The 69,527-nt window shown below is 51.1% G+C and overlaps 3 protein-coding genes across 3 annotated transcripts; 1 reads left to right on the plus strand and 2 right to left on the minus strand.

Moving 5' to 3' along the window:
- The first annotated feature begins 20,881 nt into the window (after window positions 1-20,881).
- EXTL1 (exostosin like glycosyltransferase 1) lies at window positions 20,882-32,353 on the plus strand. Its single transcript, XM_087820503.1, has 11 exons — window positions 20,882-21,922; window positions 26,638-26,728; window positions 27,037-27,144; window positions 27,974-28,093; window positions 28,575-28,707; window positions 28,906-29,012; window positions 29,847-29,936; window positions 30,628-30,714; window positions 31,022-31,182; window positions 31,853-32,024; window positions 32,189-32,353. Exons 1-11 carry the CDS (start codon window positions 21,153-21,155, stop codon window positions 32,351-32,353), a joined length of 2,004 nt encoding a protein of 667 aa, XP_087676629.1. The 5' UTR covers window positions 20,882-21,152.
- A 3,082-nt stretch (window positions 32,354-35,435) lies between these two features.
- SLC30A2 (solute carrier family 30 member 2) lies at window positions 35,436-42,320 on the minus strand. Its single transcript, XM_016219091.2, has 7 exons — window positions 41,980-42,320; window positions 40,541-40,687; window positions 39,742-39,895; window positions 38,830-38,986; window positions 38,036-38,141; window positions 36,835-36,969; window positions 35,436-36,370 (listed from the first exon to the last, which is right to left on the minus strand). Exons 1-7 carry the CDS (start codon window positions 42,191-42,193, stop codon window positions 36,225-36,227), a joined length of 1,059 nt encoding a protein of 352 aa, XP_016074577.2. The 5' UTR covers window positions 42,194-42,320; the 3' UTR covers window positions 35,436-36,224.
- A 4,012-nt stretch (window positions 42,321-46,332) lies between these two features.
- Window positions 46,333-58,234, minus strand: TRIM63 (tripartite motif containing 63). Its single transcript, XM_016216442.2, has 9 exons — window positions 57,979-58,234; window positions 56,905-57,077; window positions 54,043-54,211; window positions 52,727-52,822; window positions 51,308-51,541; window positions 50,616-50,638; window positions 50,181-50,305; window positions 47,868-47,939; window positions 46,333-46,366 (listed from the first exon to the last, which is right to left on the minus strand). The coding sequence occupies exons 1-9, from the start codon at window positions 58,135-58,137 to the stop codon at window positions 46,356-46,358; spliced, it is 1,062 nt and encodes a 353-aa protein (XP_016071928.1). The 5' UTR covers window positions 58,138-58,234; the 3' UTR covers window positions 46,333-46,355.
- Between the last annotated feature and the right edge of the window lie 11,293 nt (window positions 58,235-69,527).

Consider the following 69,527-nt stretch of genomic DNA (forward strand, 5'->3'; position numbering starts at 1 on the left):
TAAGCCTGAGTCCCCGTCTGTACAATGAGAATACTATCCATCTTTATAGGGTTGCTACGGAGATAAATGAAATAATGCATTTGAAGCACCTAGCGTAGTACCTGGCTCTCAGGAAATATCCAGGAAATATCTGTTGATTGAGTGAAAAGTAGAAATAAGATTTGGCAACTGAGTGGATATGAGGAGTGAAGGGAGAGGGAAGAGCCAACGATGAGCCGGGTTTCCAGAATTGGCTAGAATGATAGCAGCTTCTTATGGGAAGAGATGTTGGTCTTACCCCAGAGAACAGTGCTTGGCATTGGAATCAGGATGAGTAGACTTACAAACAGCTAAACAGAAGGAGAAGAACCCTCTAGAAGTCCTGGAAAGTTCCTAGGAAGGTTATCAACTAAATTAAGTTTGGAAATAAATAAAAACGAAAGAAGCTAATTGGCCACAGTGAAGCTAACATGAAAATGAATCTGCACTCGCTGGGCTCACATCGACTAATGCCCAAGTAGAAGGGGGAGATGGAAAAATCCAATCTGACATGCAAATTTTGCCTAAAAAACATCCACACAGAGCATCCAGAGTCATTTCTAGTAAATGCTATGGAATTTTCCAAGGAAATCAGCCCAGGTAGCTCTACCTTCTTTTGCTCACCTTACCTAAACAATTCATGGTGGTGCCTAGAAGACCCTCCACCTTATCAAACCAGCCCCATTCATCAAGATCCCATGAAATCCCTGGTCTTCTCTAAAGCTTCCCCAAGTCCTTCTAACCTTTCCTCCTCTCAACTCTAGGCATTGTCTGCATCCCAACCCCCCCCCCCCCGCCCCCGTAACCAATCACAGGCTGCCTTATGGCAGTTCTTAGATTAGTACCTATTCTAGCAGTTTTCAGTCAGTGACTTGCCTACACGTGGTCCAGGTAGAATCCAGATCAGAGGTTCCTGAACCTATCATTGCAATCATCTGGGAAACTTTCCAAAAATATAGATTTTTAGGGACCCCATTCCCAGGTAATTTTTAAAAGCTTCCCAAGTGTTTCTGATCAGCAAGGTTTTAGAACCTCTAGTTCAGGTGATATACAGGATTTTTCTTTAATTCAGACATTTACTGAGTGTTCCATTTTACCATTTCCACTTGGTGTCCCAGTTCATTTTCATATTAATGAAATGACTTATTTCACTTGACTTAATCCCATGGCCACCAGAAGCATATTCCTGCCACTCACTAGGCTTAATGCAGTACACAGCAATAATGTCTTAATAATCAATTTATCCAATAAATGCTATTTAATTTTTTACACACTTATGCCTTATCTGTTCAGATATACTACAGAAGTAAAGACTGTGTTTTGTACTTCTTTGTGGGCCAAACCACCTATCTTCATGCTTTCTCCACATAGTAGGGACCCAATAAATGTTCCTTTCTTTGGCCTGATTTAAATCCTCTCAATTCTCTAATCTCTGTCTTTTTATCTAAAAATATGGCTATATGTTATAGTGAGAAAAGAAAAGCTTTGGTGAAATCTGAATTCCACCTCTGCCACTGAATTGGCTGTGTAATCCTGAGCAAGTTCCTTAAATTCTAAGCCTCTGATAATTTATCCACATGACAGAAATAATAACAATCACTCATAAAGTTGTAGATGAGTATTAAATAATATATGTAAAGCACCTAACATATAGAAGGCACTATAACCATAGATGGTAGCTCTAACTATAATTATAACCAACATGACCTCTTTGAGCCTAAGTTCCTTATATGTAAAATGGGGGCATAGTAAAATTTAAATAAGAAAATTGATATTGCCTAGGGCCTGGTACATTTTAAGTGCTCATAAAATGTTAGGAATTAACAATGCTATGTCTCTCTTTTATCATTCCAGGCCATGATCTCTTTGATTTTTTTCTGGATTAATCTCTTTAGCAAAATGGATTCTTTCCTCCCAGCCTTTTCCAGCCTGAGACATACCTACCAAAATGGCAATCTACTGAGCAGGCCCAGAAGAGCCTGGAGGGGGCAGATAGGGCTCAGGCTGCAGCTGTCCCTCTCCTGCTGAGGTTCTGTTTCCAGGGAGCAGAAACCCCCCTCTACCAGCTGTGTGGCCTTCTCATCACTGGCTATTTCAGGACAGAGTCCAAGATAAGCACTTCTTTGGAGCTGCTTTTCAGGGAAAGCTCTCTGGAGACTCAAAGCTCATTAGCCTGACCTTTGGTCTCTGGAGGAAGTGAGGAAATATCATCCCGCTCTTAGAGAATGGAGACACCAAGCACTCAGGGGACAGGCTTGAGCAACAAGGGGGCAGAGCTAAAAAAGGAGCCAAGGTAAGATGGTTCCAGAGCATTAATAATTCTAATAAAAATAATCTCTCCCGCTTGTGGAGGCTTTACAGTTTACACAGCACTGTCACACATATGATTAGCTTATTGGCAGCACAACACAGCCTCGTCCTGAGAGTGACCGAGCAACTGCCACCTCCAATTTGTAGATGAAGAAAGTGAGTCTCAGAGAAGTAAGGGTCTGCCCCAGTTCACACAGCCAGCGAGCCGCAGAGTTGGACTAGAAGCCGGGTCTGCTGACTTCCAGCCCTGCCTGGGCTTGTCCCCGGCTGAGAAGTAATGGCGAGCCTTCTTCCACTGGCATGAAAAAAGCAAAGTGAAGGTAATAGTGAAGCACATAGAAGGTGTGGAGCATTTAGCCAGGTTCCAGGGAGCTGAAGCCGTGGGCTCAGGGTGGGGGTGCGGGGCTGGGTCCTAGGACGAGAGAGCTGGGCGCCGGGAGCGAAGGCTGGAGCGCTAAGAGTGTGGGTGGCTACTGGAGGCGTCTCAATAGAAACCAGAAAGGACGACAGAGGGACGTGAAGTTCCTGGGACGAGACGAGGCGCCCCAACCGGGCGGGGATATGAAAAAGTCTGCAGACCTCGCAGTTCAGAACCGGAGCTTCCCCCTACCAAACTTACCCAGTCAAGTTGACCTCTCAGAAGCAGCCCAAACAGTCACCTTGACGGAAATGAGAAACTGCCCAGGAGCCCAGGGCCCTTTGGTAGTTGTAGTTTCTAGAACTCAACATTGGTGCCTAAAAGCATTTCCTGCCTTTCTGTCCCGAACTACAACTCCCGTGGTGCACCGTGCAAGAGCGTGCATTCCCTAGGACTACAATTCCCATAGTTCTACGCGGCCCTTTGTCGTTGGGTGAAACCGCCCCAGGTCCTCGAGGTGGTGCAATTACTCCCCCTGGTGGTCAAGGAGCCGCCTCCACGAACCTGAGAAACGGAGGGTCAGCGACCGGACCTGGGTGCTGCCTCCTTCCCAGGGCTGGGTCCGACCAGCCCGTACTAGGGAGTAAGGGGCCAGGACGCTCCTACTTATCCCGAGCCACCCCGGAGACCGGGTCCCCTACACTGAACCTTCCTAGTGGGTTACGATCCCTAGAAGAGGTCTCGGCACACGGAGCAACTAGAGTATGAGGGATGGAATGGAGAGAGACCCCCGAGAACCGGCAGGACCGCATCCTCCATAGTCCTGTAAGCTTTCATAAGGAACTTGGGGTGGGGGACACCTGTAATAGCTTCAACAATAAAAATGAAATTAAAAAAAAGAAATTGGGGTCATTCAGGAAGCTCAAAAACTTTCAATGGCTTCCTACTACCTACTGAATGAGGTCCCAACTTCTTAACCTGGCGTTCAAGGCCTTCACCAACCTGCCGCATCCCCCCGCCCCCTTCTCCAAAAGTGCTGCTTATGCTCATCTCTGACAGGAACCCCTTCTCTTCTGCCCTGCTCTGCCCCCAGCTACATTCACCTCCTCGCCATTCTCAAGACGTATCCGGTTCTCATTGTTACTTCCACACCCATGCTCTTCCCTCCACTAGGAGCAATGCCCTGCCTGGTGTCCTGTCTAATCCTGCTCTTCCTCTAGGTCCCCCCTTTCTCTCCAGGACGCTTCCCTGACCCCTCCAGTCCCGAAGGACCTCTGCCCCCTCTCAGTTGCTGGGGATATTTGTACGCACCTCTCGTTTGGGGGCTCGCTTCACACTGCCTAGTGCCATTTCCTAGGTGGGAGTCATAACTCTGCAATAAATTGTGAGCAACTTGAGGTCAGGAGCTGAGTCCTGCAGGTGCTCCAACCATCCACCCCGCGCACCCTCAAATCGCGTGTTCAGAGTCTGTGCTTTGGGCTTCTTTAGGCTCATCTCTCCTCCTGATTCACTGGCACCATCGCCATCCTTCCAGGAGCCAAGATAAAGTCCTCAGGAGAGAGTGATGGCAGCACTGCACTGTGGTAATTAAGCCCCGGATTACATTAAGGCTGTGGTTGGTGGCAGTGATGGCAGACCATAAAAAGCTTAGTGCAAAGCAGAGTGGCTCCCTTTGACTAATTAATTGGTGTTCTGTGGCTGGCCCAGAACACCCACGACTAACCAGAACCCGAAGCCTGAGAGGGGCAGCTGGAGGTCTCGTCTCTCTGTCTCCTGCTCTAGGCCAGGCCACACTGGGAACGTCTGTGGGCTGAGTTTTAAACTTCAAGGGAACAGGGATGCCACGGCTTCCTTCACCTCCCTTGTCACTGTTAGGAAGATCTGCCTTGGGCCCAAACTATTTTCTGTTGCAAAATAAAATACTTGAGTCTAATTGCATTTCCTTCCAATCTAGTCTGTTCTGGGATTAATACCCAAATGCTTTGAGTTGTCAGCAAGCAGTTGATTTTCCAGCCTTTCCATCATAGATCTCATCCTCCAGTGGCCCAAGGTTCCCTTCTGGTTGGCTACAATCCCACTCGGGCCTTCACCTTGTTGCTAAATTACTTTAAGTTGGTATTTGAGTGACTAGCTTTGGATTTCCTGTTCTCCCCCGGATAATGGAGAAAATAAAATGGAATAAGCATTGCTATTCACTTAAAATGGAGGCGGAAGGTCATTAAGAAGGTGGGGCCTATTCATATATCAGTCTCAGTTCTTGGAATTTTTGTTAAATTGCTGACCTTTTGCTAAACTCAGCTCAAGGCTGAGACAAACATCTGGATCAACGATTGCTACAGGGACATAGATGGACCTTGCTCCCTCCTCTTCACGGTGACCAGACCATCTGCATTCGTCACCTTGAAAGGAACCAGTCCATTTCAACAGCCTGCATCCTGCATTCACATAATGGACTCGACCAATTCCAACTGACCTGGTCAGCATCCTTCATTTACATGGAGGCCCCCAATGAGAGCAGCGCCGACGGTTTTGCCCTTTATAAGCCCTGCTATCTCTGTTCCCTTTGGAGCACAATTCAGGTTGCCACCTGGATCTGGGCCCCGATTACCATTCCTCCTATGCTCAAATAAATACTTTTATTCTTTATTACAACTTAAACCTTATTTTTTGTTAACACCCTCTACCTGCTGAAGTTGGTGGACGCTTTTTTTGGTCAAAGCATAAAAGTGTGTAAAGTGCATTAATATTGAGTGTACAGCTTAACCCCATTTTTAAAAAATACATCTTTATTGATTTCAGAGAGAGGAAGGGAGAGGGAGAGAGAGAAACATCAGTGGTGAGTCATTGATCGGCTGCCTCCTGCTCGCCCCCCGCTGGGGATCGAGCCGCAACCCGGGCATGTGCCCTGACCGGGAATCGAACTGCGATCTCCTGGATCCTAGGTCAATGCTCAGCCGCTGAGCCACACCCGGCCAGGCCTTACCCCCGTTTTTAAAATTTGATGTCATCACCTAGCTCAAAATGTAGAACATTTCCAGAGCCCTGAGCAGTTGCCTCATGTCCCTCCTCAGTTTAAACCACTCATCCCTATTCCCCAGAGGGAACTATTTTTCTTTCTTCCTATTATCATCAACTAGTTTGGGGGAAACAACGTTTTGTAACCTTCGACAATAACATTTTGTGCTCAGTGATCCACCCATGTAGGATCCCTGGGTCAATGCCCTTCCTTCCAAGACCACCGGAAACACGCCTGTAATTGAATGAGTTGGATACTCACTGAGGGGGGCAGAATGCACATGCTGGGAAACCGGGGGGGCCTCTCAGAAAGAGGGTGCAGAAAGGACTTGGAGGACTGGGGCTTTTGTTAGGTGATTTGGGGCGGGTTTCAGGAAGCGGGGCTTTGCTCTGGATTGGATGCTGTCAGGAAGTGAGGGTGACTCTAGGACTGGAGATTTTAGTGACTCCATCGGGGAGGAGGGAGGATGACCGAGGCTACGGGGTCATTCGGAAGGAGCCCCAGTCTCTTAATGAGGACAAAGACACAGCTGGACCCTTCCGTTCATGTGTCGTCTGCTGTGTTCAGACATGAGTCTGGAGTGTCCTGTGTGTATATCTCCACCCGTCAGGGTCACCGAGTGGCCTTGTCTGCTGTGCTGAATGTGCTGTGAAATTGGGTTCAGCCAGGGACACCGAAGCCCGGCTGTGAGTGCCAGGCCAGCTCCCAGCTGTTTGGGGACCGCTTTTCTCTCTTTTACATCCTAACGTGTGGATGTCGCCTCTGGGCTGGGTGCTGGGTGTATACAAATGATTTGCTTCATACCCTTAGGAACTTGATGGTTGGTGGGGAAAGTGAACAAGAAAGAAAGAAACTACAGCCCTGGCCGGTTTCTCAGTGGTTAGGGCATCAGCCCTGGGACTGCAGGGTCTTGGATTCAATTCCAGCCAAGGGCACTTACCTCGGTTGCAGGCTCCACCCCTGGCAACCAATCGATATGTCTCTCTCACACTGATGTTTCTATCTCTCTCCCCCTTCCTCTCTCTCTGAAAAAGTAATGGGAGGAATATCCTCCAGATGATTAAATAAACAAACAAATAAAACAATAGAAATTTATTTATTTTTTAAAGAAAAAACAAATACATACCATTGGAAAGCACTATAGTTAAGGATCTGGGCTCTGGAGTCAGGCTATGAACTTTAAATCCCAGATCTACCACTTACTAACTGAAATCTTGGGCAAGGACTATTCTCTAAGCCTCAGTTTCCTCATCTGTAAATGGGGATAACAACAGTATCTACATTATAGAATTGGTGCAAGGACTAAATGAGCTAACCCATGGATCACTGATTACTTAAAGGGCTTGGATTTGACAAGAGGCAGGCGCGGATCCAGGTTTTGTGGGGCTTGAAGCTTATACAATTTGGGGGAACCCTCTTTAAGAAAAAGAATTTTTAAAAAAGAAAAAGAATTTTACAATATCTTACTGATAGGGGCACTTATAATTTCCAAAGATTTTGGCGACTCTGCCAGGACCCTCCTCTGAGCCCTAAGGTAAGTGCCATCGGGTAGTGCCAAAGGACTCTGGGCGGTTGCCTGGACTTGGGAGACTTTGTGCAAGCTCCTGTGCAAAGACTCCCTAGCAGCTGCCAAAGTTCTTTAACTCGGGGACTTTCCTTAAGCACTTATGAACTTCCCCAGTCGCCTTTGCTGTTGGTTGAATGGGCACTCTGTGCGCCTGTTCTGATCTGATCTCTAAGTCCTGGGCATTGTAAGCCAGGAGTGGCATATTTAAGGTAACTTCTGTTTCTATTGTTTGTGGGTGTTGTATAATTCCGAAAGATGGGAAATGCACTGGCAACCCCACCTGGCAACCCCCTGGGGCCCATTTTGGCTAACTGGTCAACTTATGCTTATGACTCTATGACTAAGAGTAAGATTTAGTATAGTATAAGGTTGATAGATATCGACTAATTTACTTAATCAGAGGAGGAAATGATAGGGGTACTTATAATTTCCAAAGATTGAGCACCTGAATTGATCTGAAATATAATCATATTACTTATAAATTGTAGAACACATATACTCATGTGAACAGGGGTTTAAAGTTCCTTTTTCCTTAAGTTTCTTTCTCCTAGGCCTTTGCTCCCATATACTCCCCTGGATCCTGGACAAAGCAATTAAGGAAGTGACACTGCTGTGGACAATGTATGATTGAACAGGCATGGTCAGGCTGACCCAACCAAGAGTCAAGATATCATATTATTGAGACATTGCCAGATGACCAAGAACAATAGCTGATGCCTGCGGACCTCGGGGGCTGCACAATAGCTGCATTTGGTTCCCAGCCTCAGTTTACCCCATTTCCCTATATAACCCTATCCCTCAGGCCACTCCTTAAGACAGGTTTTGGATGCTCATATGCTCCCTGTCTTCTTGGTTGGCCGGCCTTCTCAATAAACACCTTATATGATTCAACGCTGCCTCTGTTGAATGGACACAGCAACAGGCAGCCCGAACCCCACCGGGGTTTCCCAGTAACATTACTTTTTCAGAATTTGCAAAACATATGACTGTGTGAACGAACACATTGCAAGTTCCCCCCTCCCAGGGCCTCAGAAGGGACTCTAAAGCTTAATTTAATTAGCTTCTTGGTAACTCTAACCCTGAGAAGGAGCAAAATTACGAAAGAGCTTTATTTGTTTCAAACCACTGCTTTCAAACTCTCAAAAAATATCCTAGCTGTGGCTCAAACCAACTCGAGCTCTCTTTAACTCTTTCTTGCATTATAGCCTGAAAGTAAGCAGTGAGCTAGTGATGAAGGAATTGACTCGGGTTCTGCTCTGAATGGAGCTGCCCCGTCTGGCGGTGGGGTGGGGCAAAGGTGGAATGTCATGGTAATGAGAAGGTATCTTCAGACCAAAAGACAAAGCAGGCAACTCCAGAGACTATAACAGAACTTATTATAGGGTAATTTACTTACAGGAAGATTAGGCAGGAGCAGAGTGAGTTACTCTCCACTGTTTTTATAATGTAACTCAGGTACTAACGCCTGACAAGACAAAGGGACAAAGAACTCAGTAGTGCCGAGGGGGGGCCATACTATCACCAATTTGATATTCATCTCGGTTGTCATCCATCTGGCCATTACTAACAAAAGTTTTTATGATAACATTCTAGGGAACAGATATAATCATTAACTAGAAGGCTTTGATATGCTTACTAAGGACAGTGAGGTTGGCCAAAGGTCACAGCAGCAAAGGACACAAAGACTTTTGCTCACTTCCACAAGCATACCTGCTCCTACTGTCTTCAGTATTGGGACCCAGCTGGAGTCCGGATGAATCCTTTTTAGCATCCTGTTAATAGGTAGAGTATATGCTTAATAAAGGTCAAGAACAGTAACTGTGCTTCTCTAGTATTGTTACTATAATAATTCTTCCATTCAGCCCGGCCGGGCGTGGCTCAGCAGTTGAGCATCGACCTAGGATCCAGGAGATGGGGTTCGATTCCCAGTCAGGGCACATGCCCGGGTTGCGGGCTGCAGCCGATCAATGACTCTCTCATCATTGATGTTTCTCTCTCTCTCCCCCTCCTTTCCTCTCTCTGAAATCAATAAAGATATGTTTTTAAAAAAAATAAATAATAATTCTTCCATTCAAAAAATATTTATTGAGTGCCAGTATGTCCCCGGCACTGTGTTCACTACTGGAGATGAAGCAGGAATGAAGAGAGACATTCCCTAACACACTGCCCTTTAATTCTAGTGAGGAGAGACAGATAAATATATAACCAGGATAGGTGCATGCTACATTAAATGCTCTACAGAAGACAGGGTGCTTTGCTGAAGAATGAAAGAAGTGAGCTACTCTCAACCGTATGGGCGGGAAAGGATTCTCTGAAGAGCTGGCATTGGCGCTAAGCGCAACCACACCTACTGTTGGGGGCAGAAATATTAGTCACGCTCTGTTAATCATGATTTTAGCTATAGTTATAAGAAATATTAATCATGTTCTGTTAACTGTGATTGTTCTGTTCTAATTAGGAAAAGCACCTTCTAACCTGGCTGGTAGTTATACGACCCGGGACATGTGAGTTGACCATGGACTGTGAGCCATTCTCCTTAACTGCCTATCATCATGGAAAGATTACCAGCCTTGTTGCAGAACAAAGGAGACCGTAGGTACCCCGCTCATTTGCAACCCCCGGCCCCCCACCCCCTGCACCTAGAGGCGCCCCACCCTTTTGCAACCTCCAGCCAGCCCACCTTTGCATTTCCGTGACCTGTAAACCATTATTCCCATGCTTATTCCTTTTGCCCACTTCCCCATGTAATCCATCCTTATACCCAACACAAGGAACTAGCCTGTGGGGGGCAGGTTAGAGCAGATTTGAGGTGGACAAATCCCATTGCTCTCCCATTTTACTGGCAACAATGGAATAAAACGCGCATGTATGATTCAACCTTGTCTCTGCTTAATTGGCTGAAGTAGCGACAGGCAGCCCGGGCCCTGCGTCGGTTTCACTACCATTCCCTGGTTATCTGCTGTGTGTCAGATAGGTTGTTAGGAACTTTCAAATCCTTTACCTCCTTTAATCCTGGGAAGTATGTCATATTCTTTGTATTTTTCAGACAACAAAACAGAGGCTCAAAGAGTTCATAGCAGACAGTGCTGAGACCTGCCTCGTGTTCTCTCACCCCTCCTCTGAGCTCCTCTGCCAGTGTGGTGGTTGCCAGTACATTATAAGCCCCACCACTCAAGGTCCTGCTTCCTTGCCTGACGATAGACATCTATGAACCAGGAAGGGTGTGACCCACCCCGAGGGCAACCTCCAACCATCAGTAGCACACACCTCCCCATCCTCAGGTAGGATGATTTTGAGGTGCATTTTACGCTGTCAGGGTCCCCAGAGGAACTGAACCCAGCTGTTCACGGCAGCAAGCTGCACTTTTACTGCACCTGATATCAGCTTTTCTCTCCTCCCTGTCTCACCTCCTCCATGCCCTCACTTCTGCCTCTTGAAATCATCTCCCAAATAGACTACCAACACCCAAGCCTCAGGGTCTGCGTTTGGAGGAACTCAAAATAAGATAGGGCTTAAGTGATTTGCCCAAGGCCACCAAGCCAAGTGGCAGAACCGGAATTTGCACACAGATCCATATGGATTGCCTTTGGCTGTAACCCCTACACCTGGTGACAAGGGGCCTGAAGATGCGACCAAGCCCTCTATCCTGGCTCAAGCCCTTTCCTGTTCTGACCTTAGCTGATCTTTCCTGTCTCATCTCCCTTCCCCTTATTCCCAGCCACCCCCTGCACCAGGCATAGCAAACTGCTTGGGGACACAACGTTCTCAAACCTAGCATGCCCTGCCACCCTCTGTGCCTTTGCAAGTGTTGTCTCCTCTGGTGACACAGTGTTGAAGCCACTGTTGTCCATCCAGTGTCCACCTTCACTCCCTCCCTGCTACCTTCCACCTGATGAACTCCAGCCGCCAGTGTCCAGCCCTGGTAAGAATCGTGTTTGTGCCCAGCCGGGCGTGGCTCAGCGGTTGAGCATCCACCTAGGATCCAGGAGATCGAGGTTCGATTCCTGGTCAGGGCACATACACCGGTTGTGGGCTCGATCGATGACTCATCATTGATGTTTCCATCTCTCTCTCCCTCTCCCTTCCTCTCTCTGAAATCAATAAAGATTTAAAAAAAAAAAAAAAAAAAAGAATCATGTTTGTGCCAGGTGCTTGGCATACCTGATATCATTCAGGTGTCACAATGATTTTGAGACATCAGTAGTGTCATTCCTAGTTTGCAGGTCAGGAAACCAAGGTTCACAGAGGCCACGTGACTTATGCAAGTTAATGACTGGAAAAGCCAGGATCAAAACCCAGATACCGTGATGCCAGGCTGGGGGACAAGGATAGGAACTGGGGTCTCTGAGTCTGCTCCAACATCCCCCCCCCCTGTGAGGCCTAACTTTACAACTGAGGGGACACCTCGCAAGGCAGTTGCCAGAGCCCTACTGGGAGGAATAGGGATTGTGGAGCCCATAGGAAGGAGGCCAGGCTGAGGGAGCTTCCTGCCTGCGCCCACTTAGGAGGGGAAAACTGGTGAGGGCACTGCTCTTTCAACTTTCGGGCCCCTTCCATCTCTTTGGGGGTTTACTTCGCCTTGGCAATGGCCTGCTTCCCAGAATCTCTCATCAAAAATGATCCTTGGAGGCTAAGCCAGGTCAGGGAGGCCCAGAGGCCAAGGAAGGCCTGAATTCCATTCTTACCCTCCTTTCCCTGGCTCCCAGCCTTGTTATCATCGATCCCATCGAATGCCGGGAAAAGGCTGCCCGGCCTGCAGAACATGCGCTGGCCCGGCAGGTACCAAGTTCTTAATAGGTCTGGGAAAATGAGGATGGGGTGAGCGTAGAACTTCACTGACAATACCGCATCAGCCCCAGCTTCAAATCCCCCTAGGACTGCTTGCAGCCTCCGTGACAAAGGTCGCAGTCCTTACCAGAAGCTCAGGGCCCATCAAGATCTGGATCAGCTTCCATCAGCCAGTAAGACTGGCTCCTTCTCATCCAAAGTGACAGGCGGGTCCCTAGATGTGCAGCACTCAGCGGTGCACTGGTCTGTGCTGCTTCCGTTTGTTTGTGCTGCATCTTTCCCGTCTGCTTCCTGTCCAGTCTTTCAAACCCAGCAGAGGTGGCAACTTCTCTGAGAAATCCTTCCTGGCTGAATCCCTAACACTCGACATTTCCACAACAGCACACGCAGCAGCGCAGAATGACCTGTGTGCAGGTCCGCCTCCCCTCTCAGCCATGGGCTCCTTGACGACACGGATGCCATCTGATCCGTCTCTGTGGGTCTAGCACAGCACCTGGCACAGTGGGTGCTGGTTAAAAGAATGAGCGAATGTGGAAGAGCAGGGGTTGTGAACACAAATGACTTCAGGGTCCAAGGAAGTCAGATAAATCCACATAATACAATAAGGGGGCAGGAGGGACAGTGGGTGATTTGCATAAAGGAGTTCAGATTTGATGAAAGAAAATGGGTGGGTGGGACTCAGCCTCTGTTCAACACAATAATAATAACAGTTATTATAAACTTACTCTCTGCCAGGAGATATGACGCAGTGACTCGAAATGAGCTGCTGGGTTTGAGTCCCAGCTCTCCTGCCTCTTAGCTGTGGGACTTTGGTCATGTGACTTAACCTCACTGAGCCTCAGTTTCTTCACTTGCAAAATGGAAATAATAATAAAAATAATACCATAATAATAAAAATAATGATGCTCAATGGTTGAGCATCAACCTATGAACCAGGAGGTCAGGGTTCAATTCCCAGTCAGGGCACATGCCCCCGGGTTTCGGGCTCGATCCCCAGCAGGGGTCCTGCAGGAGGCAGCTGATCAATGACTCTCTCTCATCATTGATGTTTCTACCTCTCTCTCCCTTCCTCTCTTTGAAGTCAATAAACATATATTTTAAATATATATATAGAGAGAGATTTTATCATTATTTAGGTATGATGAGGCCAACAGAACAGGAGACAGCTGCCATTGAAAAGACAGTTTGGCCCTGGCTGGTGTGGCACAGCTCGCACATGGAAGGGTCATGGGTTTGATTCCTTTTTTAAAAAATATATCTTTATTGATTTCAGAGAGAGGAAGGGAGAGGGAAAGAGAGAGAAATATCAATGATGAGAGAGTCATTGATCGGCTGCCTCCTGCACGCCCCCGACTGGCAATCAAGCCCGCAACCCAAATCGAACAGAGATCTCTGGATCCTAGGTGGATGTTCAACCACTGAGCCACGCTCGGCCAGGCATGGGTTTGATTCCTGGTCAAGGGCATATACCAGGGTTGCAGGTTTGATCCTTGGCCCCAGGTGGGGCACATGCAGGAGGTAACCAATCAATGTGTCTCTCTCTCCCCTCCCTCCTTCCCTCCCTCCCTCCCACTCTCTCTGAAAATCAGTGGAAAAAATATCCTCAGGTGAGGATTAACAAAACAAAACAAAAAATAGAGCCCTTAGAGCCCTGGCTGGGTAGCTCAGTTGGTTAGAGCATCCTCCCAATACACCAAGGTTTTGGGTTCGATCCCTAGTGAGGGCACATACGAGAAGCAACGAGTGAATGCATAAATAAGCGGAGCAACAAATCAATATTTCTCTCTCTCATCAATTAAAAAAAAAAAAAGAGCACCTAGCACTTCTAGTGGTTGTGAGGATTAAATGAGGGCCCAGGCTCCCAAGGTGGGGCTGGACTTCAAGAGAAATGGGGCTGAGCCCCTGCACCTCCTCCTGGGAGCCGACCTCCAGGCGTGATCCCTCTCCCCAGCTCCCACCTCTCTGCTGGGTGGCTCCTCAAAGAGCCAATAGAAAGCTGTGTTTACTCTGCCAAGTGGCATCCCTAAGGGAGGGAGGAGAGGAGAAATAAATCTTCCTGCCTCTGCGTTGGAAAGCAGGCCCATAATTATCTGCCTGCTAGGTAAACATTTGCTGAGCTGGCCCCATTGATTAACCCCTTGGCCCCCAGGGCTGAGGTGAAGTTGTCTGGGTGTGGGTTGCTCTGGGAGGGTCCAGGAACTTAGAGGAGGCTGGCATGGCTTCTGGAGCCTTCAGAGGAGATCGAATTCAGGTTGAAACGCTCAGGAGGATGGGACAAAATGACTTCAAGACCAGGGTTTGAAATTTACTCTACTTGGCCTGTCCAGCCTGCTGTCCGCCAGACCCCTGTCCCAGCAATGCAGGCCCCAAAGGAGCGGCCAGGGCTGAGAGCCTGTTCTGCAGTTTCAGGCAGGGACGCCGTCCTATGTGTGAGGGGCTGGACCAGAATTGCCTGCTCTCCTCAGTCCCCTCTGGCTTTCTCCAGACAACAGAAACCCACCCCACAGGAAGCAGAGACCCGCTTCCCATGGGAGGGGAGCCCAGACCCTGGGCCGGGTCTAGGGTGCCTGGTAAGAAGGTTGCCTTGGGCTGACTGTAATTATTCACACGTGTGCCTACCTGTCCAGCGTGCCAAGCACTTTCCCACGTTTTATCTCCTTCAAGCAGCTCCTCAAAAAACCTGTGAAGCAGGAATCAGCCCCCCGTGGTGCGGTGGTTCAAATCCAGGCTCTGTTACTCACTGCTGTGTAGCTTTGGGGCCATCACTTCACCTCTCTGAGCCTCACTCACCTCACCTGTAAAATGGGGAGAATAGCCGCCCCTCCCCTGCCCCACCCTTGCAGTTCTGCTGCGAGGCTTGAATGAAATCATGGATCTAAAGAGCGCCAAGAGCGCCTGGTGCAGGGTCAGCAAATTTGTCAGCCCTGCCTTTGAATTCTCATTTTACAGAGGAGGAAAATGAGGCTCAGTGAGTTACCAAGTTATACTCATCTGAATGTTTTTAAAAATCCTCATACAAACGCATAGTGAGCGTGAGTTAAAGTTGTATTTCACTCACTCAGGAAGAAACGATCAGGGCCACAGCTGGCTCAGAGGGCTGGCGGACACTGTCAAAGAAGCAGGGGAAATGCTGGGAGATGGCCAGTCAGGTTCCAGCCGCCAGTGCCCTGCAGTGCGTGACCTATGCCCTTTGGGTTATAACCTAGAATCTCGACTGGTCAGAAATCATTTGTATCACTATTGGATATCTGTTTTCTACAAATTAGCATCTTAGTTCTCAGACCTATAAAATGTCTGGGCCTGAATACATAGGGAGCCACATGACCCCTGGGGACTTGTTTGATGATGTCCCCAGTGGACAGATGAAGGTCACAGTTTCCTCACTGCCTCACTTCTAAGTTTTGTAAACTTTTTCTTAACAAGGTCAAGTGTTAAAAAGATGAGAAAGGGAAGGACTGACCTTCCGAACTATGTCAGGATTACTTCTGAGCAAGAATTCCAGGTCTTTTTGCTCTAGAAAACCTAGTCCTGCTACCATGTTAGGCTGATGGTGAGAAATTAAAGGCCCAGAAAAAGGGTGTGGCTTGTCCAGGGTCACATACCATACCTAGGGGAGGAGCAGAAGCCGGAACTGACACCCCCATCCTGGGTCCCCTGGGCTACATCCCTGCCCTCACCCAGGTGGGGTCCAGGTGGGGATTATCTACTGTGGGCAGGAATTGCTCTGAATCCTGGTGGTGCCTAGGGGGCCAGGCTCACTTTCGCTGGAGCCAGAGTGATACAGTGGGGTCCTGTGGGGTTTCACCACAGTTTGGGCTTATCTGTGCTCAAGCAAGTGATAGCTGAGACCCCGGAGGCTCCTGCAGCCTCCAGCCCCCTGCGCTGGTTAATTTTGCAGTGAGACACCCAGGTAGCTCAGGCTGGAGGTACAAGCAGCAGCAAAGACACAGCAGATGGGTTTCCATGGTGATTGCCTCCCAGAGCCCTAAGTGTCTTCTTTCTTCTTGAACAGAGATGGAGGGGCAGCAGGAAGAACATGGGTGCAGAAAGGGAAATCCTGGTCCCGATCTACCCCTGATGGAAGCTTGGTGTCCCTTGGGCAAGTCATCTCACCTCCCTCTGGGTCTGAGCTACCTTTGGTTCGGTGCCTGCTCTGTGCCAGGCATTGTCTCCTTTAATCCTGTTCCCCAACAAGCCTCTGAGGAAGACGCCGTTATCAGCATCTTACAGATGGGGAAACAGGAGCACAGAGAGAGGGAGTAACTTGCACAGGAACACACAGCTCATTAAGAGCGCCTGAGCTGTGCTCTTAACCATAGCACTACATAGTGCTCCAGGGCCCTTTCTCCTAGAAGACTAGATACATTCCTTCTGGAGATTTCATGCCCATCCCAGAAAACGAAGGGTGGAAAAGGGAAGCAGAATCTGAGTGCAAAGAGGGAACACTTCAGATCAAACACAGTGAAGTCAGCCTCCGTTTTCTGCCTGGGCATCTTGGCCAACGTGATACCTGGCACCTCAGGCAGGATGCAACTCCAAGCTCAGGCAGCCCTCAGGCATCCCCTCCCACCCACCCCCGCCCCCAGGCAGGGTGACACCAGCACAGCCAGGAAACAAGCCGGCTGTCTCAGAGCTCCGGGACGCCATCCAGAGCACCTCCTTATCTGCAAACCCACACGAAGGCCTGCTTCAGCCCTGCCCTGCAGGAAACAAGTCTGCCTCTTCCCAGAAGCCTCACCTTGTTGAACCAGAGCCAGGCTGCCTCCTCCTCACCGCTCTCCTCTTCTCTCGGGCCCTGTCCCATTCTTGTCACCCCTTCTATCCCATTGACCAGAGCTCAGGTATAGGACAAGCACTCCTGGTGGCTTTGATGGAGGCCCACAGCCCTGCTAATACATCTTAGCAGAGCCCAGAGAATGTATTTTTAGGATGGGCCCAGCTCAGTCCTTCCCGCCAGGATGCCCTGCCTCTCTTGGTTCATCCAAGCCCCGAGGCAAGCATGCGAGGGCTGTTCAGACAAGCCCAGGCCCCAGCTGGCCCGAGAGCCTCCCTGCAGGGAGGAAGGTAGGAGAAGGCTCGTGTGGATTCTCCAGTGTGGGCGTGGGCCTGAGCTGGGGGGAGGCAGGGCCGAGGGTAGGGGAGCTAGAGCAGGTGTCCCCGCCTTCTCCCACCAGCTGGCCTTGGCCTCCTAGCCCTCCCAACTTTGTCCATCCATCCATCCATCCATCCATCCATCCACTCATCCAACAAGCTTTGGCTGGCTGTTTATTATGCTGGCGCGGGGGATGAGAAGGATGCGTTCCCAGACTCAGAACCGGATTCCTGACTGTTGATGTAAGAAACATCCAAACCTGTAGAGAATCTTTGAGTTTGTTTGAGCCAAACTGACAGCCACTGCCGGGAAGCAAAATCCAACAAATTGAGAAAATGCTCCAGAGAATGGCAGCTTTGCATCTTATTTTGTACATTAAAATCAAAGGGGGAGACATCAGGAGGTTACATGGAATCCATTGGTGGTAGATTAAAGGGACACGAGAAAGCAAAGCGGGGAAATCTCTGGGATTGGATAAAGAGGAAAAGAAAGACGTAACTTCTTGTACACTGACGGGTACAGGAACATTGGTGGGTACAGGATAGTTAATAATGAACATTGACGGCACATGGATTTGGTATGTGGGGAACAAGATGGCAATTAGGGCTCCGCGGTCTCTGCTCTAGTGCAGCGGTTGAGCCCTGAGGGGTCTGGAACAGGAGATTACTCTGACATTTCAAAGATCTGTTGTCCTAGATGCAAAAGGGCCATAGACAGGCTCACTTAAGGTAAAGATTGACCTTTGTCAAGGAAGCTACAGGCCCAGGATGTGACTACCTGCCATGACCTGCTTTTAGTTAGGAATTTTCATGTTCAGACCATCCTATGTGGCTGCTTTCATCTCTGAGTTTGGAAGGCCGCCACGCAGGCCTCCCCTTGTCAGGTTTAACAGGCGCTGCTTTTCAGTCCTCATGACCTTCTCCCCCAAATCACCCCTTACCCCCAAGTCTTCCCCATCTCCGTTAGTGGCATCTCCACCCTGCCTGTGGCTCAGGCCAAACCTCACATCCCACCCATCATCAAATCTGTCGTTTTGCCCTGGCTCAAAATATATCCAGAATCCAACCACAACTCACCCCTTTCACTCCTGCCACTCTTGTCCACGCCACCATCATGGCTTACCTGTGTGGCCTGACAGGGAGGGCTCCTGCCTGTCTCAGCCCTCCTCTCCTAACCCTAACCCCCCCCCCCCCACCTAAGCTCTTTCTGGAGTCAGACTGGTGCTTTAAAAACAAGGTCAGATCACACCTCCCACATAGCAGGCACCCCCTCCCCCTAGAACCTGTGACCTGGCCACTCCCCCTGGAATGACCTTCCCCTAAAAATACACCCACTCACTCCCTCACCTCTCCAGGATGGTACTCAAATGTCAGCCTCTCAGGGAGGCCAGCCTTGTTTGGCCCATTTCACATTGCAGTCCCTCCCGTTCTCCATCGCATTTATTGCCAAATAATACAAGATGTGTTCCTTATTTGTTTTGTTTATTGCCGATTTCCCCTCCCTGGAACATGAGCTCCTGGAGGGCAAGATTTTAGAAACTGCCTGGCCCCATCACGTGCTGTGGAATGAGTGAATGAATGATTTGTGGGGGTAACGCCCGTAAAAAAGTTGTCCCTGCCTCCATTCCTGCCATTTCCTGTCTGTTCCCACACGGGCAGCCACAGTGATTGTCCTGGAAAGCACGTTGCTAGAACAATTGCTACAACAATTTAGGTCTCAGGGAAGGTGTCACTGTCTCAGGGCCTTCCCTGGCCCCCTTCTTCTGTAATTGCCTGGTTACTGGTCTCTCTGTCCCCGGGACAGTGAACTGGGGCCATGTCTGTCTCATGCAGGAGGTAGAATGGTGCAGTGGCTAAGAGAATGGACTGCCTAGCTCCAGATTCCAGCTAAGGTGTGGGACTTTAGGCAAGTTACTTAAAGCTCCTTGGGCCTCCATCTCCTCATCTGTAAAATGGGGATAATAATAGTATCTCCTTCGGAGCCCCATAGAAGAGGGTAGAATGAGCAAACACAGTAAATGTAACGTGAATGTCAGTTATTACTGTTCTTCAGGGTTGTATCCCAGTGTCCGGCACAAAGTCTGGCCCACATTTAGTACTGAGTGGCATTGGCTGGCTGGCTGGCTGGCTGGCTGAATGAATGAATCTGAGTACAGAGGGATGGAGAAATGGCATGAGAACCTAGATAGAGGAGAACCCTCACCCAGCCAGAGGAGAGTCAGGGAGACTCCCTGCAGGGAGCCTTCAGCTGATTCCAGCAGGGCCAGGAGCCAGCCAGCAAGTGGAGGGAGGCCGTGCGGGCAGGGGCAGTAAACGGTGTGTGCAAAGGCCCCTCATGACAGAGAGGACAGCAGGTGCGCAGGGAATGTCCACCCATCACTCAGTGACTGACCCTGCTGTGCCAAGAGGCCAGATTCCCCTTTGTTGGCCATTTTGAAGACATTCTTGGGTGTAATGACAAGAAAAAATCTGAGATGTTCTAAATTAAAATTACAGTGGCTGGGGAGTTAAGGAAACAGAACAGTTAGCCTGGTCATAGTTGTGGACCAGCTCTGACGAAACTGCTCACATTCCTGTATATATGTTGGAATTCAGAATCAATTTCCATGTGGCTATTTCCATGATTATCAAACCCCAGGAGCCCTTGCTTCTTATTTACACACAAGCCTCCCAATCTGTTGCCCACAGCTAATCCACAGGAGTGGACACCTCTTCCGCGGGGACTCTGCTGCACCTATGCCAGAACTGGCCCCGCTTCACCTTCTCCGGCACCCTCTGTCTGTGGCTAATGTAACCCTTTCAGAAGGCTCACATCTACCTCCACCCCCTACTTGATGTATAAAAAAGGGCTTGCAAAACTCCGGGATGACGAACATGCTGTCTAATCTACCGAGCCACGCTGCTGGTGGTTTAAACTCCATGCCTTGAAGGGCTGATGTGAGAATTCTGAGACAGAGGCTGTGATAGCTTGTGGCAAACTGAGGTGTGGTCCCTGCAGGTTATTATTAGCAATCAAGGAAACTGGTTTGGAAGGGGTTAAGTGGAGACCCTGCCTCCCAGCCAAGAACAAATCAGGGCTGGCAGGGGAGGAGCCAGGCTGCCACTAGGAGAGAGATCTAGACTAGCCAGATGTTGCCTGGAGAGAGGGAAAGGAGAAGACGCATCTGAAGGGATTGGGGGCCATGGGGCGGGGTCTTGGGGCAGGGTCCCTGGCCTCTGCACCGTGATAGCTCCAAGCCAGAGGGTGTAGGGCCAACTTCTAGGGATTGGAGGAGGAGGGGCCAAGTTGCCTGTGTCAGAGACAGTGACAGGGTGGGAGAGAACCAGGACCAGGAACCCTCCTCACCCCCCAGGCAGGCGCACCAGCTGCACCCAGGCCTTGACCTCAGCTGACCCTGATAGCCCACATGTGGTGCAGGGTCTAATTTTAGCTCAGCCACAGGGCCCAAAGCCCAGGAGTGCTTGTCAGCGGGCACAGGGGTGGCCAAGGGGTGGCCAGGGCTGCTCTGGGGCTGTTCAGGCAGGGGGAGGATTGGGGAGACCACCCCTGCTCCTTCCAGCCCTGCACCTTGGCCAAGCCGCCTCTTGTGGGAGCCCCAACAGGTCCCCCATGGCCTGGCAGACCGTCCTTTCCATTGAGGGCCAGGTCAGGGGGTTTAGCCAGGAGGGTAGAAGGACACAGCCTAGCAGTCTGGACAGCGGTTGCATCAGGCTGAATAGTGCCTGGGGGCAGCGGGGTATCCTGCTGGGAGGGCAAAGGCTGGCTTGGTTGTCTAAAGGCCAATGAAGCAGAGTCCTGACCACAGGAACGCAAGGCCAGAAAGTTGGGTCCTACCTGGCCTCCCTGTGCCTGGTTGACCCTACACAGGCAGCCTGCTCTTGATGAGCCTCAGTCTTCCCATCTGTACAATGAGGGCGCTGAACTAGGTTGATCCCAGCTCCAGCGGCCCACCCTCAGGCCCCTGCTCCTCCTGCTTTCCCCAGCCCTGGCTGTGGGTGGCCACATGCAGTCGTGGAGAAGGAAGTCCCTCTGGCTGGTACTGCTGGCCTCTTGGCTCCTCAGCCTCCTGGGAATCTTTCCCCTTCTCCGCCTGGCAGTGCCCACCAGACCTCGGGCAGGGGCCCGCCAAAGCTGGCCCCGCTGGCTGGATGCAGAGCTCCTGCAGAGTTTCTCCCAACCTGGGGAGCTCTCAGAAGATGCCCTTCAACGTCCTCAAGCCCCCAGTGGTGGCAGCTGCGACTGGGGAGCTTGCTTTGATGCCTCGAAGTGCAGGGGTGGTGGCTTCAAGGTGTTTGTGTACCCAGTGGCTGGACCCATCTCTAAGACTCAGCACAAGATCTTGGCTTCCATTGAGGGATCCCGCTACCATACAGTCAGCCCCACCGAGGCCTGCCTCCACCTCCTCAGCCTGGATGCCCTGGCTGGAAAGTGCAGCCTGGTGCCCCCAAAATGGAATGGGGGCAAGAACCATCTGGTCCTCCGGCTCCACCCAGCCTCCTGCTCCTGGACCTTCCAGCTGGGACAGGCGATGGTGGCCGAGGCCAGCCCCGCAGTGGACACCTTCCGGCCTGGCTTTGACGTGGCCCTCCCGCTTCTCCCTGAAGCCCACCCGTTTCGAGGTGGGGTTCCTGGCCAGCTGCGGCAGCACAGCCCCCAGCCTGGGGTGGCCCTGCTAGCCCTGGCAGAGGAGAGGGGCGGGTGGCGCACGGCAGCTACCAACTCCTCAGCCTGCCTCTGGGATGGGCACTGTGAGCAAGACCATGGACCGGAGCAGTAAGTGGACCTTTCCCCTCGGGGGCTGGATGGGAGGGGTCTGTAATGGGAGCGAGCTGGAGGCCAGGGTAGAGGGCAGGATTGAGGTGGGACCACCAGCTACAGCAGGAGGGAGTCAAGTTAGACAGCAGAGAACACCACCATCAAGATGGTGATTTGCTGCAAGAGGTGTCCAAGGCAGGTTTTGGAGCTCTCCCTGGGGATCTTTAAAAACATAAGACATGACTCACTCTTACTCTTTTTCTCTTATTTCAATTTAATATTTTATTTAACATACACTTCTATAGTGCATGCTCTGTGCTAAGCACTTTCACAAATAATGATTATAATAAGATAATACTAATTGCTATCATTAAGTTTGTGTACCTGCCACTGAAGCTCAGAGAGGTTAAGTAATTTGTTTGAGGCCACCCAGCCAGAAAGAGCACAGCTAGTATTTTAATTCAGAATTACCTGTCTCCAAAGCCTTCAGTATTAGAATTCTGAGTTTTAAGGAAGGGTTTATGATCAACACTGTCAAATTCCTCAGAGCCATGGAGATTAGTCGCAGATAGAAGCTGCTCTTATGTCTAATTTTGGGGATTAACGTCTCAAGAAAACAGCCTTTGGTTACAGCAAATATGAATTAGGTTAGACTTACAAAGGAACTTCCTGCCAGTGAGAGTCCTGAATACATATAAGGGGCAGCAGGGCCCATGGGACATGGAGACCTTGCTTAGAAACTTCTTTCTACCTGGGCTAGTTGGGGTGACATACCTTAGGCGATAGAGCAATTAACCCCTAAGCATCCCCACCCCTCTGCACCCCCAGGAGGCCAGAGTACCCAAAGGCTGGCTGAGCAGGCAAGAATGAAAATCCTTTTGAGGTTTCCAGAGCCCCTGAAGCAGAGGGGTCCCTCTCTATCTCCCAGGACAGACCTGAGTTGGAGTCTGTCACCCTGGTTTCCTTCCCTTACTCCCTCTCCCAGGCACCTCCCTGTTCTCTGCTGGAATGACACGGGCTGTTCTGAGCTCTACTTCCCTCCCAAGAATTCTTCATGTGGCCACGCTCCATTTTTACCTCTGCTTGGGGCTTCTGGGGCTTCTCTCAGCCAAAGGGCACTTGTGGGAATGAATTCCTCTCCCTCCTCTCGGGAGCCCCTCAGCCAAGGGTAAGAACAGAATTTCCCCCATCAGTTCCCACAGCCTTTCTGCCAGGACTCACCCCTAGCTGGCATCCTCGGCAATTATCTGAAAAGTCAGGATCCCCCGGGTACCTCAAGCTCAGAGCTCACCTTTGGTGACAATATTCTCTACTCACCATGCCCCGCGTCACTTTCTGATTTGGCACTTAGCTATTCTTGCTTACAGAAAGTTCCTTCAGCTGAACTAAGTGCAGTTGGTTATTGGTGAATCTGAAAGCTATTGCAGCCTGAACTTCTTTGAGAAACTGAGTTAGGGAGCTGCACACAGTAGGTAGGTGCTCACTAAATGTTTACTGATTGATCCAAAATTGGCCAGAACTGGCCAAGGTTTCCTAATCAGTGTGGCCACCCTCTAAATAGCCTTTTTGATAAGTTTATTTCCAAGGTATGATACCTAGCAGGCTCTAATATTGTCCTCTGAACATCAAGAAGTTCTATCTTTGGCTTCAGCCCATTGTAAGCAGCAGGAGCTCTAATCTCTGAGGTAGTTCGAGCCTCAGTTTCCCTGAAGTGCCAGGAGCTGCCTGAGTGAGCCCGACAGTCTAGGGACAGTGTAACAGAAGGAGGCCTACAGCCACAGGGCCAGACCCTGGAAGGCGGCCTGGATAAACAACTGCTGGCCAGAGAAAGAGGCGATTCACTGTCCCTGCCACTGTCCCACATTCGCTCAGCTGGCAAGAGCGGGGGAGAAGCAAGTGTTTGGGGAAAGCTTGCTCTGGGCCAGGGGCCTTGCCAGCCACCTTACATAAGCCATGCCCAGTCCTCTGATGCACCCTTCAAGGGAGGTATTAGCATTCTCATTTCTGGGAACAGGAAACTGAGGCTCGGAGAGGTGGAGGGAGCCAGCCAAGGGCCCTTGGTGACAAGCCCTTGATTCGCCACAGCCTCCCTCCTGTTTCTGATCAGGCGCTTGGCGTTGGGACTAAACCCTGCACTTCTGGCTCCAAAGCCCATGTTTTTCCACCTTTGTTGAACAACCTCCACCCCTTGAAATTGTTATTTATTTTTATGAATAGGGAATTCATTCACATGGTACAAAATTCCAAAAGCACAAAAGGGTATACAGTAAAAACTCCCTCCCACCCAGCTTTCCTTCCGGGAACGAAACTCCGCTGCTATTTCCCTTGTGTCTTTTCTGAGGTACTCTGTGTACAAGCAACCGGTACACACACTTTCCCCGCTTTTTGTTTGTTTATTTACATAAGTTCAGTGCAGGTTTTAAAGTCCCTGGTCCATCTCCACTGGGCACAGGGGCTACAGTGCCTAAGGCCCATGATACTTTTAGGAGGCTGTGAAAATGTGTGTGTTTTTTTAAATCAGGAGAAAAAAATGAACTTTTAGGTAGAAGAAAATATTTTCATATATAATATTAATATGTTCATTTTTATATCAACACTGTTATCAAATACAATTTTTATAAATTTTTATGGCAGAGGGGCCACAAAGGCTAAAGTGCTTAGGGCAGATGAAAGTAGGCAGAGCCACACTGACTCCAGCCTTGGGCACTGAGGCCCGGAGTCCATGGCAAGCACCTTTCATGGTCACAGAACCCTAAGACTTCATTGGCAGTTACCATGATGATCCTTCTATAACACCCCCACACTGCCGCTCATCCAGTCTCTGCTTATTTACCTCTACTGATGGGGAACTCACCACCTCCCAAGGCCACCCACTGGCTACTCGCAACCAGCTCCATTACCAGAATTTGTGCTGAAACTGACTTTTTAGACATTGGGTCCATTGGTCCTGGGTCTAGCCTCTATGGCACACTGAAAATTCATGAATTTAGCACCCACTGAGTGCCACTCTGCCAAGTGCTCTGCTAGGCCCTGGAGATACTGAGATGAGGGAGGCACAGCCCTGTCCTCATGTAGCTCAGTCTCGTAGGAGAGACAGATAGATCACTGGTTAGGACACACCTTGTTAAGTGGAGAGATGCTATGCAAGCTGCCTGCCTGGCTCCTGTACTTCAGAACTACGTGACCTCTGCGGGCCTCAGTTTCATCTGTAAATTGGGATACTAGCATCACATACCTTCTATCTCGTAGAGTTGCTGTGAGAATGAACTGAGGTAATGAATATAAAACACAAAGTATGTGCTCAACAAAAGTTAGTTTAGCTTATTATTACTCCAGTGCATACAGGGGCTGTGGAAGCAGAGAGGAGGGAGCCATTTCTAGAGAGATCAGGAAGGCTTCCTAGAGGAGGTGATGTTAAGATCAAGTAGGATTCCTTGGGCTGCAAGGCAGGGGAGGGGTGCTCTAGGCTGAGGTAGGACTTGCAAAGAGAGGGACCAGCGGAGGCTGAAGAGGGCTGAGAGGTGTACTTCATTCAGCAGGCTCTTCGTTTCTGGGTTCTCTGAAGCCTAACCTCAGATTTCAGTCCCTTGGTGCTGCCCATTTTAGTGAGGTGCAGGCTGTTTTGTTGTTTAACTTGTAGCTTCTTCCAGGCAAAGCCTAGTGGACACCCGAGCACTGAAGAAAGAAGGCAGGGAGATGCCTAACAGCAGCTCTGGGTGGTTCAAACAACCAGGATCCGGGATAAGCACATCTTGATTCTAGTTCCAGCTCTGCCCAGCCCTTGCTGAGACCCTGAGCTCCTCTGAGTCTGAGACTCAGTATCCCCGTCTGTTCAGTGAGGGTTGGTCCAGAGACTGACTAAGGACTCCCAGGACTGCTTGAAGGGTCAGACTCAGGACCAGATAGGCTGTAGCTGAGGAGGATCCTGGGACCCTCTAGGCCCTCCCTATTCATCAGTCCTGCTCTGAGCAGGCCTGTGAGTCCAGGATCCTGCCTGCCCGCCGCCCCTCCCCACCCCACCCCCAGCAGCTAGGTGATGGGCACTACTCCTCTGGGTGGGCAGTCCCAGGGAAGTGACTCTGAGAGGGCAGTGACTGCCCCTCGGCCCCCACCCCACAGGCACACACAGCTTGAGTGTGGCCCTGGAGCTGTGGGGAGGAGGTGGGAGGAACAGAGGAGGCCTGTCATCTGGGTGAGGGGGCCTCTGGGCAGCAGCTTCCTGTGTGGTTCCAGGCTAGGGGCCCAGCCCACCTCATGACAGAAGAGCCTTTCATGGGCCTGGGCTCTCAGAATGGAGGGGGGTGGGCAGGGCATGGAGGCCACTCAGGTGAGGACTGCCTGAGAGCCTGCGTGTGGCAGAGCGGTGGGAGGGCAAACACATGCATGTCCAAGTCAGACCGGGCCTTGGGAAGCCAGGTCCTGCCCCCTCTCAAATTGCAAATGAGGAAACCTCCGCCCAAAGAAGAGCAGAAAAGTGTCTAAGAACAGCAAGGGCAGAGGTGGAGCTAGAACCCAGGGCTCCTGCTCCAGTCTAGGCGTGGGTGAGGGGCGAGTGTGAGGCGGGCGCTCGTGTATCTGTGTGTAGCTGTGCTTGCACAAATGAGAACACAATGGTGTATTTGTACATTGTGAAGTGTTGGTGTGGGGGCTGGGGTGTCATAGAGGGAGCCAGTGGGGGGAAGGACAGCTGTCTCAGGCCTCGGGTGTGCTGGACCCCTCCTGTGCCTCCTTAGGACCCACCCTGGGGCAACGCTGCCCAATGCCACCTTCTGCCTCATCCCCGGCCGCCGTCCTGATGCCTTGCGCTTCCTCCAAGCCCTGCAGGTACAGCCCCAACTTGCACAACTTGCGCATCCCTCATCCCCCTAGCCCACACTCCTAGCTGCCAGGGTTCTCTGGGCCCCTTCCAAGGGGAAGGAGAGGTAAGCTGCTCTTACTCCTTTACTCTGGGACTCAGGTGTGCCTGTGGCCACGTTTATCTCACCCTCTGCAGAACACCCACACTCCCAACCCCACTTTCCTCTCCTCTTGCTCCTTGCCCCCAATAGCAGCAGCTGCTGACTTGGAACTGGGAGGTGGGTGAGTGTGTGCAAGGTGGGACTGAGCTCCCCAGTGACACCCCTGCCCCCCAGGCTGGCTGCATCCCTGTGCTTCTCAGCCCTCGCTGGGAGCTGCCCTTCTCCGAGGTTATCGATTGGACCAAGGCGGCCATTGTAGCTGACAAGAGGCTCCCACTTCAGGTAGCTGAGGGCCCTGCCCATGGGGTGGGGACTGGACCCAGGACACGGGAGGGACCCCAGGATCCCAGCCTAGCCTCAGTCCTCATTCCTATCCCCCCATCTATGTAGTATATTGATGATTTTGTCCCCGAGCCCCATGCCTCTGGGACTCCATAGGATCAGAAGAAAGCCGACTCCTGAGCCTCTTTCAACCTCAGTTTCCCCATCTGTACAATGGGATGTTAGACCAGATGATCTCCATGGGGTTCCCCTTAAATACCCAGTTTAAGGGAAGACCACACATATGCATACACACACACACTTCAAAACTGGAGTGCCCCCATACAGCTTTGGGTGGCAAAGAAAAAGACACAGTGACTTCTATCTGATGAAACTAATTTTGCCTGGCTCTGAAAAACATATGTGTGAGCCTTGAATCCTCTGAGAAGTGAGAAAGGTATAGGGGATTAATAACAACAGGTACCATTCATTGAGCCTCTACAATGTGCTGAGCACTTAGTATGTACTAATTTAATCCTTACAGCCACCCTATGAGGCAGGTACAATTATCCCTGTTTTATAGATAAGGAAATAGACTTGGAGAAGTTAAGTAGCTTGTCCACAGTCACACAATTACTAAATGGCATTTAAACTCAGCTCTCTGTGACCCTTGAACTCTTGAGGCTATGCTGCCCGGGACTTGGCCAAGGGTGGCTGCTGCTAACTCTGGAGAACCATGGAGAGAGGGCTTCTGGTTCCCAGACCTCCAACCCCAGGTTGTCCCCACCCCAGGGTCAGTCAAGGCCTGACAAGGCCCCATGCCTTCTCCTTTTCTCCCTCTGTGGCCCAGGTCCTGGCTGCCCTCCAGGAGATGCCCCCCACACGGGTCCTTGCCCTGCGTCAGCAGACCCAGTTTCTGTGGGACGCCTACTTCTCCTCAGTGGAGAAGGTCATTCATACCACTCTAGAGGTAAGGAGGACTCGCCTGGTAGGGGCCCTGGTGCTTGACTCCTGCCTTGCCCTTTTCTAGACACCTCCTCTGCCTTGTCTAGGCTTCCCCCTTAAAGATGCTTCTGGGATGAATCTGAGACTGGAGCTCTTGGATAAGTTCCCCAATGTTGGCCTCAGTTTCCCCATCTGTAGAGAGACAGCTGTGGCAAAGAGATTCCAAAGTTTGTACCAACTCCAGTTGATGGTACTGGCTGCCCGGGTGCTGTGCTGGGAGGGGTTCTGGGTCTGGAAAGAATGTCATGAGCTGTTAGTGATGTCTGTCATGGGTAAGGAAGGAAAGGAAGGCAGCAAGCTCGCCAACATCTGCCAGCTCTGGACACCATCACTGAGTACGCCTTACTCCGGACTTCTGCATCTGAACCCCTCTCTCCCCAGGGTGATGCAGCTGCCACCCCTCAGACCCTGCCCGCTGCCACCCAGAGCCCCCTCTCATTTTGCAGATTATTCAGGACCGGATCGTTGGAGTGTCTGCTCACCCCTCGTTGTTGTGGAACAGCCCCCCAGGGGCGCTCCTGGCCCTGCCCACGTTTTCCACAAATCCCTTGGACTTCCCCTTCTATTATCTACAGCACGGTATGTCCTGGGGATGAGACAACCTGAAGTCCCCTCATCAACTCTCCCCAAGTTCCTTTCAGTCTCAACCATAGAGCCTCACCAAGGCCCTCCCCAAGTCCCCAACATCTCTCCTGGCTCCCAGGGTCCCCAACCCAGGTCACTCTCCCGGGGATTCTGTCCCCTCCCATCCTAATAGCCTGTGTCTCATTCCCCCAGGCTCTCGCTCTGCAGGCAGGTTCAGCGCCCTGATCTGGGTGGGGGCCCGAGGCCAGCCCCCCCTGAAGCTCATCCAGGCGGTAGCAGGTTCCCAGCACTGTGTCCAGGTCTGCTTCCTTGCCAGCTGGGGTTCTGGGATCCAGGGTGGGGGCAAAGGACAGGGCAGGGCTCTTGAAGATACCTACACCCCAAAGATGACCATCCATTTTGGGGGAGGGGAGGCAGGGGGAGGACTTTCAAGGGCTCTTGCTGCCTTCTTTAAGTCCTAAGTTTCTTGTACTTTCCCCTCACCCCTTTCTGCCTCCCCATGGAAATTGATGACTCCATCTAAAAAGGAGGGCCTCCTGGGGAGGCTGGAGAAATAAACATACCTGTGTTCACTCATTTACTTACCCAGCAGTCACTTTCTGAGCACCAGGTCCTGGGTTTGATGCTGAGAATGCCGAGAAAAGGCAGGAGAGGGTTCTGCCCTGGATTCAGATTTACTTAGCATTTCCTGGGACACATACTGTCAAATGTCACTTCCAGAGAAGCCAGGTAGACTCTTGAGAGTACTTGCAGAGGGGGATGCAGTGAGCTCAGCCAGGGCACAGATGGAATGGCAACACACAGGACATCGAGCTGGGCTGGGAATGATAATGGAGCAGGAGGAGGAGAGTGAAAATCTTTGAGAGAAGATGGGGATGAGATGTGGGGTCAGGGCCCAGGCTAGGGGTCCACCACTGGAACTCTCTTGAGTTCTAACTACCTTCAAGTCACCTTCCTGCCCTGCAGAAGCCCAGAGGCAAGAACAGGGCAGTAATGAAAGGATCTTGGCTCCAACTAAGCTCTTCTCCCAAACTCACATATACAGCTGCTCACTCATATTTCTTCCACCCTGAGAAAGATGGCTCCTGGGATCTTTCTGCCCCAGACTTCAGTAACACCCCCTCTCCTCCTAGATTTTGGTTCTCTGGAGCAATGACAAGCCACCCCCACCCAGGTGGCCTGAGACAGCAGTGCCCTTGATAGTCATCGAGGGGCACAGAAAGGTAAGGGATGGGGAGGGGTGTGGAAGGGGTGGGCTCAGCCCTGGAAAGCTGGGAACTGGGGAGGGCATTTACTTGGGCCTGAGCCAAAGCTAGACTTCATGTTGGGCCTGAAGATATCAGACAGGAGGTTTCGGCTATAGGCCTAATAGATTCTCTTCCATCCCTGGCCCTTGTTAATTGTGCTTCCAGAGAACTGGGGTTTCATGAGTTGGGAGTACCTTGAATGTTTCAGATAAGGGATAGAGGAGAAATCTAGGATCCTGAGGAAACATGGACAGATGGCAGCAAATGGGCCAGAGGTTCTGCGAACCCAGGATGGTATGAGCCACCTGCTTGCTATGTGGTTCTGGGCAAGTCCCCTCATCTCTGGATCTGATTCTTTCAAAGAAGGATGTTTGATAACCCCTTCCAGGGTTGAGGTGAGCATCCAATGAGGCAAGGAAGGAATCCTAAGATGTCAAAACTGAAAGGGCCCCTAGACGCCAACTGCCCCATTTTATCAAAGGGGAAGTTGAATTCCAGAGAGGTAAAAGGAGCTCCTCAGATCCAAGTTCTGGGCAGGCTTGCTGTTTTCACTGCCCTTCCCTACACCATGCCTGCAGGACTCCTGCTTAGAAGATACTCAGATATTCACTGTGGGAGCCTGGGGAGGTTCCCATGCTTAGTTGCCCTCACCTCCCTCCCTCTGCAGGTCAGCGACCGCTTCTTCCCATACAGTGCCATCAACACCGATGCCATCCTCAGCCTTGATGCCCACAGCAGCCTTTCCACAAGTGAGGTGAGGACTGGGCCCAAGAGGAGCCCAGAGTGGGTGGGGACTGAGCCAGAAGGCCCTGGAAGTCCCTTGGATTCCCTGAGCTGGGAGGGCCAGATGTCAAGAGGTCCAGTCTTTTGCCTTTGAAGCCATCCCAGCAAGTCCCTCAGCCTTCTCCTTAGAAATCTAATAGCAGCTTTCCAGACTCTTTCAAAAATATTCTTTTCAGCTCCCAGCTGGAAAAGTTCCCCTAAGCATTGCCCCCTCAGCCAGGCTGGCTTTGCCTCCATACCTCTGATGTTCCTTCCTCACACCTCACGTATCTCCGCAGGTGGACTTTGCTTTTGTGGTGTGGCAGAGCTTCCCGGAGCGGATGGTGGGCTTTCTGACCTGGAGCCACTTCTGGGATGAGGCCCAGGGTGGCTGGGGCTACACTACTGAGAGGGTCAACGAGTTCTCCATGGTTCTCACCTCAGCCGCCTTCTACCATAGGTACAGGTGGTAGCCCTGGCACCAGGATTAGATGGCCAGAGACCCCCTCTTTAAACCAGGAGCAGGGTGGCATGGGAGTGAACACAGCAGTCAGCCTAGAGCCCAGAGATCCAGGTTCAAGGCCCAGATCTGCCATGTCCCAGCTATGTGATGGGCAAGTCTCCTCACATCTCTTGAGGGCCAGCTTCCTCATCTGTAAAATGTATTCACCTCACAGGGCTGGTGTGATAATCAAATGATAAAAGAAATTTTAATAAATCAAAAAAATAAATGTGTGTGTGAACTGGGGACTGCACAAGCACCCCAGTCTTGGGGCAGGGACTGAATTCTGGAGGGCCTCTTTAGAGGGGTCCCTTAAACATGTTTAAACCAAATATGGAAGCTCTTGCAGGGAATCCTCAGTAGAATGAAGAATACCCCTAAAGTCTGCTGGGGCCCCGGTTGTGTGGCAGGAGGGCTCTGTGAAGCAAGGCTCTCCTGGAGCGGCATCAGCAATGGAGAGCGGTCAGGAGCGCTCTGAAGTGGCCAGGGCTCAGGGAGAGGAGCAGGGTTTTTGCAAAGGCTTGGAGAGCGGGGGTCAAAGGGAGGGTGAGGTCAGGACTGGGAAGATGGGGCCTGGGATGGGGGGGTGAGCTCGGCTGCAGCCTCCCCATCTTCCCCCCTCGCCCAGGTATTACCACACCCTCTTCACCCACTCCCTGCCCAAGGCTCTGAGGAGCCTGGCAGATGACGCACCCACCTGTGTGGACGTCCTAATGAACTTCCTGGTAGCAGAAGTCACCAAGCTGCCCCCCATCAAGGTGCCCTACGGGAAGCGGCACCAGGAAGCCAGATCACCACAGGTGAGCATGGCGGGGACTGGTGGGCACTGGGAGGGGGAGGGACGGAGGGTTCCCGCTCGGGCCAACCTGAATTCTTTCTGCTGCAGGGGGCGGGAGAGAGGCTGGGTTCGGGAGGACAGAACACTCGGACGGGTTTCTCCCCCCCCCCCCCCCCCCCGTCTTAGGTGCCCGGGGGGCTCGGGCCCGCCGACCCAGACTGCATCGACCGCGCGGCGGCAGGGTTCGGCCACATGCCCCTGGTGTCCTCGTGCCTCCGTCTGGACCCAGTGCTCTTCAAGGACCCGGTGTCCATGCTGCGCAAGAAGTACCGCAGCCTGGAGAAACCCTAAAACGACCCACGGAGACCCCCTTCCTTACTGCCCGGGGCGCTGCACCTACTGCGAGCGGGAGGCTCGGCTCACGTGTTCCCTCCCTAGAGACACCTAGGGAGCCAATCCTGGTGCCCGGCTGGCCAACGCGTCGGATCCCGATTGGCCAATCATAGCCGTGGCGCCCGGAGGGGGCGGGACCTCGCCCCGCCCTCCAGCCCCCCGCCGGGGTGCTCCCGGGTGCGCTGCGCTGCCGGGTCTCCGTACGTCTGCCTCAGCCGACGCCTCTGCCGACCTGGCTTCTACTTGTCTTTCAAATCCTCGCCTCCCGCGGGGACTTGCCTGACCCCCCTCCCTCTCCGGGTCGGTTTGGTCTTCTCTGCGCTTTCGCAGCCCGGCGTTTCCCGCAGTCCCGGCGCTGCTCATGCCGCCTCATCGCGTCACCGTCAGGCCCCAGCCTGGCCTGGGAACCCCGGGAGGGCAGGGTCGTGTCCTCCTCTCTGGCCTTGCAGGTGCGCTACGAATATTTGACGAACAGAGAAATGGAAGACACATCAACTGCGTGCCTGGCCCTTTGAGGACGGTAGCGGGAGTGTGGACAGGATGTGCCGAGTGGGAAAACGGGACTCCGTCCCCGTCTCCGGGGTTCCCTGTCCGGCGGGAAGGCAGCTACCCGCAGACGCCTGGGTTGCCAGGCGCAGTCCTCGCGTCCCAGCGATGGAGCAAAGAGGCACCGGGAAGCCAGTTTCCGGGCTTCTTTCCCGACTGGGCGGAGCAGAATGGGGAGGGGAGGGCAGGGATGAGAAGGCGGGCGGTGGGCCCCAGGGGTCCGGGACCCTCGGCTCCGTTCGGCTCGGCTCGGCCCGGCCCGGCCCGGCCCGGCCCGGTCGCAGCCCTGCGTTACCAGCCTCGACCACTAGAGGTCAGCGCCGCCCCGCGCTCTCTCCTCCGGGAAAGGGAGTGTAGTTCTCAGCACCTCCGGGCTGGAGAGCAAGGGCAGGGCTTGGTAATGCGCAGCCTGAAGTATGGAAACTTGGGGAGTAGGGGAATAGCTGAAACCATAGCCTCACCCTTTAGCCTACACACTGAGCACTAAGCAGGGCCATTTCCAGGTGGGCTGGGTGGGAGCAGAAGCTGGATTGCCTGTAGGTGAGAGTGCAGTGCGAGAGGGGACTCTGGGTTCTCCCGGGTTCATCCACCTGGAGCTGAAATTATCACTTCCGAAATAAAGGGCGGTCCTTGCCCCCTCAAGCTCAGGCTATAAATACCCCTACAGCAGCTGTGTGCCGGCAGGAACCTGGGAGGGGGGCGGCTCTAGAAGGGTGGGGGTAGTGGGTCCAGCCCAGGTCCAGGGTGTCAGGTGTTTTTCTGCTTTGATGGCCTCCCCGCTTTGGAAACTCCCGTGACTAGCTCGTTGGCCAGAACATGCTGTCCCCCAAGGCCTCTCCAAGGCTTCCCATCCCCATTCTCCAGCTTGACCTCTGGCCCCTGGATGACTCAGGTCCTCCCTGGGGCCAGTCACAGCTGGGGGTGCTGAGAAGCCCTTGGGAGGCATGGGGCTGCTAGATTCTTGAGGTGGAGGGGGAACTGGGAGTTAAAGTCTACGAGAGGCAGCCTGGCCCAGGATCAAGAACAGTTGAGAGTGGGTGAGAAAGCACACAGCTGCAGCCCAGGCAGCCTTCAGGGCAGAGGGCTCTGAGTGCCAGGCCTAGCCAGGGGAAAGAGGCACCTCTCCCTTCCCCAGTCACAGCTGTGGCACCCAGAACACTGAACGGCCTTGGCATAGCCTTGCCCATAGGGAGGGCACTCCAAGGCTCAAGGACTCACACTGTAACAACATGCAGCCCAGAGCGGGTCCCCAGCCCCTGCTGTAGGGGGAGGCCCAGGGGAAAGAGGCAGAAACCCCAGACCTGCCTCACACTTGCTGTGTGACTTAAGGCAAATGACTCAACCTGTTTGAGTTTTCTCATCTGTAAAAATGGAGCATTGCAGTGACTGTCTGGAGAGGGGTGTAAGAACTTGCCATGCAGCAAAGCTCAGGATCCAGGTTCCTGGGGCCTGCCATGGCTGAGGAGGAAGGGATTGTTGATTCCCCAGAGATTGGGAGATTGGGGTGGACCACGGCCATCTTTCCAGAATAAATATGAAAGTAACCAGTCTTCACTGACCAGGTGCTTCGCAGACTCTGGCTCCAGTCTTCACAATAACCCTGTGAGTTGGGTGTTACTCTCAGATGAAAATCAGAGGCACAGCCAGGCTGACTTGCGTAAGGGCACTTGCTTGTTATGGCAGAAGGACACCAGACCAGGGCTACCTGATGTTGGGCATGCTGCCTCCTCTGTGAGACTAGGGACCGGTCTCCCCCTTCATCTTATAAACACAAGCCACCCCCTAGCTCAGGAACCTTCACACACTCCAGGAAGCCAATGTTTCCTGTCCCAATTGTATATAGGCCCTCTCCTCCATCCCCAAGTTCAGAGCCGGTCAGGCCATGGGGCAACAGAGCTGACCCAGTCAGATCTGATTTCAGGTTGAGTTCCCCAGGACACTATCAGGCTGAGAATTGACTCAGGAACTGTGTGGCGGTTAGGGTAGGACCCAGGATGACATTCCTGCTCCCCTTCTGCTCCCAACTGTGGCCTGGGTATCTGTTGGCACAGCTTCCTGAGCTCAGGGAATAAGAGGAAACCAGCCAGGTCCTTACTTAGTAGTAAGTCTCCTCCCTCCAGGAAAGGGAAACATTTGGCTGAGAGCTGATGTGACTACCACAGAGATGGGCCTCAGGTGCCCCCAGCTCCCCATCTCAGGGGGACACGTAGGAGAGTGCAGGGTCCTTATGTTACCAGTGTGTTGGCAGTGAAATTGTACCTCAGTTCTTGAGTTTGGCAAAGATTTAAGAGCTAAGAACTCAAATTATAAGAGAAAGTTTATTTAGAAAGTTACAGAAGGGCCCTTGGGGTTTAGGAGAGAAAAGCAGAGGTAATGTGCCTGGGGGGAAGAAGAGGGGGAAGGGACAGGCGCAGGTATGCTCCCTAGAGGGAGAGCACCGGGCTGGGTCCTTAAGGATTTTAAAGGCTGGGAGTTTAGAGGAGGATCTCAATAAAATATTCATCAGCTTTACGCTGATACACCAAAATGAGATTCCCCTGACTTCATCCCTCCTTGGGTGTGGTTGGCACAAATGGCATTAATTGGATATCTGTTATCTCCTGAGTTGGGTGATTTTATTTACCCTCTGGTTGGGGAGAAGTGTAAACCATTTACTCTTAAGTGTCCTTGGTTAGGGAAGATCAGATTTTGTTATTTACTAGATGGCTCGTTGTAAACTGCTTGGCTGGTTAACCACCTGTCTCAGTTTCTCTAGTCCACTTGTCTGGCTTACTAGCCCCCATGGCCTCCTTAAATCAGATCATGTTAGAGGCAAAGGGAGGGGGCTCTGTTCCCAGGCTTCTTTACAGATTCATAAGGCAAAGAAAATGGGAAGTGAGGGAGGTAGGCAGGGGACACTAGGGCCAGGCTCCCCTCCGGCATCCCTCACTGTGCCTCACTGCCTTTCCCTGAGGTTGGTGCTAAGATAGCACTGGCTGAACATTAGGCCCAAACCCAGCCCTGCCGGGAACTGACCCAGGAGCGGGAGGAGTGGGATCAAACTAGCTTTACACCTGCCAAGTCCCCATCCTGGGACTGGCTATAGTCAGATGGGGGAGGCAGGGGAAGAGCCCCATTCCTGGAGTGGGCAAGGCTCCTCCACACTGCTCATGGAGCTAAGGTCAGGAAAGGGATCTGGCTTATAACACAGCCAGGGTAAAGCAGTTCTGGCTGGGTCTGGGGGACACTGGGCCCTGCTGTCTGCAGGTCCTGTCCATGCCCCAGTTGGCATCTGGCCAGGCAGTCAGTCCGAGGGGCCCTGGCATGCCTGACAGTCCTTCATGTCCTCAGAGTAGTCCTCAATCTGGATGGTCATGGTGTGGAAGTGGAACCTCCCCTGTAGGCGGGCACTGGCTGCCTTCAGCACAGCCTGGGCATCTGTGTTCTGAGCTGGGGGCCAAGAAGACACATCAGGGGAGGCACCAGAAAAATGTTTACTCTTGGGCCCTCAGAAACAATCAGAAGCCCAACTCTCATGCTCTACCCACAGCAGATCAGGAGAGGTGATCTTAAACATCAAGAAAGCCCAGATTCCACTCCTGCACCAGGCAACCCCCCAGCTCCCACACCTGGCACAATCCTGGAAGAACAGGAAAAGCACTGGCTTTAAGGCTTTCCTTTGCCACTTAGTTGTAAAAGTCTGGGTGACTCACCCCACCACTCCCCTAGCCTCAATTTCATCTATAAATGGGCTTGGGATGATCAAATGAAATAATGTATGCAAAGCACTCAGCACGGGGCCAGGTTCAAAGCCTGGGCACTGCAAGCATCTGGAGTCGCCTGGACCTGTTAGGGATGCCCCAGGCCTCTCTGGCTGCCTCCCTCACCTCACCCTGAGCGTCCCCACCACTCACCGATGGCGATGTGGACAGACAGCACCGGCTGGGCCACAGTCAGCGCCCAGATATGCAGGCTATGCAAGGCTTCCACCCCCTCCACTGACAGCAGCAGATCCTGAACAGCCGTGAAGTCCACACCTTTGGGGGTCGCTGGCGACAGCAGGGATGGGGCTGAGTGGAACTGCTCCCCTCCACCCACGCTGGTTCCTGCTCCTCCAATGGCATCTCAGAAGAGCTCCTTGGCCAGCTGTTGCCCCCTCTTCCTAAATGATCTCCGTCCTATCACCCTGTTGTATTTTCCTCTTAACACTGTCTGAAATTGTTTGTTTCTGGTCTGTCTCACCCTCTAAAACGGAAACTCCATGAGACGACAGTCTATTTCGTTTACTACCCTATCCTCACCGGTACCTAGAACAGTGCCTCACCCATAGTAGGTACTCAATAAAAAGGGGTTGGTTTTTCTTTTTTAGTGGAAAGAAGGGAACCTGGAGATTGTCACACCCACGTCGGGCATCATCATCATCACTTTGATCTGGGTCAGTCATATTCTTGGAGAAAAGGCTCTGACCTGCAGCTGGACACTCCTGCTGACCCCAAACCAGGATCCAGATTGACCCTCCCCACACAGACCCATGACCCAAGACCTGGAGCACAAGAAAGCCAGATGAATAGTGTGGTAGCTCAGGGCAGACCATCTGCCACTACCTAGCACCCGTTGAAGCCCAGCCACATCCTCCTGAGGCAGGGACCTCGGAAAAGAAGGCCTGAACTGGTTCACAGATTCAGCAACCTTGTCCAACACTGACTGCCTTTTCCGAGCCTCAGTCTGTCCCCCTGTGCAATGGGAAGCATGATCCTCACCCCTCTCTACCTGAGGAAAGGCAAATTGAGATTGAGGAAGTGTATGGGGAAGGGCTAGAGTGTCAGGTGCTACAGACCCAACCCAGAAAACACCTGACTAGGCAAGGAGCACGCATCTCAGCAGGGACGAGGCACCCTTGAGCCTACGGGGAAGGGAAGGCATAGTCCAGAGGACATTTCCAGGAATGGCCACACCTGAGGGCCCAGCTCTATGCCAAGACTGGCCTAGGGCCCCAGGCTATGCCAGGCTCCAGACCCTGGCTCCCCACCAATGTGCCAAGATCCAACCCCCACCCTGGAACTTCCACTAGAACCCGAAAACCAAGAGCAAAAAGGAAGCCCGAAGCCTGGTTACCTTCCATTAGCACCAGGATCACGTCTCTCAGGATGGTCAAGGTTGTTCCCAAGACCAGGATGGAGAAGAGGAAGGTGCAGGTGGGGTCTATGTACTTGTACTCTGGCTGCAGAAAAGAGAGAAGGCAGAGCTAAGGTTCAGCACCAACACCTCAGCTTCCCTTCTCCCTTCCCTGCCAGCACTGTGTAGGGAAGAGGGGCTCTCTCTGCGGGTGGGCATGAGCCTTACCAGGCCTTGCCTTCCAGAAGGACAGGCCCGACAGACCACAGTTCAGGATAAGGCATAGTCCCTTCCCACCCCTCCTTGCCAAGGGGCTGAGACATGGACGGATCTAAGCGGAATCTTAGACACCATCTAGTCCATCACCCCCATTTTACAGGTAGGGAAATTGAGGCTCTGTTAGAGCAAGGGACCCACTCTACATCATAGCTAGCAAGGGCTGGAGCCAAGGCCTGGCTCTTTCCAATATACCCACTGCCTCTATGTGACAAGCAATGCCCAGGCTTCAGCAGCACACAGTGCTGGGTTTGAATCTGGCTTCATAACTTACCAGTGGTGTGACGCCACGCAAGTCATGGAACCTTTCTGAGCTGCAGAAAACACCACTACCTACCCTTTAGGGTTGTGAGGATCAGAAGTTGAATAAATGTTCCTTCCCTTTCCCCACCCTTTTGCCAAGACCTGGGAGTGGAGCTAGAATCTGGGAAGGGTCCTGTGCAGAGAGCAGCACCAAGATGATCTATACCCTCCCCCTCCCCAGGCCCCACCCCCTTCCCATTGTCCCCAGCTCTGACCTTGAAGTATAAAATATAGGCCGCCACCAGGATGCCCAAGCTCTGCAGCAAGTCCCCTATCACATGGATAAAGGCAGCTCGGACACTGGGGTTCTCCTGCTGCTGGCTGGTGTCATGGCTGTGCCCGTGGCCAGACTGGTGAAGAGTCAACCCCATTCTACGGGAATGGAGACAAAGCCAAAGGGCTCACTGAGGTAGCAGATACAGGCTTCAAATCAGCCAGGTAGAGGCCACCCGTTAGGGCTGGCCTCCCTGGGGGGCAAAATCCCAAACCCCCAGACTGCGCTATCCCTTTGGCTATATGAGGAGCCTGACCCAGACCCACGAGGCCTTGGTTTAGAGTGCTATAGGAGAAAGGACTCAACCCCAATGCCAGGCTGAATCTGGGCACAAAGATGCCACAGTGCCAAATCTCAGAGCAGGAGGACACCATGGAGGTCATCAGTTGCCCCCACCGTGTCACACATGGGGAAGCTGAGTCTTAGGGAAGTGGCTTGCCCTAGGCCACTAAACGAGGGAGAGAACCCAAATAAGACAGATACTCTCTACAGCCTGCCTCTCACTGAGACCAATTTCAGTCATATCAGCTTGAAAAAGAACTTGGATTCTTCCCCTAGGGACACCTGCTCCTGCAAGAACTAGACTAACCCCTCCCCACTTCAGGTATGAAGCCTCCCAGGCTATTCAGCAACATGTATGGGTTGGGGGCATGGAGTTGACACTGCCCCAGATTTACAGTTCCTGACGAACTTGGCCCAGGCCTAAGGCAGAACCCAGGCGTTCCAGGTGCCTGAGCTCAGACGTTAGGGAAATTCTGTGCCTATAGCCTGTGCTGGAGTTCGGCTGCCCTGTTTCCACCAGAAGGCACATAGGTATGCACGTGAGAAATGAGAGGAGCGAGGACTCACTCACATGATGTTCACAGCCACAGCACAGCCCGCCGTTATCAGCATGGTCGTCCCCTCAATCTCATAGTCCCCAGAGATCAGCCGCTCCGCCGCCAGGTACACCAGTACCCCAGTCACGACCCAGATGGACAGCACAGAGAGCAGGGCTCCCAGGATCTCTGAGGAGGAACCGACCCCAACACCAATCTTAGCATGGAGCCCTAAGGCTGAGGAGACCTCCTCCCTCTGGGTGTCCCCACCCTCACCCCAAGTCAGGGCCTGGGTCTGAAAGTATGGCTGCACCTTACCCCACCACTCAAACACCTGACCATGTCAGAGCTAGAAGGAACTTAAGTCATTTGGGTCAAGCCTTTTTGTTTTACATGTAATGAAGATGACTTTTTAAAATATATACCTATTGCTCAGCTGGCAAACTGAGGCTCCTGAGGAGGAGAAGGCTGGGCCATCTCCCACCAAGAGAAAAATGACAATGCAGCCCAGAGATGAACTAAAGAGGGTTTAAAGTCTGTATCTTCCAGAAGGCTTTGCTGACCTTTCCCACCCCCCGGAGTTGATCCATGGAGTCATGTGCAGTTAATGTTAGTCATTTGTTCTTGAAGCTTGCCCACTGCATTTCATAGGAAGGTAAACTGTCCTTCCCCCCAGACTGGGAGCTCCCAGAGGACAGAAGCCAAGTTTGACATTACCTTCCCCCAGGAAAGTTGCCCTCCTGGCCTCACTTGGGGGATCCACCCATTACAGCCACCTAAGAACCCATGTCTTGAATCTTCCGGTCCTACCCCCATCCAGACCAGGGCCCTCACCAGCTCTCTGCCAGCCGAAGTTCATGGTCTTGGTGGCTGGCCGGGAGGACATCCAGAGAGAGAAGAGGCTGATGAGCATGCTGGCAAAGTCAGTGAGTAGATGGGCTGCATCGGTCATGATCGCCAAGCTGTGCGCTAGGTACCCACCTGTAGGGACAGGGATGACAATGGAGAGTCTTCATCAGCTCCCCAAGGAGCCAACTTCCCAGACTATGTGTGGAGCAGGGAAATCATGGGCCCTGGAGAAAGACACTGGGCCAGGACCTCTTCACCCATTCACTCTGTAACCACAGTCAAGTACTTTCTCTGAGCCTCAACTCCTACCATCTGTGAAACGGGACTAACAACATCTACTTAGACTCTAAGTCTTAGAGGGTGAATGTGAAAATCAAGTTCAAATAGGGCCTGGAAAGCGCAGTAAGCATTCAGTAAATGCTCTTTCCTTCCAGGGATTCAGACCTTCCCTTACCTACTAGTTGTGTATGATCTTGGGCAAATTACATGACCTAAGTGTACCTCAGTTTCAAAATCTGTAAAATCAGGAGAACTAACAGCACTCATATGACAGCACAAGGTGTTTTGAGGATTGCATGAGATAGGTGTATGTAATACTTAACAGACAAAAAAAGAGTTAACAAAGTATAGGGAATATAGTCAATAATAACATAATAGCCCAGCTAGTGTGGCTTAGTGGTTGAGGGTCAACCTATAAACCAGGTGCTCATGGTTCAATTCAGGTCCTGGCACATGCCTTGGTTGCTGGCTCTATCCCCAGTAAAGGGAATGCAGGAGGTAGCTGATCAATGACTCTCATCATTGATGTTTCTATCTCTCTCCCTCCCTCTCTCTGATATCAATAATAACAAATAAATAATAATAATATCATAATAACTATGTATAGTGTCAGATGGGTACTAGACTTACCAGGGTGATCACTTTGTAAGATATATAAATGTCTAACCTGAAACTAATATAATATTGTATGTCAATGGTAATTGAAAAATGAAATTTTCAAATAAAAAAACTTAAAAAGAATTACTATGACGCTTGAACAACAAGGGTTTGAACTGCATGGGTCCACTCATACGTGAATTTTTTTCAATAAATACAATTAGCCCTTCATATCTGTGGATTTCTCATCTGCTAACTCAGTCATCCCCATGGAAAACAGTACTTTCACATCTCCAAACACGGTTTTTCGTCCGTAGTTGGTTGAATCCATCAATGAGACAGGGGAGACTTATAGCTAAGTTTTTAGGGAATCAAAAGTTACTAGTGGAATTTCAACTGTATAGGTCAGCACCCCTAACTCCCCACTCCCACCCCACTGTTCAAATGCCAACTGTATTAATATTGCTGGAACATTCAGGAGAAAAGCCTTTTGGATCATCCAGGCTATCCATGTGCCAATATCATTTACTTAGCACAAAAGTCCTTACCAATGACTTCCCCAATCATGAACACCAGGCAGATGAAAGAAGCCATATAAAGCTGGCGACGGGCCCGCTCCTTCTTGGGGTCACAGTGACTGCCAGGACCCTTCTGGGAGTGACAGTAGTGATTGCTCTCCACAGCCAGCTCAATGGATGGCAAGGCCGAGTCAGGTGAGGACATAGAAATCCAGCCAGCCCCATCCTGCCGCAGAGATCCCATGTAAGACCTGGCCAGAGAGGAAGGGAAAGAGTAGACTCATCAACAATAAAGTTAAAAAAAAAAAAAAGTAGACTCAGCTCTGAGATGGGGACAAGGAGGGCTGACTCCAGTCCTGTCTGTTCCAGGGGCCTTGGCATTCCCATGTGTACAACTAGGGGACTAGCTAAGGAAGGACACTCCAAGCTCGACAGTCCCCAAGGAGTGACCAGAAGCCCATGTTCGCAGGTGGGTGCTGGGGAGTGACCAGTCTCCTGGAGTCTCGGGGCCCTGGTCTCGGATGTTCACTTCTCCTTTATCCCTCCCAGGGCCTGGAGGAGGGGAAGACCTTGGGAACCGGCCAAGGGGCGGAACCGGCCCAGCCGAGCGCGGAGGACAGACGGAGCTCAAGCCCTGGCAGATCGGTGAACCCCCATCTCGCGCACCAGGGGACACGGGGCCTCCCTGGGCAACGCTGCCCGGGGGCAAAGTACCCGGCCGTGGGCGGGGCTCTAGGCATCGCGCTCCGGGGCAGCCGGCAGCGGGCAGGATCTGGGCTCAGCAGCTAAGGTGGGCTGGCCCCCGAGCCGGGCCGGACCTCCCCTCTCTCGCACCTCCCCCCTCCCCCCGTGTGGTCCCAGCTCCAGCCGCCGCCCAAACCAACCTAGGACAGCAAACGAGGAGGTGCGCCCGGAGGCGCTCAAATTCCCACCCTCCCCACGCTCTCGCCTTACCGGGCTCCGGGCCTGGCGTTCAGCAGATGCTGCTTATCCGTGGCCTTCATGCGGCCGGCACGGCCCGCGCTGGGTCTGGAAGCCGCGCGCGGACTCCCCGCGGCGAGACCTGGAAGCCGCGCGCCCGCCGCCTCGCGGGCGCACTCACCTGCGCGGGCTGTGCGTCCGCCCGCGCCCCCCTGCGCCCCCCCTGCGCCCCCCTTGCGCACCCCTGCGCCCCCCCGCGCCTCTCGCGGCCGCGCCGCCGCTTCAGCCCGGGCAGTGCTGCGGCCGCGTGGGGACCGTCCTGCCGCCGCCGCGCCGCTCAGCTCCTGGTCCGCGCGCCGAGCGCTTTATTCGGCCCTCGCCACCCCGTGTGAAGCGGCCTGCGGCGCGTCGTGTGCAAAAGCCCCCGGGGAAGGGGGATGGGGTGGCCGGCTGCAAAGGATGCCCAGGAGCTGCCCCGAGCACCCATCCCCGCGTCCCTGGGGCCCGGGGAGCCCACCTGGCTTGCGACAGAAGCCTAACCGCCTCTACAGAGTTAGGACTGGGCGACGGCTGAGCGCGCTCTCCCCGCGGGGGGCCGGCAGCGTCCCGCGGAGAAATTCTCGGATCTCAGTTGCTGGAATTCGCTCTGGATCTCGGGAGAGCGGGAATGTGGCTCCCGAGGCCAGGGCTGTGTCTCACCTGGGGCTGGAGACTCGGGAACGCTCGTTTGAAATAGGTTTCCGCCTCCGGCTGCAGCCGCCTGCGGTCGGCCGGCCGCGTCCCGCTCAGGCTGGCGGAGGGGCCCTGGAGGGGGGTCTGCGCCCCCGCAGCTTGGGCAGTGGCCCTCTTTAGGACTGGTTGGGGCCCCCGACCCATCCCCGCCAGTGAGGCAGCTCGGGTGCCTTGCCTGCGCGCTCGGGTTAGAGTCTGGAGCGCCCGGCTTGTCTCCATCCCCTACCTAGGGCAGTGCCGCGCTTTGGCATCAACCTCCATGTGGGCAGAGCTGACACCACCACCACCACCGTCCCCTCTCCGCCGCCCTCCAGCAGCTCACAGGAGCCCCAGGAAGGGGCCGTGCATGGGGTTCCGCCTCCTGCTTTCTGGCCTCAAATTCCTTCAGTCTTCTATGGACTTTACTTTTTTATTTTTAAAATATATATTTTTTTATTTTTGGGGGGAGGGGGAGAGAAACATGGACGTGAAGAGTGTATCAGCTGCCTCCTGCACGCCCCCTAGGGGTTGAGGGGAACCCAGCGGGGTGGGGGGTGGGGGGAACTGGGCATGTACCCTGACCCAGACAGGGAATCAAACCAGCGACCTTGTGGTGCATGAGCCGACTCCCAACCAACTGAGTCCCACTGACCAGGGCTATGGGAGGATACTTTAGAAAGCAAAACTATAAAAAAACCTTAAATGTGTGATTATCAAAAAAGACAGGATAGTGGCTACCGCTAAGTGAAAGAAGTTACACTGGGGAGGGAGTACATGGAGCGCCTCCGGGGGCTGGCAGTGTTTTTTTCTTGACCTGCATGGTAGCAACACAGGATTTCATTTTACAATAGACTATTAAACTCCATAACTAGCTTTGTACAGTTGTGTGTCTGTAATATATTACACGATTTTTAAAGAAATTTTTAAAAAATGCTTCAGAATTGAGAAAGCACTAGAAATGAAAGCAAAAATCTGATTCCCTGAAATTCAAAGTTAGGGACGGAGTTAGCCTTGGAGAAACTCCCAGAAGTGAAAGTGGGCCAAGGTGTGAGGGTTTAAAGCACTTTCATAAGTGAGTTCCATAGAACATTAGTTCTGGAGGATGTCACATAAATGAATAAATTGGGAAATGCTGGGTTAAATATTCAATCCACCAAAAAACATTAAGAGCCTTAAACATCAGGCAGTATTCCAAACACCATAAACTTGATAGGCCAGTCATTGTCTAAAGCCAAATAGCTTTCATATATATGGGCTCAAGTAGCTTTCTTTATGGCAGCACTACTGAGAGCCCTTAGCTTGCTGTGTTCTGAATGTCAAAAAGGTGGGACGGACTCTGCAGTGTTCCTCAAATTTATAAGTCCAAGGCGTCTCAGACCCAATGAATGAACCATCTCCGATTCACTCAGCTTCATCTCTCTCCCACCCCTTGGCCCCTTGTTCGTGGAAAGCCTTGGTGCTATTTTGGCCTTGGTCATCGCCCCATCCCCTAGAACTGGTGGCTGTCTTCACCTTCCCTGGAGTAAATTTGGGTGCCAGCAGAGAATCCACTGTGCATCCTGCACCGATGCCCAACCCACTGGACCACAGAGGCTCTACTCCTCCCACTACCCACACAGTCAGCGGATGGTGTGCCATCTACCTTAGCATCCCCAGCAGCTGCCCAAGGGGGCCAAGTGATGCAACCTGGACGTGTAAGGGGAGTAACACTCCGAGAGACAAACTTCGGTTCTGAGACAGATGAAATAAGCCAACAGGTAAAAATCTCTCCTTCCCCCCGATGAACTGCTTTGAATCAGTTGTGTTCTTTATGACCTGCTAGAAACATCTCATGTGTCTGAGCAAACAGCCGGGTCTCTGTGATACTTTCTGTTTGCTTTTCTCCTACCCTGCCTTGCTCCCACTTTCCCTCACCTTCGCTGCCCTGGGCTTGTATCTAGACTAAAACATTTAAGCTTTGCCTCAGGTTCTGCTTTCCAGAGAACCAGAGAATGGGGCATTAAACCTGTTTCTTGAGGATCATCGCAGGGCCAGCTTTCCAGGGAGCTCTCACTGGGAAATGCTGATGTAAAGAGCTCTTCTTTGGTGGACAGAAGCCCAGCCTTGTCATTATGTATCCCTCCTGCCACACACTTACTATTAGGCCTCTGTCCATCTGAAGTTTTTAGGGAAAAAAAGGCTGAATGAACCCAACTCCTTTAGTAATAACAGGAAGAGAGCTCTGTGCATTTATTAAAACAACATGTAACAAACTCAGTCACCATCCCCTCTGTCAGGGATAGGCACTGAAATACAGAATATTATCCCTTCCAGGTTTGCGAGCGCTACCAGCCCTCCCAGCCAGGAAAGGACAGGGGCAGCTGTAACAACCTGGCTTCCTTCCCTTCTATCTAACAGTCGCCAGTCACACAATGACCGGGCATTATCATACAAAAGTTCCTTTACAAAAAGCACCAAATTGGCATACATATACAAGTTTATACAAAAATCACATTTTAAAAATGTACAAAACATTCCATTTTGCACCAATGTAGAAAAGTGTCCTGTGTGGTTGTTTCAAGCACATTTCCAGCTCTGCTTCAGTGACTGCTGGACACAGCGGTGGGGGTCCTACTCCTAGTCCCTGCTCTTGAGCAGAGAGAAGACACACCTCCCCATTGCCCCCTCAGGGGCCCCGACCCCTCCCACACTGGGCCTGTCACCAAGGCAGCTGGGCCCATCCCCACCCTCCCCAGTCTCTCTGCATCTAGAGGGTCTCTTCCTCCTCCAGCTCCTTACTGGTGTCCTGAAAGAAAAATACAAAGGAACTCAAAGTGAGACAGGGATTCGGGGGATCCAGGGCTTACCAAGCTGTAAGCTTACCAAATGATCAAGCTCCAATTCCTGCCTGGCCTCTTTCTTTTTAAACCAAAATAGAATTTAGTTGCCAAAACAAAATTGGATTGTACATCCAACGCAAAACTCCAGCCCTGGCCAGTGTGGTTCAGTGGTTAGAGCAGCAACCCATGTACCGAAGGGTCCAGGGTTTGACTCCTGGTTAAGGGCACATACCTGGGTTGCCTCTCTCTCTCTCTCTCTCCTCCTCCCTCCGAATAGCAATGGAAAAATGTCCTCAGGTGAGGATTAGCAAAACAAAACAAGACAAAAACTCCAAAAGACTACTCTGTATGTTTCAACGGGATTGGAATTTAGTTCCAATAATAACTCGGCTTTTAACACAATAACACTAGCAAACATATGCTAATTAGCAAACACGTCCTTCCTACATGCCAGACACCGTGTCAAAAGATTCTCTGATGTACTCCCCATTATAATATTTTGAGGTCAGTACTATCATTCTCCATGCATAGGTGAGTAACCCAAGACTCAGAAAAGTTATGAACTGCTCTAGATCACACCGCCAGTCTGGGATAAAGCCGCGCTTCAGAACTCTTAACTCTAGTCTGGCAGGTTGGCAAACTGAGGCCTACTGGGGCCAGCAGATGACTTGAAGAAGAAGAGCGGGAAGGCTGACGGTGGGGGTCCGGGCAAGCTGGCAGGTGCATGTCCCGCGCAAAGGGGGCAGCCACTGCCCAGTGCCAACTCTCTGGGACGAGAGAGAAGGGCAAGCCCAAGACTGTTAGCTCTTTCCAAATTTTTACAAGAAGGTGGAAATCCAGATTCTCAGTTGAAATCTCCTTTTTAAGAATCCTTTAATCCCTGGCTGGCTCGGCTCAGTTGCTTGGAGCCTCATCTCGTACACCTTTCGGTGGCCGGTTAGATTTCTGGGCAGGGCACGTACCCAGGTTGCAGGTTTGATCCCCGGTTGGGGTGTGTGCTGGAGGCAACCAGTCGATGCTTCTTTCTCACATCCATGTTTCTCTCTCTCTCCCTCAAATAAATAAAATAAAAAATCCTTTTAGAAACCTCCTAATTTTTAAAATGTTGGCAACTGACTTAAAAAAAATTAAACATTGTGCTGGCCAAACAAAACACCTCAGTGGACCCAGCCTGGCTCATGAGTGCTCTTTCACGCCTGTTACGCTGCATTGCTTTCCATATAGATATTGGTCATTTAGATACAAAAATAGGAGCTTTTTATTATGAATAGTTTGGAGGGGGTTTCCTCTCAGGGTAAAGGGAGCAGGACCTGATCCTTAAAACATTTACACATATTGGGAACATCATCATATATTGGCATCATCCCCAATGTCCAGCACAGCACTTTGCACACAGTCAGCATCTCCTGTTGTTGAATGAATGAATCAATGAATCAATGAATGAATGAAAGCAGATGGATTTCTTACCTTCTTCCTTCCCCTCTGTGGACTCTTCCTCTTCCTGATCATCTTCTTCAGTGAATTCTTCCTCTTCCTCATCTGTGTGTTACAAAGAACAATAGCGTTCGGACAGGCTGGTTTCTCAGAGGAGCTGCTCAGAGCGGTGCCAGGCTGGCGACAACGCTGATCCCAGTCCCCTCCAGGGCCCAGCCGGGGTGAGCCAGCCTTGCAGTGGCATCAGTGGCCCAGAAGGCGAGGGGCTTGCCAAACCCACGCTGCACGGAGGAGGCTTCCTCCCTTCTCTCCCCTCCCCTTCCATCCTGCACCCTCCAAGGGAGGGAGGTTGAAGAGGCTCCTTTGTTCCAGTGGCCGCAGCGGCTTCTATGACCTGACCTGCCTGTGACCGAAGGGGACTTTGGTAGGCTCACTGTACTGCGGCATTCCTCTCAGTTAGACAGATAAACATCGCCTGTGGAGGTGGGACAAGAGCGCCTTGATTCTCAGCGATCAGAGTCCCGGTCCTGAAGGGATTTGCCCAGCCTTTGAAATCTGCTTGCCTAGCACTCCCCGTGCACTCCCCTCGTTCCTTAGCCTACCGAGGGGTGGGTGGGGGTGAGGAACACTCTGGGCCACCTGCTCCTTGGTTCTCTGAAGCTGAGCCCCCAGGCTGACTGAGCTGCAGCCTGTGTCCTCACTCTCCCTTCCTGGGGTGTCACCTTCAAGCTCTGCTAACAGGGACGTGCCTGTTGTCCACCTCATCTCCAAAGCTGCTTCCTTAATCCTTTGGGGCCCTGAGGGGGTCACCACAGAGTCAGAGCATTTGTCCAGAGCGTCTGCGAAGAGGCTCGAAAGAGTGAATGCCTACAAAACGACAGCCAAAATTCCAGCCACCTACCTGGGATCTAGACACGACCCAGGGACTTTGGCTGCTATTCTTTAATCATCACATTCACTACTAGCGGCAGCATTTGCTGCAGACTTACTACGTGCCAAGTGTTGTGCTAAGCGCCAGACATGCACTGTCTCATGTAATCCTCAAGAGGGCCTTGTGAGCCAGGTGGCCCTTGGTGCCATCCACGTGGGCTACTTACTAGCTGTGTGGCCTCCAGGAGACCTCTCACCCTCCCATGGCTTTATTTCCTCAACTACGAAATGGAGCTGACAACAGAAACTACCTCATGAAGTTGTTGTATTAAGTGATAGAATTTATGTGAAGGGCTTAGTGCCTGGGACATAGAAAGTGCTCAATAAATGGTATCTGTTGGTGTGGTTCTCTCCCCATTTTACTCTGAGGAAACTGAGGCTCAGGGAGGTAATGGAAGGCAGTGCCGGTCTTCACAACGCCATGCTGTTCACTCAGCGTGACCCACTCTGGAATATCTTAGCTTCGGGAGGCTAACAGCGGAACAGGTGATCTACAGCGATGGCCAGACCCACGTCTGCCAGCATCTCAGCTCTGGGATGCATTTTTGTCCTCACTGACAACTGGGGTGCACCCGGTGCTGAGAACAGATGTAACACCAGATTCTGCAAGCTGGCAGGAGAGCCGAGCTTTCTCATGCCAGCCCGTGCACAGTTCTTGCCCATTCCTGCACTCCTCTCTCTGTCCTGGTCACTGAAGCACCGCCTATCAGAACAACGCAACATTCAGCAGAATTGGATTCACTCTCTGTTGCTAAATAGCTACCTTTCAACTGTGACCTTGAGCAAATTATTAACATCAGGTTTCCTCATTTCCCCTTATTATTTTCCCCTTGTTACTATTCTAGTTACATTGTTGCAATTATTATATGTCCTTTATGGAAGAGTAATTAATTCTAAACAGAAATGAGGACATGGTATAGCTCAATTAGGGTACTGAGCATCATAGATGATAGCATGAAAACGCTGAAGCTAAGACTAGCTTTAGGCACTAACTAGTACATGTCTAGTACTCTACAGACTCTTCTGTATCAATGTCTTAGTTGTTGCAACAGCACCATGATATAGTCAGGCCCACTTTTAACCTAATTTTTAAGGTTAGAGAAATTAAGCTCAGAGAGGTAGAAGGTTCTCCAGAGGTCACACAGATAACAAATGGCAGCTCCAGATTCAAACTTAGGTCTGCCTGCCTCCAGCCGCCATGCTCCTCCTACAACCCCAAGACACCCCAAAAGTGATAATTTATTGAGCAACGATTATGCACTAAGCACTGTGCTCAGCTCCAGGCTCATCCAGAAGTTGGTTGCTATGTGGGCGTCTTCGCTAGTGTATCTGCCTCCACATGGGGTCGGTGGGAGGGAAGCTGATTTCCAAGGGTCAAGCAGGGAAATAGACAAGTGGCACCATCACTTCCTTTACCTGTCCCAAAATCGATGGCCCTCAGGGTGTCTGCTATGTGCTCCAAATCCAAAGTAAAGTAGTCCATGTTTTCAAAGCCCTGCTCTGTCTTCCTCAGCTGGCAACCCTTGGAAACTTCCACAATGCTGTGGGAGAGAGAGAGAGAGAGAGGTGAGATCTCTAAGGCTTAGTGCAGGGAGGGGGTGTTTTAGCTCCAGTTCATACCAGTGCACATGCTGTGCCCACACCCAGGCCTTGCACCTAGAGGCTCCCCCCTGGAGGGGTGGAATATTTCCTCTCCAGTCTCAAGCACATACCGGTCCAAGAAAGCAGGGGATCACGCAAAGGCCAGGAAAGCCAGCCTGGGATGAAACCCTCCCAGCAGCCCACTGGACAGAAGTCAGAGGCCCTGATGGGAGCTAGGGCCTTGGATCACAGTCCTAGGGAGACACTGACCTTTTAATGAGTTTCTTGGCACTCTGTGTGGGGAGAGAGAGCAAAGGATTAGGATTACATTAGGGGTAGCCCCAGGAAATCAGCAAAGCCAGTGACTGGGTGCTGCAGGTGGGCACTTGGTGCCATTCCCTAGCCCAGCCTTGATCTGCTCTCCACCCTGCACTGAGTAGAACTTGGATCTTTTCCTTCTGTTGATGATCTGCACAAGTCGTGGTGATCACTTTTAGGCCCCTCCCATTGTCCTGGCAGGAAGCTTGGATTTTAGGGATATCAGTCTAAACACCTTAAGCCCTGAACTCTCCAAGATGAGAATCTTATCCTACTCACTTTTTTATATCCAATGTCTAGCACAAAGCCTGGCCTACAGTAGGTGTTTAGGAAATTTTTATGGAACTAAACTGTGGAATCTTATAGCTGATCCTTTTCTGACTCCCCAATGAGCTCTTCTAGAGCAGCACTGCTCTCTTACATCTCTGTGTCTCCACCTCAGTGGCTGACCTGCAATAGGTGCTCAATTAATAGGTTTAAGTAGGGATTGTTTCATGCCCATTTTACAGATGAGGAAACTGAGCCTAGGGGAGGTTTGAATGACTTGGCCAGGGGCATATGGGTGGTCAGTGAAGGAGCATAACTTGAATTTTAGAGCTGTAGAGTTAAAGTGACTCTGCCCACACCCTCCTAGTCCTGCTCACCAAGAGGAAGATGGCTCCACCAGGCTCGTCCAGGGACTGGATGGCTGTCTCCACCAGCTTAGTGGACTTGTCCAGTTGCTCCCGGTACTGCTGGATGAGGGCCTCAATGAAGCTGAGCTTCTCCTCCTGCTCCTGCGTGACCCGCTGTAGCAACTCACTCTTCTTCTCATCCAGGATGGCATATAGCACGTCAAACTTCTGGCTCAGCTCTTCCTTCACCTGGTGACTGTTCTCCTGGGGACAGGAATCTTGGAGTCACATCCTGCGGGGTCCTCCCTCTCCCTAACACCTCCTTCCTGGGATGGGCGTGCTAGGAACAAAGACTGGAAAGCTGGAAGAGATCTTACTACACCCTCATTTTACACCAGATGAAATGAAGGCTTAGCCAGAAGAAAGTTCTTGCCATAGTTTCATAGCTACCCAGTACAGGTTTAGGAGTCTGGGGTCATGGAGAAAGCAACCCCCTTCCTCAAAAATAGAGACTCTAGGGTCAAATGAAATGATATATATTCTAGCCCTCTTGTGTGTCCCCAAGTCACACTTGTCCCCCCATTTTAGGACCAAGACTGGATTCAAGAAGCTCTGCATCATTTAGTCCTGGAAGAGGTGGAGAAGCAGCTCCTCCCCTAGTGACCTCCTCATTGAGGCTCCCTTCTCATCAACACAGATGCTATATCTTAGTTTCTTATCTGTAAAATGGGTATCATAATGGCATCTCATCAGACTGGGGCTCTAGCATCATCTGTCAGTCTGGGAGCCCATCACAGGCGCTAACAATGTCCCTCTTCTTCCTTTGAACCTACCAATCATACGCTCTTTGTCCACCAGCCATACGGTGATCCCTTCCCCCATTTCACCTCAGGGCCCCATCCCAAGTGAGGAGAGAAAATCATGAATGCTTTCGCAGAAATGAGTTTCCTTCTGCCCCTACAGTCTGGCTACTCAAAGTGTGGTCCACGGACCAGCAACTTGGGCAAACCCTGAGTGCTTGTTAGAACTGCAGAGTCCGGTGCCTCGTTCCAGACCCACTGGATCAGAACTTGAATTTTAATAAGACCCCAGGGTGATTTGTAGGCACTCTGAGGTTTGAAGTCTTGGTCTACAGCACACCGGAGAATAATGGTCTAAAAACATCAGTGTTAAAAAAAAAGAATACTGGGTATTATTGGTGGGACGGGGGTCTGTGTTGTTTGCCACCCCATCCCCAGAGCCTTTGGCAGTGTCTGACACACAGCCGTGCTCAAGAAGCATTTGTTGAATGAGTGGATTAATGGATTAGTCAGTCCCTCCTCACTCTCTCTGCTTGAACACCCCAGACTCCAGGCCTCAACCTTCAGTTACAAGGGTGAGCCTTCACCCCACAGACCAGGCTACACTGGAGGCTTCAAATCCCCAGGCAGAGCTACTCTGTCCCCTCACCTTGGTCATTCGACTAGAGTCCTCCAGCTGAGCGATGATGGTCTGCACACGGTCGTTCCCCGCCACCAGCATGGAGATACAGTTACTCAGTTCAGTCTAGATGGGAGGAGGGGATGGGGGATCAGGAGAGGAGAGACAGAAATAGTCTCAGGGCCTGCCCTCCTGGGAGTTGGCAGCAAAGTGGCACCCTTACTCCCCTCTCTGCTAGAAAGAGCCTCCGGCAGCTGTCTGGCCCCTCTTTCTGAGGTACAGCTGAGGTCCAGAGCAGAGAATATCAGAGAGATACTGTTTCCTTTATTCTACAGAGGAAGCACAGAGAGGAGAAGCGAGCTGCCCAAAACACACAGCAAGGTGCTGGTAGAGGAGGAGCTTGTTTCTAAGAAAGAAGGGCTGAAGAAAAGAAATATAGTGGGAGTTCTACAAGACAGAGGTCAAGCCCTGGCCAGGCAGTTCAGTTGGTTAGAGTGTCATCCGGATATGCCAAGGTTGCAGGTTTGATCCCTCATCAGGGCACATACAAGAATCAACCAATGAATTCAGAAATAAGTGGATAAGTGAACACAGATTTCTCTCTCTCTCTCTCTCTCTCTCTCTCTCTTTCTCTCTCCCCCTTCCTCTCTCTATCTCAAATCAATAGAGAGCATGGTCGGGCGTCGCTCAGTGGTTGAGCATCAACCTAGGATCCAGGAGATCGGGGTTTGATTCCCAGTCAGGGCACATGCCTGGCTGCAGGCTTGACCAATGACCCTCTCATCATTGATGTTTCTGTTTCTCTCTCTCCCTCTCCTTTCCTCTCTCTGAAATCAATAAAGATATATTTTTTTAAAAAATCAATAGAGAGAGTGAGAAAGAAAAAGTGGGAGGTAGGAAAGAAAGAGTATGGAAAGAGGGGCCACAGCTTACTGCACAGACAGGACAGTGGGTCTCCCACAGGCCCAGGGACTCAGGGAGAGGGCTCTCAGCTGCCTACTGCTGCAGGGGAATTTGAAGACTGAGAGAGGTGACTGGGGCCCAAAGCACACTGGGATGTAGAAGTCATGGCCTGAGAGATTCCCTGGTGGCCTGGCCCTGGGGCCTGGTCTCTCCCCTGTGGCCACACCCAGGTGCTCTCAAGTGACTCTAAGTATAACCCATGAGCTCAGCCACCTCCCCCAGGAAGGCAAGGCCTGCTGTCCCTATAGCCTGGTAAGTCCCTCCAGAGAGACCATTACTGAAAGGCCGGCTCAGCAGATCTGCAAGGATGAAATCTGCATCCTGAATCACTAGGCCATGCTCAACAGGCCCAGGCTGGGGGTGGAAGTGGCTCAGGTCAATACCTTTTGTCCCTGGAAGACACTCTGTAGCGGGGCCACCTCGCAGGCCTTGTGGGCCCCAAACACCTTGCACATGGAGCACGTGGGCGTCTCACACGTGAGGCAGTAGATGTTGATCTTCTCGTCTTCATGCTCCTTGCACATGGGGTGGCTGCCATTCTGCAGGGGCCTACTGAAGTGGAAAAGAGTCACAAGTGACACGGTGGGGGTCTGGCGTCCTTGTCTCCTCCCCAAGCTCCAATCATAGCTCTAACTCAGATCTATGACCCAAGTTCTCAGTGGTTGGACATCCTTAATACTTTTCTTTTATCCTCTGGGAAACCAAGACCAGGGAAGCCAATGACACCAAGGCTGTCTCCACACACTAGGACTCAAACTCCGGTGATGGAGCTGGCCTAGACATGGGAAGGGTGGTAGAACCCCAGAGTCAGAGCTGGAGACGTTTTCAAGAAGAGAAAACTGGACCCTGGAAAGGTGAACTGACTTGCCCAAGGTCACCCAGCAAGTCAGGGCAGGGAAGGCTAAAGTTCATTTGCTCTAATTATAGTCACCATAGCTCTCGGTTTCTGCAGGCTGGGCTCTCAGTGAAGCAATTTATACTCATGGCCTCATTGGATACTATATTTAATCCACCAGACTGTAACCTCCACCAAAGCAGGGAAACTTGCCTGTTCTCTCGCTCCTGAATCTGCAGTGTACAGTGCCTTGCACAGAGAAGGTGGTAAGTAAGCATCGCCGGGAAGGGTGATGCCTGAGGCTCAGAGAAGGAAGCAGGGTGTGTGTCCCGGGTCCCACAGCCAGTACATGGGCAGCTCAGGGCTGTCCAGCAGCCCAGCACAAGCCTGGCTTCTAGTCCAGAGGTTGTTTCCAGGGTCCAGTCTCTTCCTTCTCTTTCTTTCCAAACACTCATTCTAAGAATGTCTTTCTCCCTTCGTGTCTCTCTCTGTCATGTTATTTGTGCCTCTCTCAGGAAATCAGTCACCTCCTACCCTAGATTCATTTTAGGGGGTTCTAGGTCTTACCTCCCCAGCTAGACTATGCACTCATTTAGAGTCAACACCATGTCTACACTGCCTCTGATTTCCCAGCCCCTAACAGAGTTGTCTGTAGTGAATGTGTAGTGCCTGGCACAGGGCAGACCCTCACTAAGCGCAGCTATTATTGTCATCCAGCTGTGCAGAAAGGCCTCAAAGGGTTCAAACACAACATGGTCTTCATAGGCCCACGTTGGGTTGGCTAATATTTTGGTGCAATGTTGATTTTATTATGATTATAATGACCAAAAACATATTGGCATTTTTGTAGTGTTGAGTCCTAGCAACGTGAGAGACAATAGCAGTCAGAAGTGTTCATCATGGAGTCAGTCAGACAGGCTCCCTTTCAGCTTCACCACTTGCAAGCTGAGTGGCCTTGGACAAACTCCCGACCCTCTGAGCCTCCTTACTGTAAAATGAGGGTAAGAATGTCCTACAGGATCACTGTGAGAATTAAATAGGGATAATGCATGGGAAATACTTAGTACAGTGCCTACACACAGTAGGTGCTCAAAAAATATTTGATATTTTTAACATTTCCCATCAAAATCCTATACAATCACAAAAACAAATCTCAATGTCTCCTCTGCAAGCAGGGGAAATGAAGGCCCAACAACCTACCCAGGATCCTATAATGCATTAGTAATAGAATCAGACTAGCAAACACGGTTCCCAGGCCTGGGATTTTTCTCACTAGGACTGGTCTGTCGTCTCTCCTTGGATAGGACACTACCTGCAGGCAGGCACTTGGTGACAGTTTTGGACCATAAGGGCTGAGAGGTCAGCAGCCTGGAAGCCTTGTCAGGATGTCCTGATTTGTAAAGATCTTCCTGGTAGCTGTTTCTCTCCAGGCTGAGGCCTAACACTGCACAACGTCTACCACTCACAAATTCTGCCTGAGACAGAGCTGCTGTTCTAAGTGGAAGAGCCCACTCCCAGCTCTTCCACTGCCCAGCTGGGCAACCTTGGGCAACTGACTTCACCCCTTTGAGCCCCAGCTTTCTCACCTGTGAGGTGGGGGTGATAAGTCACGCCTGACCCATAGGGTTGCTGTGAAGCATGGGTGGGGGGGACATTCCCAGTGCCTGGTACTGTGCCTCCGGGCATGTCAGACCTTAGCCAATGCTATCACTATAGAGCAGCGATTTCAACCTTTTTCATCTCATGGCACATAAACTAATTACCAAAATTCTGCAGCACCCCCAAAAATATATTAATTTTTTGCTGATCTGACCACTCACACCAGATGTTATTGCTGTGTTGGCTGTTGTAATTTCTTTGACATTCTAAGAGAAAAGAGGTCAGTGCCCCTGATTCAATAGACAGCTATTACATGTCTTAAAAATTCTTGCGGTACTGCCCTGGCCGGTGTGGCTCAGTTGGTTGGGCATCGTCTCCTGCCCCAAGGGGTCACCCACTCCATCCCTGGTCAGGACACATTTGGGAGGCAACCGATCGATGTTTCTCTCTCTCTCCCTTTCCCTTCCTCTCTCTGTAAAATCAATACAAACATTTTTTTAAAAAATTCTTGCGACACACTCGTGCGCTGCAGCAAACCGGTTGAAAATCGCTGCTACAGAGAAACTGGCTATGTTCTCCCTGGCGCTTTCTCTGCTTATCAGGACCACTTCGCTGGCCCCAGTGCCTCCCTCTGTCCCTCTCACATCTCATCTTTCCTCTGGCTCCTATCACATCAGGAGGGCAGCCTGGGCCCCTTGCCATTCGCTGAGTGACACGGAGAACCAGGGTTGGGGGCTCCAGGGAGCCTCTGCCCCTGAGGGAGAGGGGCCGGGCGCTCGGGGCTGGCTGGGGTGGCTGGTCCCGAGCTGACCTTGAGCACTCCTGCTTGTAGATGTCAATGATGTTCTCCACCAGCAGGTTCCTCTGCAGGCCGTACACTCCGTGACGATCCATGATCACCTCGTGGCGGCAGGATGGGCAGCGGAAACGGCCTCCAGACATGGACATCGAGCCGCCCCGGTTGGTCCAGTAGGGGTTTGCGGCCTGTGGGTGGCAAGGCAGAGGTGAGGCCTGGGCCCCCTCCTCAGCCCTCGCCCTTTCTAGTCTCCCATTATCCTCCCCCTGCTCACCCCAACCATCCTTGTCAAACCACAGGACCTGGAGCCCCCCGGCCTGAGACGGGAGGCAGCCCACTTACACGGGGGAGCATCTGAGAAGCACTAAGCAATCAACAGGTTTGGGAGCCAGCAGACCTGGATGCATGTCACAGTTTTTCTCTGAATGACTCTGGGCAAGCCACTTTAGCCCTCCAAGCCTCAGTTTTCCCATTCATCAAATGGGCATTATAATTAGAGCCAGAGGTTACGGCCACAACTTTAAAGATAAAATAGCAAGAGGACGTTTTGTGAAGTGCTTCTGGGGAACCTGAGTCCTGCCTCCCAGCCAGGACATCCACTCTCATTCCTTCCTTAGGGAGATGAAGCCCCTCCTGCCCTATATTAGGGGAAACGGCCTCCAAAGGGCAGATGCCTCTGCTGCTCAGTGCCTCCCCCCCCCCCCCAAGCTCTGGGCCCCTGCCACCAGGGAGCTGGCTCCAGCCCCAGGGGTCTGGTTTCTCTCTCCTCTCCCCCTGCCTCCCCCACTTATCGCTTGAGGCATTTGACTCCTGATTGAAGAGTCACCTGCGGTGCTCAGGGCAGAGGCGGCGGCAGAGCTGCGGGCAGGGTGGGGGGAAACATGCGTCATGGAAAAGGAACCGGGCAGCCAGAGCCGCAGCCCCAGCCCCCCTGGCCCAGTCCAGAGGCCTTTGCTGGGGTTCACTGCAGGGGAAAGAACCGGCCCGGCCCAGGTTTAGAAGGGCCTGGGGCTAAGAGAGAAGAGCTTTCATCACAGGAAAGCTGAGGAGCCGCCCGAGCCCCGGGACTAGGCCATGCCCGGCACTGACCTGGAAGATGTCGTTGGCGCACTTCCGGCAGAGGTTGTGCTGGCAGGGCAAGATGACCACCGGCTTGGTAAACATCTCCAGGCAAATGGGACAGATCAGCTGCTTCTCCAGGTTCTCTAGAGGGTTCCCATCCTGGATCAGGCTCGATTTATAATCCATACTGTCAGGCGGTGTGGGGCCCACCTGGCTGCCTCCTTTGCTTGCCTCGCTCGCTCTAAGCAGACCTGGGGCCTTGCCTTTGTAACAAAACACCCGCCTGGAGCCTCTTGGCCTTCTCCTGGTGCCTGAATTCTGCCTTGGTCTGAGGCCCCTCTGATATTTATAGCTGAACCCTGGTCACATGAGCCCCAGGAGGGGACCAGCTGAGCATTCCGGTGCCAGCGCGGCTGGCGGGGCTTGAGTTTCCTGCGGGCCTACAAGAGCTGCCTCTCAAATCACATGTAGGGATGAGCAATCACTGTTCCCCTGGGGTGGGGGTCGTAAACAAGAACAGCTTGTTCGTGGGCAGACTTGGGGGAGGGCTGGGGACCCAGAGTTTCCTCCAAAAATTAGTCTCCTCCCACACCAGGCTGGTGAGCCAGGGATGGGACCCAGAGAATGGGCCACTGGGATTTTTGGGGTTAATAGCCAGTGACCCCTCACTGACCATAAGCAGGTCCCATCCCTCCTCTGGAGTCCTGGGCAGCTCCCAAGATTTGAGAGCAGGGCAGCCCCTCTCTCTGAACCCATCCAGACCTGAGCACCCACACCCATACTCCACCCCAGCTAGCCTGTCCCCCCATTCCTTAACCACTAATGTCACTTTAATGCTGAAAGGGGTCCCTTAAAATGTAGTCCGGTCCCCTCATTTTATAGATTTTGACTCTGGGGTCAAATAAGGGTCTTTTTCAAAGTCAAAGAAAGTAAGTGGCAAAGCCAGGAATCATATTTATTTATCAGATATTTTTCTAAGTACTGACTATCTGTCAGGCACCAAGTGACACACAGATGAGTAATCCTTTTCCCTGCCCTGAGATGCTCACAGCCTAGGCGGGGAAATGGGCAGAAATAATAAGCTCTACCTGGTCACACTTAGACGTTATCCACATGCCCTCCTCTGCTCTCTGCACTAATTTAAATTTTTCTCCATGTGCTTCTGGACATCTCCCATGTTGGCAGGTAGAAGTCACTAGAGCAGCTCTAAAGGCTGTTTTTAAGGTAGAATCTCATGCAAAGGGACATTAGGGTATAAGGTGCTGGGGTGAGAGTGGGAGCAGTAACATTAGGCCTCAGGATGTGCCTAAGTGGGTATGGGACATACACGAGTGTCCAGGATCTCATGAAAGAGATAGCAGAAGAGTAGGCTTGGCCTCCTCAGTCTGGAAAAGAGTTGATGGTTGGAGCCCAGAGACAAGAGCTAGTGAGTAGTGAGGGCAGAGGAGCCAACTTGGGAAGGGGAGGAAGTAAGGAGGAGGAGAGGGGGACCAGTCAGAGAAAGAGGAGGGGCCTGGAAGACAAAGGGCTGGGGGAATTCAAGGAGAGGGCGGTCCCCCAAAATGTTAATGGCTAGTTTTGCTGAGTACTTACTATGTGGCAGACACTGTGCTAAGAACTTTATATGTATCATTTCATTTCATGATCTCAACAACAATAAAACTTTTATATCCCTGAAAAGTGTTCCTGGACCCAATTCCAACATGGGGGGAACCAACAAGCAATTCTCAGACATCAGCAGGATGCCCAAGAATTCAACACAATTCTGATGTGATCTACCCAGAGATAGCATCAGATTCCACAGGTAAAGGGCTCAGCCCCACAAGACCACCCTCTACTTCAGATACAAGCCACGAGCCTAGGCTCTCACCTGTGCTTCTGACCAACTGGAGGTTCCCACCCCACCTCTCCACGAGTTCAATTAATTTGCTAGAGAGGCTCACAAAAATCAGAGGAAGATTTTACTTACTGGATCAAGGGTTTATTATAAAAGGATAAAATTCAGGAGCAGCCAGATGGAAGAGAGGCATGAGGCAAGGTATGTGGAGCTTCCATGCCCTCTCCAGGGGCACCGTTCTCCCAGGAGCTTCACGTGTTCATAAACCCAGAAGCTCTCCAAACCTCATCCTTTGGGTTTTTATGGAAGCTTTATTTCATAAGCATGATTGATTTTATCATTAACTATTGGTGATTGATTCAACCTCCAGCTCCTCTCCCCTGCAATGAGTGGTAGATAGATGGCACTTAAAGTTCCAACCCTCTAATCACCTGTTGGATTCTCCAGGCAACCAGCCCCAATCATTTGGTGCTTCCAAATCACCTCATTCACACAACAAAAGACACCTCCATCACTCCCAGCACTTAGGAAATTCTAAGCGTTTAGGGAGCTGTGAGCCAGAAACAGGGCAGAGGCCAAATATGTATTTCTTGTTATATATCACAATCCTCATTCCACATATGAGGAAACTCAGGCACAGAATGGTAAAATAACTTGTATGAGGTCACACAGCTTGCAAAGTGACTCTAGGACATGAATCCAGGTTTGCTTGACTCAGGAGCCCGAGTTTCTTAGGTCTCTATTGAACTGTACAGGTCAGCAGTGTCAGGCCAGCGGGGGCTGGAGGACGAGGGTTGAAAGGAGGCCATTCCTTCTTCCTGGCTCACATGACCTCAGTTTTGTTCAATCTTGCAATCAAGACAGGACAAGTCTGAGAAAGAAATCAGCTCCCTGAGAAGAACAAAGAGGGCCTAGGGAAAGCACTGGGGTCACTGTGCTGCCCAGGTTACCCACCCTGCAACTGCCCACTTCTTTACTATTTAAGATGTAACAACAAATGTCATCATAGTGTAATTATTCTGTTACTTGCAGCAGAGAGCACTCTATATACATTCCTGATTCCAACTACTGTCTGCTAATGATCCTCAAATCTCAAATTCTAGTTCATACTGTTCTCTCCCTTAAACTGAAGATTTGTTGGCGATCTCTACTGGGGTGCTCCACTAGCACCTCAAACTCATCATATCCCAAACAGAACAGACCAACCCCCACGACACCGAGCTTCTCCTTCCCTTCTCCTTGTTTCATGTCTCAGGAACAGCTCTACCATCCACCCATTTGCACAGATCAGGCGGCTGACAGTCATCCGTGGGCTCCCCCTTCCTCTACGGCACACCCAGTCAATCCCAGCATCAAGCATGGGCCCATCGTTACATCTCATTTGTCATCCTCCCATCTGTGAGTCTGACTCTCCCTCTGCACGTTGAAGACTTCAAGGGCAGAGACTGGCTCTGTCCATCTCTTTACCTCCAGTGCCTGTACATAGCAGGCACTTAAAAAATGTTTCTTTTCTTTTTCTTTTTTTAATATATCTTTATTGATTTCAAAGAAGAAGGGAGAGGAAGAGAGAGATCAATGATGAGAGAGTCATCGATCGGCTGCCTCCTGCACGCCTCCTACTGGGGATCGAGCCTGCACCCCGGGCATGTGCCCTGACTGGGAATTGAACCGAGATCTCTTGGATCCTAGATCGATGCTCAACTGCTGAGCCACGCCTGGCCGGGCAAAAATGTTTCTTAAATTAGTGAACAAGTGAGTGTGTGAATTAAACAAGAGAGCAGCAGGGTCACTGTGAGATTTGAGGGAGATCAAGGCACTTGACCAAGTTTTCCCCCCTGTTTTTTGTTTGTTTGTTGTCTGAGATGGTGCAGCCAGTGGAGAGAAAGCACTGGAAGATTGGGGAGGGGGCGATGGAGTAAATCCTGAAGCTTTGGGAATGGGAGGGACAATGTGACTGTTGAGATGGGAGGATAAGAGACAGGAAAAGATGGAGGTGAGGATCAGAGGTGTTGGGAAGCTGAGAGAAAGGTGCTCATGTTGATGACCTCAGTCAAGAGAGTTGAGGTCAACTTTTGAGGCAGAGACAGGAAGAAGGGTAGCATGAGTGGGTGGTGGAGAAAGTTTGGACCAGACAGTGTGAAACACAGGAGGAAGTGCCCTAGAGAGGGGTGAAAGGACTGTCTGGGAGCAGAAGAGCCTCGCTGATGTTTCCTAACACGTATTTGCCATTTGGGAGGAGCCATTCACATGACTCTGTTGACTTTCTCCAGCCACACTTGGCAGTCTAGGTGCAAAAGCCAAGCAAATGGACAGTGGGATCGACTCCAGCCTGGGATTTGGCAAGACCAGCACCGTTGAAAGTCAAGGGGTGGGGAAGGGAAATTCCCACAGGGGCCATGCTGGGCATCAAAACACGTCCTGTCATTTAATCTTCACAACAGTCCTGCAAGAGAGGTATTATGATCGTTTTTCCCAGGGGGAAACGAGATTCAGAGAGTTAACAGCTTGGCCAAAGTCACAAGTGGCAGAGCTGAGCTGGGGTTCACATATAAGGCAGCCTGACTCCTAAATCTGTGCTCCTCACACTGAAACATTTACTGAGTGCTTATTGCGTGCCAGGCACTGTGCTAAGCCCTTTCCATTCATCCTCTTGTTCTGTCCTCAAAATAACTCAGTGAGACAGGGGTCATGATTTTCCCTGTTTTATAGCTGAGCTACAGAGGCTCAGAGAGGTTAAGTCACTTAGCCAAAGTCCCCCAGCCAGTGAGTGGCAGCACCAGCATCAGAAGCAGGAAGTTATAAACCAGTATCATTACCAGTTATTAGAACATTCTATCAAACTATGGACTGACAGATTAAGAGACAAATTCAGAATATCAGTGGTGTATCTGAGCCCAAAGCTTCTAACTACTACATTTTACTGCTTCCCTCTCTGCAAGTCTCATTTATTCACTTCACTGTTTCATGTAACCAAATCCAGCTTTCATCCTTAATGTTTCCTCAACCTTATTTCACCTATAATTCCTTCCATACACTTCTTTTTTCTGGAATATTTTAAAGCCAGTCTTAGTCATCAAGTCATTTCACCCATAAATACTTCAGTAAGCACTACTAACTGATAAGGGTTGCTTTTCATAATCACCATGCCATTATCATACCTAGCAAAACTAACAATGCTTACTCCCCCCTCCCAAGAGTTTATTTGAGCAAACTGACAACATATGCCAGGGAGCAAGACCTCAAATGCTCTGGAACATAAAAGTTTTGCAGTTTCTTTTTGTCTTTAAATTTCTATTTTGTTGATTTTGAGAGAGAGAGACAGAGAGAAACACTGATTTGCTATTGCATTTATTCTTGAATGTGCCCTGGCTGGGAATGAAACCCTCAACCTTGGCATGTCGGGACAATGCTCTAACCAACTGAGCTACCTGGCCAGGACACAATAATTTCTTAATATTATCTAAATCCCAGACCATTTTCAGAGGTTGCTGATTGTCTCACATGTCTTTTTACAGTTAGTTTATCCAAATCCAACCCCAACAAGGTCTGACACAGGGCATGCTGTTGATTTTGTCTCATCAATCTCTTTTAATCTATAACAGTCGCCTTCCCTCCCATCCTTCTGTGCCATCGATTTGTCAGAAAATGATTCGGGGTATTGTGACTCTCATTTTGACATATCAGGAACTGAAGTTCAGAGAGGCTAAGTGACTTGTGGAACATTACACAACTAAGAGACAGACTTCCCACTCGGTACTGCTCCCAGAGTCTGTGTTACTAATAATGGAAGGAGCTTTAGTGCCCAAAAGGGTCCCAGCTGAGTAAGGGGGCAGGGAAATTATCAGGGAAAATGCTCTGGGACTGGCAAAGAAAAGAGAGAGTTGGAAGGTAATAGTAATTACAGTACAACACTATTTTTGATTGATTTAATGCTCGCAAGTGTCTGGGCAGCCTGGCGCTATTTCAGTCAGTCGTCACAACAAAGATGAGTAGATAATATTTATCTCCATTTTACAGATAAGGAAACTGAGGCACAGATTAGCATATGGAGTTGCCCCAAGCCGCACAGCTAGTGTCAGCAGAGCTGAAATAGGCAGATTTAACCCCAAAGTCTGTGCTCTTTTTGATTGTCACTAGAGAGGGGACTTTTTAGAAACCTGAGATCTCGAGGCCTCTTGGTTAGGGGAAGAATGGTGGCCTGGGGCCCAGACACCTGGGCTCCATCTTCAGCTCTGCCAGAAACCAGCAATGTGATGCCCAGCAAGCCACACCCACCTTCAGTTTCTTCATCTGCCCAATGGAGCAACCGAAAGAGATGATCCTTAAGGGTCCTTCCCCCTCCCCAGTGGCAGGGTTGTTGGAGGAGCTCTTCTCCATGGATGACACAGGCCTGGGGGGAGTGACGCTGGAGAGGAAACCACCCTCCATCTCCCCTTTCATTTCTGCATAGCTTGGGCTTGCTTAAATGTTTCCTTGGTACATCACGGAGCAGAGCCTTTCCACGTGTGTGCTGTTCTCTCTCCAGCCCCCGTGACCTCCCTTGGAGGGTGGGGTTTACCCTGCCTCTTTCTCTGGATTTCCCCATGAGCCTCTGTGGTGCCTCAGAAAGGGGGGGGGGGTATTTTCTAATAGTTTGAGATCCCTGTCACATGCTTCAAAGTCATCCTCAGAGAAGAATCATCCCAAATCATGGGATCAAACCAATAGGTCATTTGATTTAGAAGTTAAAGCCAGAGCAGTTGGCAGAGGCAGGTCTATGGGGTCTGGAGCATGATGCAGTGCCCTGGATGCCAGGACAAAGTCCCCTGGGCCTGGCCCATGTGCCATAGAAGGGGAACATAGAGTCCTGGGACTCACTGCTCAGGACTGGAAGTCCCACAGGCCTCTTCCCTCTGCCCCCAGGTCCAGATAATTATTGTGGGTAGCTACAAGGACACTGGGGAATGGGTGGCCTTAGAGAAAGGGACTGTCCCAGGGAGCATAGTGTGTCAATAGGGTTTGGAGGGGGCTCTACAGCGATGATTCTGAAATAAAGTATTGAAAGTGCTTTATAGACTGAGATGTAATAAACCATTACTAGAAGGCCCTGAGAGTGCAAGGCAACAACAACGAGGCTGTCAGGCACTAATGAGTCCAATTTCAAGTTTAGGCTCCTCTACATATCAGTTCTGTTTCCTTGGAAAGGTTACCTAAGCTCTGTGTGTCTGTTTCCTCATCTGTAAAATGAGAGTTGGTTAGAGTAATGATATCTCTGGGCCTTTCTAGCCCTGAGAGTCTCAGGTTTTGAGTGACTGTCCCCAACATTCTATCCCTTGCAGAAAAAGATGGTAGAGGTGGGAGTCCACTTGCCCAGGCACATGGCACATATCTGGCACATGACAGACACTTGGCAAACATTGTTGTTAGTATTTTCATAGTCAGGGGAATAATACTGGCTGGCATTTACCAGTTACTACGGATAACCCCATGATCTGTGTATTAGCTATTGCTGCATAAGAGATTTTCCCAAAACTTAGCAGCTTAAAACAATCATCTCGCCCCATTTCTGTGGGTGGTTCGTTTCAGTGTTTCTAAGGAGGTTGTAGCGAAGATGTTGCCTGGGGCTGCAGACAGTTCATCTCAAGGCTTCACTTCCGAGATGGCTCACTCACATGGTGGGCAAGTTGGTGGGAGGCCTCAGTTCCTCAGCACACGTACCTCTCCATAGGGCTGCTTGAGCATCCTCATAGCATGGTGGCTGGAGAGTGATCCAAAAGAGCAAGACAGAAGTGGCAATGTCTTTTATGACCTGGCCTCAGACATCACACACTATCACTTCTATTGTATTCTATTGGTCACACAGACCAACCCTGATACAGTGTGGGAGGGCAGCACACAAGGATATGAATGACAGGAGGCAAGAATTACTGACATCCACCCAGCCGGCGTGGCTCAGCGGTTTAGCATCGACCTAGGATCCAGGAGATCTCGGTTCGATTCCTGGTCAGGGCACATGCCCTGGTTTCGGGCTTGATCCCCAGCAGGGGGTGTGCAGGATCAATGACTCTCTGTCTTCATTGATGTTTCAACTCGCTCTCCCTCTCCCTTCCTCTCTCTGAAATCAATAAAATATATATATTTTTAAAAAGAATTACTGAAGTCCATCTTGGAGGCCAGCTATCACAATCTGTTCTGTTTTATAACTATTGATTTATTTATTAACTTATGAGGTTGATACTTTTCTCATCCTTATTTTACAGATCGAGTCACAGGGTAATTAGTTAATTTCGCTGGTTACATTTCTAGGAAATGGCCTGGGCCGTTGTTATGAATTGAATTGTGTCTCCCCAAAATGAATGTTGAAGCTCTAACCCCAATGTGATGGTATTTGGAGATGGGGCCTTTGGAGGTAATTAGGTGATAAGGTCATGACTTGGAGCCCTCATCTGATGGGACTAGTGACCTTAGAGACACAAGAGAGCCTGCTTTCTCTCTGTTTGTGCACGCTTGCCTCAGAAAAACCATGTGAGCGCACACGACGTGGCAGCCATGTGCAAGCCAAGAGAAAAAGGCTTAGAATGAAACCTGCCAGCACCTTGGTCTTGGACTTCCAGCCTCCAAAACTGTGAGAAATACATTTCTGTTGTTTAAGCCTCAAGCCTGTAGTATTTTGTTATGGCAGCCTGAGCAGACTAAGACAGGCCTTGAACTCAGAGAGTCGTGCTGCTTAGCTCTCCCTCTTAAAATTTTCTTCTCTCTACAGCCCTATTAACATTGGCTCTGACTCACCTGTCCGGCCCCTGGGCTGTGGGGAGAGATTCTTAACAATGTGGAGCCAGTCAGCACTGGGAAGACTTGGAAAAGGAACTGGAGGAAGCTTCACGGCAAACTCAAGGTCCCAGGGCTCAGTACTGACCCAGATGTTCTGGTGCTTGTACTCTAGAGAGGCAGTCTTGGGGGCCAGCTACCCAACCCACCTGGCCTGCTGCTCCCCGCCCCCACCAGCCTGAACCTGGGTTTGCCGCACACACACACCCTGGATGATCCAGATCATAAGCAGTAAGCAGGAGGAAAACAAACTATATTTAAACTGGCAGTTGCTCCATAAACAAAGCTAAAAGACAAGTGACCCTTGGGAGAAAACAGTAGAAACACTGGTAAAGACGAAGTGTCATCCTCCACAATACACTAAAGTTTTAAAAGCAAGCAAAAGATCCAGAAAAGGTGATTCAAAAAAGAATAAATGGCAATGTCTCCTCCTCCCAAAACAAACAAAACAAGGTTCTTGTCCTCACTAATGTTAAAAATGTCATTAAAACCACAACAAGCCCTATCCAGTTTGACTCAGTGGTTGGAGCGTTGGTCCCCAGACTGAAGGGTCCTGGGTTTGATTCCGATCAAGGACATGTACCTTGGCTGCAAGGTCAATTCCTGGCCCAGGTCAGCATGGGAGCAGGAGGCAGCCAATTGATGTCACTCTCACACCGATGTTTCTCTCTTTCTCTCACTCTCTCTCCCTTCCACATCCTCTGGAAAGCAATGGAAAAAATATCCTCAGGTGAGGATTAAAAAAAACAAAAACAGAAAAACACACAAGATCTGATTTTTCTCCTATCAGATTGACAAAAATACTAGATAGTAATAATAGCCAAGGCTGGTGAAGGTATAGGGCAATGGACACTGCTGCTACACTTGAGTGTAGACTATATGATTCTGTCTTTATGAAGCTCACAAGGAGCCCACACTAATCTAAGCTGTTAGAGGTCAGGACAGTGTTAACCTCAGCAGGGGCTGGAAGGGGCTCCAGGCTTGCTGGCAACCGTCTGTTCCTGACCTGGGTGTGGGTTTGGCTGGCACGCTCCTGTGTGAAAATGCCTTGAACTATTATGAATCTTGCACTGTTCTGAGTGTATATTACACTTGAAGAAAAAGTTTACTAAAAAATAAAACAAAACCCCCAATAAGCATTCCGACTGTCTACAGAAGAAATAAATATTATGTAAATATTTCTCCAATAAAAAAAATGACATTGAGCTTTCTATGTGGAATACCAAGAAGAAAAGATGTCAGCGATATATTGTTAGGCATGAACAGAAAAATACATGCCACTTATATGTAATCTGATTCTTTTCTATTTAAAAAATTATATATGTATGTGTGTATGTAAGCAAACTTATATATTAAATTTATATATTATATATTATATATAAATTTTATATATATATATATGTTTATATATTATATATATAAATTTTGTACAGGCATAGAAAATGGCTGGGAAAAAATCCCCACTGTTAAAAGTCACTGTTCTTGGGGTTCCTTATTGGGCCCTCTAACGAAGCCCAGTAGGAAATTTAAGCTACAGCTGAGTGAGCTGGGCCTTCGCCTTTGTCAGATCCTAGCCCTGGTCAGCAGGCCAGAGGGGACTTAGGATCAGGATTTCTGGAAACACTGTGAGAGGTGAGCGGCCCCAGGACCCCTGAACAGCCAGGTCAAGGCCTGGAGGAGTGCATTTAAAGGCCCCTGCAGAGCAGGGGGAGGACAGAAGCAGCCCTGTCCTCACTGCCCCAGTGGTGGGGGGGAAGGGGAGAAGAGGGGACGCAGCCCTACCCAGGGACCCAATTTAGTTATCAGAGCCCTATGAGGTAGTTATGACTGTCTCCATTTCTAGATCGAGATGCCAAGGTTAAGTACGTTGCCCAAGGTCACACAGGTGGTAAATGGAACAGCCAGACCTTGAACCCAAATCTGTCTGAAGCTCGAGTTAGGAGCTCTGCACTGGGCTGGGGAGGGAGTGGGTGAAGATAACAGCGAGCCACAGGCTGCCCCAGGCAGACTCAGAAATCCAGTCCACAGGCCTTTGCAAGGCTCAGAGTCTCAGGAGCCCCCAACCTACCAGGAATCACAAAAGCAGGTTCTACCCAGTGCCTTCAGCCAGGCCACCCTTCTGGGGTCAGGTCTCTACTGCTAAATCTGGCTCCTGGGGCCACTCTGTTAACTCAGCACTGACACCTAGGGTTCCAGCTGCTGGCAGCCTAGAGGCGGCACCATCCAAAATAGATCCCAGGAGTGAGAGCCTGGTCAGTCCACTGTGCCACCCAACCCCCTAACCCCCACCTCCTCCTCCACCCCCTCACTTTCCCAGCTGCCTCCCCTGCCCTCTCCTCGCTGCCCCCCCAGCCCTTGGGTTCTGAGTCACTCTGGACATGAAGCCTGGCTATTGGAAAGAAAGAAAGGGTGGGGCAGCGGGCAGTGGTGGCTGAAACAGCCTGGGTCTTGGATTCAAGTCCCTGAAGTTTGAGCCAGATGTGACTTGTGACTTGGCTGACTGTCTTAAGCAGCTTAGAATAAGCTAATTCACTGATTGCCGGGGGTGGCAGGTCAGGGGCAGCAGTGGTCGGGAACCTACTGTGTGCCAGTTTTAATTAGTCCTTAAAACTGTGAAAGGTGAGTATTAGTGTCTCCATTTTATAGATAAAGAAGCTGAAGCCCAGAAGGGGAAGTAACTTGCCCAAGGTCACCCACAGCTAGGACTCTGAAACAAAGGAAGGCCTAGATTTTGAACCTGGCCCTGTTATAAGCTGTGTGGTCTTAAGAAAGTTACTTTACCTCTCTGAGCCTCAGTTTCCTCATCTGTAAGAATGATATTAAATTAACACCAACTTATAAAATTATTGTGAGAATTTAAAAAGGTAGTGTTGCCCTGGCCCATGTGGCTCCATTGGTTGAGCGTTGTCCCATATACCAAGAGGTCGCTGGT

This window comes from Miniopterus natalensis, chromosome 9, assembly GCF_054644295.1.
Source record: "Miniopterus natalensis isolate mMinNat1 chromosome 9, mMinNat1.hap1, whole genome shotgun sequence".
NCBI classification, from domain to species: Eukaryota; Metazoa; Chordata; class Mammalia; order Chiroptera; family Miniopteridae; genus Miniopterus; species Miniopterus natalensis.

What these genes read in the sequence shown, in the direction of transcription:
- EXTL1 (XM_087820503.1), top strand. Translation starts at nt 21,153, where the DNA reads ATGCAGTCGTGGAGAAGGAAGTCCCTCTGGCTGGTACTGCTGGCCTCT. An exon ending in CTTCTATTATCTACAGCACG is followed by an intron (nt 28,708 to 28,905) that starts GTATGTCCTGGG and finishes TCATTCCCCCAG; the next exon opens with GCTCTCGCTCTGCAGGCAGG. An exon ending in AGGAAGCCAGATCACCACAG is followed by an intron (nt 32,025 to 32,188) that starts GTGAGCATGGCG and finishes CCCCCGTCTTAG; the next exon opens with GTGCCCGGGGGGCTCGGGCC.
- SLC30A2 (XM_016219091.2), bottom strand. Translation starts at nt 42,193, where the DNA reads ATGGGATCTCTGCGGCAGGATGGGGCTGGCTGGATTTCTATGTCCTCA. An exon ending in CTTCGGCTGGCAGAGAGCTG is followed by an intron (nt 39,896 to 40,540) that starts GTGAGGGCCCTG and finishes GTTCCTCCTCAG; the next exon opens with AGATCCTGGGAGCCCTGCTC. An exon ending in GCTGTGGCTGTGAACATCAT is followed by an intron (nt 38,987 to 39,741) that starts GTGAGTGAGTCC and finishes CCATTCCCGTAG; the next exon opens with AATGGGGTTGACTCTTCACC.
- TRIM63 (XM_016216442.2), bottom strand. Translation starts at nt 58,137, where the DNA reads ATGGATTATAAATCGAGCCTGATCCAGGATGGGAACCCTCTAGAGAAC. An exon ending in GCGCCAACGACATCTTCCAG is followed by an intron (nt 57,078 to 57,978) that starts GTCAGTGCCGGG and finishes TGCCACCCACAG; the next exon opens with GCCGCAAACCCCTACTGGAC. An exon ending in ACTCTAGTCGAATGACCAAG is followed by an intron (nt 51,542 to 52,726) that starts GTGAGGGGACAG and finishes TCCTGTCCCCAG; the next exon opens with GAGAACAGTCACCAGGTGAA.